This window comes from Mauremys reevesii, linkage group 3 (genome assembly GCF_016161935.1).
Source record: "Mauremys reevesii isolate NIE-2019 linkage group 3, ASM1616193v1, whole genome shotgun sequence".
Taxonomy (NCBI): Eukaryota; Metazoa; Chordata; order Testudines; family Geoemydidae; genus Mauremys; species Mauremys reevesii.
In genome coordinates this window covers 207,354,445-207,424,231 of record NC_052625.1, presented here as the reverse complement: position 1 = coordinate 207,424,231, position 69,787 = coordinate 207,354,445, and the positions used below count along the sequence as shown (strand labels likewise).

The window sequence follows — 69,787 nt, the reverse complement described above, 5'->3', positions numbered from 1 at the left end:
CGCAACCTGCAGCCTAAAAAGCTCCAACCTTGCAATCACTTCACTGCTTTCACTCCTTTTCCGTTCCTACTTCCCTTTCCCGAAATAACAAACAGCAAATAACAAACCGGTGACCTCCTCTTGACCGTTCTTAGCCACTGCACTTAAAATCACAACTATCAGTGCTTAAAGTGTGCACTCCACTTGGAATAGCAAGCCACACCTACACCCTGCTCGCTGCGGCGTTCCCCTCTGGTGTCATCTGGACCTGGGATCTGCTGGGTCACCCCAATCCTTGACTCTGGGAACCAGCCTGACCCTGCTCTGCTGTGAGAACCCCCACTCCTGGGCTGTTCACGCACAGCCTCTGCCATGTAAGCTGCTCCCAGCTACTTGCAAGCAAATGACACCAGCCAATATCTCCAGTCCCAGACACAACCCTAGGAACCTCTGTCTTGCAGTGTCCAGTTATGCCCCCTGGATGCTGCAAGCTTTTTTATATTTTTATAATTGGAGATATACCAATCGCCTAGAACTGGAAGGGACCTTGGAAGGTCATTGAGTCCAGCCCCCTGCCTTCACTAGCAGGTCCAGGTACTGATTTTTGCCCCACATCCCTATGTGGCCCCCTCAGGGATTGAACTTACAACCCTGGGTTTAGCAGGCCAATGCTCAAACCACTGAGCTACCCCTCCCCCCTTATAGGAGTTTGTCAATTTAACAATGAAATTGAGATGTACCAGGCTTGTTACCCCAAGGGGAGCCTCTGACACATCTCAAACCAAACGCACTGCTTCAGGTAGAATAAACAAACAAATGTATTAACGACAAAGATAGATTTTAAGTGATTATACATCAAAGCACAACAAGTCAGATTGGGTCAAAATACATTCTAAGCTGATCTGAACACTTTCAGTGCCCTTACAAACTTAGATGCTTCTCACCACAGGTTGGCTGGTTGCTCTTCAGCCAGGCTCTCCCCTTTGATCAGCACTTCAGTTGCTTGGTGGTGGTGTATGTAGATGTAGGTGGAAGAGAGCGAGAGCCTGGCAAATGTCTTTTCCTTTTACCATGTCCTTTCTTCCCTCTTGGCTTTGCCGCCTCCCCGCCTACCCCCGACTTCAGAGTCAGGTGAGCATTACCTCCTCGCAGTTCCAAACTGACTCTCTCAAGAGTCTAACAGATTCTTTGGTTGCTGCCTAGGCCATTACCCTTTGTTCCTGCGTGGTCGGGCTGGGTTTGTCCCATCCACGTCCTGATGAGGTGCGAACTGCCTCTCTGCTCTTGGAGAGTTTTTGCCTGGGCTTATTTTAAGCCATGGGGATACATTTTCAGCCTCATAACTACATACATGAAATTATAACCTATAACATTACTATAACAACAATGATCAGTGCATCACGAGCCTTCCAAAGACACCTGACATGACAAACTTTGCATTGGATACCACACAATCATTTTACAAGGATGAACATGGGGTGCTGGGTGTTCCCCCAAGGTACAGAGCATCACAAGCATGAACTGGCCTTGTGTGACGGAGCAGGGGGTAGGGAGTATTAACCTGGGAATGTTGCATGGGCGCTTTACTAGTTTACCGTCTGCTTTAATACTAGATGGTGACGGGAAATAAGGGGGTGACTTCACTGAGGGATGATACTTGGCGGCCAGCATGTAAAGGATGGCGGCTGCCCTGCGTAACCTGAGCCCAGCAGGGGGTTGGAGCCAGGTGACACCTTCTGCCAGGGAAATGGACAAAGGCTGGAGGAGGAGCCGGGGTGTGTGGCTGGGTGAGACGGTTGGAGGGAGTTTCAGTTTGGAGCTGGCTGGGGAGATGGGGAGAGGCCCAGAACCTGGGTCTGGGCTCCCCACCCCCAAGATGGACCTGACTGAGGGGTTCTGTTCTCTGTACCTACAAGCTCCATTTTAGACTGTGATCCTGTCGTCTAATAAACCTTCTGTGTTACTGGCTGGCTGAGAGTCAGGGTGAATCGCAGGAAGTGGGGGTGCAGGGCCCCGACTCCCCCACACTCTGTGACACCTTGATAGAGAAGCAGAACCAGAACCCCACACCAGGGCCCCCCACCTCCAAAAATCCACAAGTGTCCTGCATACAGTGAGTCTGGGGACATTGCTGAATAGTTCATTACCTTTGAGAGGCTGTGTGTGCTCCATGAGATTATTAGAGACTCATAGACCTGGCAGGGACCTCGAGAGACCTAGTCCTGTCCGCTGCACTCATGGCAGGACTGAGTATTGTCCAGCCCGTCCCTGACAGGGGTTTGTCCAACCTGCTCTGAAAAATCCCCAATGATGGAGATTCCACAACCTCCCTGGGCAATTTATTCCAGGGCTTAACCACCCTGACAGTTAGGACGTTTTCCCTAATGTCCAACCTAGACCTTCCTTACTGCAATTTAAGCCCATTGCTTCTTGTCCTGTCCTCAGAGGCTAAGAACAATTCTTCTCCCACCTCCTTGTAACAACCTTTTATGTATTTGAAAACTGTTCTCATGTCCCCTCTCAGTCTTCTCTTCTCCAGGATAAACAAACCCAGTTTTTTCAATCTTCCCTCATAGGTCATGATTTCTAGACCTTTAACCATTTTTGTTGCTCTTCTCCGGACTTTCTCCAGTTTGTCCACATCTTTCCTGAAATGTGGCACCCACAACTGGACACAATACTCCAGCTGAGGCCTGACCAGCGCGGAGCAGAGCAGAGCAGAATCACTGCTTGTGTCTTGCTTACAGCACTCCTGCTAATACAGCCCAGACTGATGTTCGCTTTTTATGCAACAGTGTTACACTCTTCATTCATACTTAGCTTGTGATCCACTATAAGAGATCCCTGTCCGCAGTATCCTTCCTAGGCAGCCATTTCCCATTTTGTACGTGTGCAACTGATTGTTCCTTCCTAAATACAGTACTTTGCATTTGTCCTTATTGAATTTCATCCTATTCAGACCATTTCTCCAGTTTGTCCAGACCATTTTGAATTTTAATCCTGTCCTCCAAAGCACTTGCAACCCCCCCCAGCTTGGTATCATCTGCAAACTTTATAAGTGTACCTTCTATGCCATTACCTAAATCATTCATGAAGACATTGAATAGAACTGGACCCAGAACTGATCCCTGTGGGACCCCACTCGTTATGTCCTTCCAGCCTGACTGTGACCCACTGATAACTACTCTCTAGGAACAATTTTCCAACCAGTTTTGCACCCACCTTATAGTAGCTCCATCTAGGTTGTATTTCCCCAGTTTGTTTATCAGCAGGTTATGCAAGACAGTATCAAAAGCTTTACTAAAGTCAAGATATTCCAGTCTACTGCTTCCCGCCATCCACAAGGCTTGTTATCAAGCTATCAGGTCAGTTTGACATGATTTGTTCTTGACAAATCCATGCTGACTGTTATTTATCACCTCATTATCTTCTAGGTATCTGCAAATTGATTTCTTAATTATTTGCTCCACTATCTTACCAGGTACAGAAGTTAAGCTGACTGGTCCACAATTCTCCGGTGTAGATGCTGCCTCTGGCGGGACACACTGAGAGTATTAATTCAGGACAAATTGCTTAACACAGGGCAGTCACAGCCCTAGGCTGGGGTTTTTCCACCTCTAAGGCAAGCCAAACCAGCCAGACAGAGAGGACTTTGGTCTCACCCCACTGGCTAACCACAAGTCACACAAGCAATTCCCTTAGACCAGAGGTAGGCAACCTATGGTGGCACGCGAGCTGATTTTCAGTGGCACTCATACTGCCCGGGTCCTGGCCACCGGTCCAGGGGGCTCTGCATTTTAATTTAATTTTAAAGGAAGCTTCTTAAACATTTTAAAATCCTTATTTATTTTACATACAACAATAGTTTAGTTATATATTATAGACTTATAGAAAGAGATCTTCTAAAAATGTTAAAATGTATTACTGGCGCGCGAACCCTTAAATTAGAGCGAATAAATGAAGACTCGGCACAGCACTTCTGAAAGGTTGCCAACTCCTGTCTTAGACACTCCAGTCTCCCAGTATCACCACCGTGCCACTTGTCATGGGGATGAATGGTTATGAAAACCAACACCCCAATAAAACAAAAAGGTTCTCTCGATCCCAAAGAATCAAGCCCCAGACCCAGGTCAATATACAAATCAGATCTTGTGCACAAATCACGCTGTTGCCAATCCTTATAGAATCTAAAATCTAAAGGTTTATTCATAAAAGGAAAAAGGTAGAGATGAGAGCTAGAATTGGTTAAATGGAATCAATTACATACAGTAATGGCAAAGTTCTTAGTTCAGGCTTGCAGCAGTGATGGAGTAAACTGCAGGTTCAAATCAAGTCTCTGGAACATCCCCCGCTGGGATGGGTCATCAGTCCTTTGTTCAGAGCTTCAGTTCTAGCAAAGTTCCTCCAGAGGTAAGAAGCAGGATTGAAGGGGTTAAATGGAGGGGTTTCCAGGGCCTTTATATTCACTGCCCTGTGGAAGGACCCCTTTGTTCTTACTGTGGAAATCACAGCAGCAAGATGGAGTTTGGAGTCACATGGGCAAGTCACATGTCCCTGCATGACTCAGTTCTTTACAGGGAGAGCAGCCATTGCTCACATGCTGCCTTGCACGTCCCCAGGCAGACTCCTCAGATGTGGATTGGAGCCTCCCAAGGTCCATTGTCAGTTATGTGTTTCTTGATTGGGCACTTAATCTGAAGAGTCCCTGCTCAATGAGCTGACCAAATGCTTCACTGGTGTTCCTTATAATCAAACACATTGAGATACAAGTACAGAGCCAATATTCATAACTTCAGATACAAAAATGGTACAGACAGCATGATCATAACCAGCAAATCAGAACCTTGTCACAGACACCTCAGCCAACAACCTTGGTACAATATTTGCTGCAAATATATCACAGTGGTTGCAACAATGATCTATATGGTCACAGTTCATGTCAAAAACGTCACACCCGGGTTGTCCTTATTTCCCTTTTCATAGATGGGCACTAGATTTGCCCTTTTCCAGTCTTCTGGAATCTGTCCCAGCTTCCAGGACTTTTTGAAGATAATCGCTAATGGCTCAGATATCTCCTCAGTCAGCTCCTTGAGTATTCTAGGATGTATTTCATCAGGGCCTGGTGATTTGAAGACACCTAACTTGTCTAAGTCACTTTTGATGTGTTCTTTCCCTATTTTAGACTCCGATCCTACCTCATTTTCAGTGACATTCACTACATTAGACGTCCAATCGCCACCAACCTTCTTGGTGAAAACTGAAACAAAGACGTCATTAAGCACCTCTGACATTTACATATTTTCTGTTATTGTTCCCCCCTCGCCCCCCATTAATGGGCCTTCTCTGTTCTTGGTCTTCCTCTTGCTTCTAATGTATTTGTAGAATGTTTTCTTGGTACCCTTTATGTCTCTGTCTAGTTTGATCTTGTTTTGTGAACACCTTCCTGATCCCCTGCATCTCCTTTGTTCTCAGGGGATCGGCCGTGGCCAAGGTGCCCCTGAATAAGGCCGACGGCACCATCAGGCAGCTGGTGAGGAAATGGCTCCACCTTCCCCAGAGGGCCAGCACCGACATTATCTACATCTCCCACAGGCAGGGCGTCACCAACGCACCTCAGATGGGTGACCTGTGTGATGTGGCCATAATGATCCACGCCTTCCGCCTCCTGACATGCCCGGACCTGATGGTGAGGTGCATCATGCAGGAAGCCGTATGGGATGTGGTCAGGAAACGCATCGCCAGGGCCCCCTCTGAGCAGGATGTCACCACTTACCTCAGCGGCTCCCTGGAAGCTGAGTTCAGGAGAGAGGGAGGTCCTCTCTCTGTTCCCGCAACACCTCGAGATGCCAGGGAAAGAGGATTGGCTGCTGCTGGAAGTGGTGCGAGGAGTGCCAGGAGCTGGGAGTACTAGTGCCGTGCATAAAGACCCTGGACCACACCATCATCACCCTGACCACCAGAACAATTCTGGAAAGGACCCTGAAAGATGCCATCCACTGCCACTATGCCAAGAACCTCAAGCGGAAGCCAGACCAGGGCAAGGTGTTCGAGGTGTCCAGCAAGTGGGACGTGAGCAACCACTTCCTTCCTGGGGGCAGCTTCACCAGGTTCACCAACTGACGGTTTGTCCACCCGACTCAACTGTGGTTCCCCTCAACGGAGACATCCACCACGACAACCGGGACAAGCGCTGCAGGAAGTGCGGTTATGCCAACGAGACCCTGCCCCATGCCCTGTGCAGATGCAAACAGCACTCTGGAGCCTGGCGGCACTGCCACAGCGCCATCCAGAACCGGCTGGTGAAAGCCATCCCACCGTCCCTGGGGAAGATCACCGTCGACTCTGCCATCCCCGGGACAGACAACTGACTGCGACCCGAGATCATGACAGATGCAGAAAAGAAGACGGTTCTCATGGTAGACGTCACGGTGCCATTTGAAAACAGGTCACCGGCCTTCCACGAGGCCCAAGCACAGAAGGCGTTGAAGTACACCCTGAGAGCCCTGGGCTACAAGGTCCAGATACACACCCTGATCGTGGGAGCCCTGGGCTCGGGGGACCCCCACAATGAACCAGTACTGAGAGCGTGCAGAGTTGGTCGACGCTATCCCTGGCTCATGAGGCAGCTCATGGTGTCCAACTCCATCAGGTGGTCCAGGGACATCTACACGGAACACATCACGGGACACCATCAGTACCAGGTTGAGTAATCGAGACCGCTGACCAGGGAAATAGCCTACTTCCGTCCCTGACGAACAAGGAACACACCCCACCCATGTACTTATTCGCCACACTGATACTGACTTGGGCTCTCAATACATTCCATGGGTGGCGTACCCGAGCCCACTTATCCACTGACCCTCTAAAACCCCTCACGCCCCAATCTGGGTCTATGCTGGTTATGTGATATGTATGTATCTCTTCAGCCTTGTAACCGCTACCTGTGATCCCCCATAACTCAAGCCTGACCCCAGATGTACAGGACCTTCCCTCTTAACTTGTGTCTATTTCATTTTAAACATTAACTTCAATAAAATGTTTAAATCTGTTTTCTTGTTACCCTTTATGTCCCTAGCTAGTTTGATCTCGTTTTGTGCCGTGGCCTTTCTACGTTTGTTCCTACATACCTGTGTTATTTGTTTATATTCATCCTTTGTAATTGGACCTAGTTTCCACTTTTTGTAGGACTCTTTTTTGAGTTTTAGATCATTGAAGATCCGCTGGTTAAGCCAGGGTGGGCTCTTGCCAGACTTCCCGTCTTTCCTACGCAGGGGGATAGTTTGCTCTTGTGCCCTTCTTAATGTCTCTTTGAAACACTGCCAACTGTCTTCTATTGCTTTTCCCCTTAGACTTGCTTCCCCTGGGATCTTACCTACCAACTCCCTGAGTTTGCTAAAGTGGCCTCCTTGAAATCCATTGTCTTTATTGTGTTGTTCTCCCTCCTACCGTCCCTTAGAATCATGAACTCCACCATTTCATGATCACTCCCACCCAACCAGTTCCTATTTGTCAAAATCAAATCTAGACCAGCCTCTCCCCCAGTAGCTGTCTCCACCTTCTGAAATAAAAAATTGTCTCCAATACATTCCAAGAACTTGTTGGATAATCTGTGCCCTGCTGAGTTGTTTTCCCAACAGATGTCTGGGGAGCTGAAGTCCCCCATCACCACCCAGTCCTGTGCTTTGGATGATTTTGTTAGTTTTTTTTTAAAACCTCTTCTTCCTGGTTAGGTGGTGTGTAGTAGACCCCTACCATGACATCACCCTTTTTACCCCTTTCATCTTTACCCAAAGACTTCCAACAAGTCTGCCTCCTAGTCCCATCTCCACCTCAGGCCAAGCATACACATTTTTAATATATAAGGCAACACCTCCTCCTTTTCCCCCTGCCTGGCCTTCCTGAGCGAGCTGTATCCTTCTATACCAATATTCCAGCCATGTATTATCCCACCAGGTCTCTGTGATGCCAACTATGTCATAGTTGTGTTTATTTACTAGCATTTTGAGTTCTTCCTGCTTATTCCCCATTCTTCCCACATTAGTATACAGACATCTAAGATACTGATTTGATTTCCCCCTGAGTTAACAGCCCACGCTCCCCCCAGATCCTGACCCTTCTCCCAGGTCTCCATGTTTTTACTTATCTGTGGGCTTTGGTCACCTGTCCTCATTGAACCTAGTTTAAAGGCCTCCTCACTAGGTTAGCCAGGCTGTAGCCAGATATGCGCTTCCCCTTCCTCGACAGGTGGACCCAGCTCTGCTTATCAGTCCTTCTTCCTGGAACAGCATCCCGTGGTCAAGGAAGCTGAAGCCCTCCTGGTGACACCATCCTCGCAGCCAGGCATTCACCTCCAGGATGCAGCTGTCTCTGCCTGGGGCTCTACCCTTGACTGGAAGGACTGAAGACAGAGAACACCACCTGTGCTCCCAACTCCTTCACCCTCCTCCCAGAGCCCTGTAGTCACTTCTGATCTGTGGAGGGTCAGACCTCGCAGTATCATTAGTGCCCACGTGGATGAGTAGCAGGGGGTAGCAGTCAGAGGGCCAGATGATCCTCGACAATCCCTCTGCCACGTCTCGGATACGGGCCCCTGGCAGGCAGCATATCTCATAAGAACATAAGAAAGGCCGTACCGGGTCAGACCAAAGGTCCATCTAGCCCAGTATCTGTCTACCGACAGTGGCCAATGCCAGGTGCCCCTGAGGGAGTGAACCTAACAGGCAATGATCAAATGATCTCTCTCCTGCCATCCATCTCCATCCTCTGACGAACAGAGGCTAGGGACACCATTCTTACCCATCCTGGCTAATAGCCATTTATGGACTTAGCCACCATGAATTTATCCAGTCCCCTTTTAAACATTGTTATAGTCCTAGCCTTCACAACCTCCTCAGGTAAGGAGTTCCACAAGTTGACTGTGCGCTGCGTGAAGAAGAACTTCCTTTTATTTGTTTTAAACCTGCTGCCTATTAATTTCATTTGGTGACCCCTAGTTCTTGTATTATGTGAATAAGTAAATAACTTTTCCTTATCCACTTTCTCAACATCACTCATGATTGTATATACCTCTATCATGTCCCCCCTTAGTCTTCTCTTTTCCAAACTGAAGAGTCCTAGCCTCTTTAATCTTTCCTCATATGGGACCTTCTCTAAACCCCTAATCATTTTAGTTGCTCTTTTCTGAACCTTTTCTAGTGCTAGAATATCTTTTTGGAGGTGAGGAGACCACATCTGTACACAGTATTCGAGATGCGGGCGTACCATGGATTTATATAAGGGCAATAATATATTCTCAGTCTTATTCTCTATCCCCTTTTTAATGATTCCTAACATCCTGTTTGCTTTTTTGACCGCCTCTGCACACTGCGTGGACATCTTCAGAGAACTATCCACGATAACTCCAAGATCTTTTTCCTGACTCGTTGTAGCTAAATTAGCCCCCATCATGTTGTATGTATAGTTGGGGTTATTTTTTCCAATGTGCATTACTTTACATTTATCCACATTAAATTTCATTTGCCATTTTGTTGCCCAATCACTTAGTTTTGTGAGATCTTTTTGAAGTTCTTCACAATCTGCTTTGGTCTTAACTATCTTGAGTAGTTTAGTATCATCTGCAAACTTTGCCACCTCACTGTTTACCCCTTTCTCCAGATCATTTATGAATAAATTGAATAGGATTGAATAGGATCTCCCGGGAAGCCATGTCAGGGTGACAGATGGGTGCCTCTGCCCCTCTCAGAAGAGAGTCTCCAACCACCATTACCCTACATTTCTTCCTGGGAGTGGACTCTGTGATCCTCCCAGCCTTGGGGGTACATGGCTTCTCCCCTCCAACTTTTGGGGGTGATTCCTCATCATTCATTGCCAGGGCAGCGTAACGGGTCTCCCTCACCATGGTGGGGGGTTGGGAGTACGGGTGGAGCTGCCAGGAGTCACCAGCAGCCAGTGTCCTCCCTGTGCCAGAGCCTTATCCTCCTCCCTGGGGGCGTGAGAGCAGTCCTCTCAAGCTGGATTCCTGATGGACAAAAGACGACCACTTTGGTTGACCTCTGGAGGACCTGGGAAACCTCTGGAGATATTCAATAAGATGCAAATGGGTGATGCTTCCAATTATGGTGAATTCAAGGAAATAGTTTTAAAACAGTTTCAGATTACACCTGAAATTTATAGAGTAAAATTTAGAAGCCTTAAGAGACGGGCTGGATTGAGTAATGTGGCTTACGTAAACCAAATGAGAGATTTACTGGATAAGTGGGTGAGAGGAAAAGTATTTCAAGCTTTGAAGAAATGTGTGGTCTGGTTGCTCAGGAGCATTTCCTGAATATGTCTAGTGATGATGTAAGACAGTGTTTATGGGTGTGACGAAGTGGGACTGTTTTTAATGTTCCCTCTGAATACTGTGTGGGGGCCTCAGGTCTGGCCGACCCTCTGTTGCCTGGCAACTAATGGCCAGGCCCTTCCCCCTTGCCAGGGGATGCTAAAGGTGTTGGAGACTGTGAAGAAGCAGGGACTGTCTGTGTGTGTGGTAGGCAGAGACAGGTATGCAGCTGTAACATGAGCCTAGCCTGGGGGAGGGGAGGTCTCACCTCTGGCTGGAGGTAGACAAAAGGGAACGGGGGAGTGGAAGCATTCCTCGGTTTTGGGAGCTGGGAGGTGGGTTTCAGGGGATCCTAGGCTGGGATCCAAGTACCCTGAACCCCCAGAAAGGCCAGATTGAGGGGTCCTGGCTCTGCACACAAGCTGGGCTGTATCCTGCGTTCCTGTTGTTCAATAAACCTTCTGTTTTACTGGCTGGCTGAGAGTCACTGTGGGTACCAGGAAGAGGGGTGCAGGGCCGGACTCCCCCACACTCCGTGACAACTGGTGGCAGCGGTGGGATTGGCAGCACCCCGTGGACGGCGCTTCCTGCAGTAAGTGACTGGGGAGCAGTAAAACGAAGGGGCGATTCACCCCTGGGAGAGTGTGGCCAGAGAGCAGGACTTTGCAGTAACAGGGTCCCCCCGGGGGATCACAGCAAGCGATCCCAGGGGCGGAGGAGTCTGCAGCTCGACCCTGGCAGAGAGGGGGTGACCTCACGGACTGGCACACGAGGGGTCCCCCTGGAACCCGTGGGGAGTGGCGAACACCCCGGCCTGCGAGTGGCCAGCAGGAAGATGTATTCCCAGAAGCGTAAGTGTGAGCTGGTGGAGCTGTGCAAGCAGGGGGGGCTGCGCCATGGGAAGCTCACCAAGGCCCAGCTGATTGCCCGGCTGGAGGAGAGAGATCGCAGGGATGAACCGGTCCCTGTCTCTGAGGGAAGCAGCCGGGCAGATGCAGCACAGGCTCCAGTGTCTGTACCCGCTGGGAGTGGCCAGTCGGCGGATGAGAGCTCCTCGAGACCCCCCACCCCTAGGCCTAGGGGGAGGAGGAGCCCAGCTACGGAGGGCACCGTGACCCCCCCGGCCAGCAGGGGATCGTCCCGGCGACGCTCGGCCTCCGTGGAACTCAGGCGGCTGGAGTTGGAGAGAGAGATCAAACGGATGGAGATGGAGATGGAGGAGCGTAAGGAGCTGAGGGCATATGAGGAAAGACAAAGCCAGCGTGAATACGAGGCGAGAGAGAAGGAGAAGCAACAGCAGCGTGAATTCGAGGCGAGAGAGAAGGAGGAGCAGCGCAGACATGAGCTGGCCATGGCCCAACTGAACAACAGGGAGACCCCGGCGGGGGTGAGTGAGGGGGGGCCCAAGCCTACAAAGAGCTTCGATACGAACTTCCTGGCCCCGCGTAAGGAGGGGGAGGACATAGACACCTTCCTGACGGCCTTTGAGAATGCCTGCGCGCTGCACCAGGTTGACCCCGCAGACAGGATCCGGCGCCTCACCCCCTTACTGGACTCCACCGCCGTGGAGGTGTACAGCCGAATGAAAGGGGAGGAGGCGCGGGACTACAACCTGTTCAAAGAGGCCCTGCTCCGCGAGTTTGGGCTGACCCCGGAGATGTACCGGAAGAGGTTCCGGGGTCAACGTAAGACCCGGGAGGTCACATACCTGCAACTGGTCAACCGGGCGCAGGGGTACGCCCGCAAGTGGACGGCGGGGGCCCAAACCAGAGAGGACCTGCTTGACCTAGTCGTACTGGAGCACCTGTATGATCAGTGTCCAGCTGACCTGAAGCAGTGGCTGATGGACCGGAAGCCGGAGAACCCGCAGCATGCAGGCCGGCTGGCCGACCAATACATGGACAGTCGGGCGGGGGATGGCAGGGAGGAGTCTCGAGGGAGCAGGCCTGCCTCAACGCAGAGAGAGAGTCACCATGGGACCTCCCAGCGGGGCCCTATGGAGAACCCCCACAAAAGGGGAACGTCCAGCGTCAGGTCCACCCGACCCCCGCGAGGGGACCCACGAGACATGGGCTGCTTCCACTGTGGCCAGCAAGGCCACATACGGGCCCAGTGCCCCAAGCTCAGAGACAGACCGAGCAGACCCAACCCGCCGAGGGTTGACTGGGTACAGACCCAATTGGATGAGGGGCAACCTGCCCAAGAGAGGGGGGCTGGCAGCGCCCCACCTGGGGAGGAGGGAGGAGGGCCCCCGGTCAGCGCCTCTGGGGCTGGATGCCCGGTCCCAAGGGGCTGCTACAGGGTGGCCACGGGCTGCCCCTCCGAGCAAGTGCCTTGTTCCCTGGAGGTGGATGGGAAGAAGGTCACTGGGTACTGGGACACCGGCGCAGAGGTGACGCTGGCCCGGCCCGAGGTGGTGGGCCGCAATCGGATGGTGCCTGATACCTACCTGTCCCTGATGGGCGTGAGCGGGACCCCATTCAAGGTGCCTGTGGCGAGGGTGCACCTGAAGTGGGGGGTCAAGGAGGGCCCCAAGGATGTGGGAGTGCACCCCCATTTGCCCACAGAGGTGCTGATGGGGGGGGACCTCGAGACCTGGCCCGGCAATACCCGGGGTACCCTGATTGTGACCCGTAGTCAGAGTCGGCGCAGGGCTCTGCACCCTGACAACGGGGAAAGTACTCTGCCCGAGTGCCCAGCGGGGAGGGAACGCCCAGAGACACGACCCAGAGAGGCTGCGGCCTCAGACCCAGCCGGTGAGAGAGAGCAGATCCCCATCCCTGCCCCAGCTGCTGAGTTCCAGGCCGAGGTGCAGAAGGATCCCTCCTTGCAGAAGCCCAGGGACCGGGCCGACCTCAATGCAGCGCAGACCATGAGGAGAGGTTGCAAGGAGAGGTTCCTGTGGGAGAAGGGGTTCCTGTACCGAGAATGGGCTCCCCCCGGGGAAGTGGAGTCATGGGGGATTAGGAGGCAGCTGGTGGTTCCCCAGAAGTTTCGCCACAAGCTGCTGTACCTGGCCCATGACATCCCCCTCGCAGGGCACCAGGGAATCCGGCGCACCAGGCAGAGGCTGCTACAGAACTTTTACTGGCCTGGGGTCTTTACCCATGTCCGGCAGTACTGCCAATCCTGTGACCCCTGCCAGCGGGTGGGGAAGGCCCGGGACAAGGGGAAAGCAGCTCTGAGGCCTTTGCCCATCATAGAAGAGCCTTTCCAGAAGGTGGCCATAGACATGGTGGGGCCTCTCAGCAAGGCGACCCGGTCAGGGAAAAAATACATCCTGGTGGTGGTAGATTTTGCCACTCGCTACCCCGAGGCGGTGGCCTTGTCCTCTACCGAAGCAGACACCGTGGCGGATGCGCTGCTGACCATTTTCAGCCGGGTGGGATTCCCCCAGGAAGTCTTAACGGACCAGGGGTCCAACTTCATGTCGACACTGCTCCAGTCCCTGTGGAAGAAATGTGGGGTCCGACCCAGCTGGGCCTCAGCATACCACCCCCAGACCAACGGGCTGGTGGAGAGGTTCAACGGGACGCTAAAGATGATGCTAAAAACATTCATGCACCAGCACCCACAGGACTGGGACAAGTACTTACCTCACCTGCTGTTTGCGTACAGGGAGGTACCCCAGGAGACTACTGGGTTTTCGCCTTTCGAACTGTTATATGGAAGGCGGGTAAGGGGGCCCCTGGACCTGATGAGAGACGAATGGGAGGGGAAGGCCGCTCCCGATGGCGAGTCAGTGGTGGAGTATGTCCTGACCTTCCGGGAAAGACTTACCGAGCTCATGGGCCTGGCCAGGGAGAATCTGGCCCGAGCCCAGAGGAAGCAGAAGGTCTGGTACGACCGCACGGCGCGGGCCCGCGCCTTCGCCACCGGGGATCAAGTGATGGTTCTCATCCCCGTGAGGAAAAACAAACTCCAGGCTGCCTGGGAAGGGCCCTTCAAGGTTGTCAAGCAACTAAATGAGGTAAACTATGTGGTGGAGCTGTCGAACCGGGCTCACCACCGCCGGGTGTACCATGTGAATATGATGAAGCCATATTATGACCGAGGGAATATGGTGTTGGCCGTGTGTGGCCACTGGGAGGAGCCGGGGGATGACCCCTTAGTGGACCTATTCCCAGGGACAAAGGCTGGGTCCCCCCTTGAGGCGATTCCCCTCTCAGATCAGCTGACCCCGGCTCAGCAGGCTGAGATCAGAGGGGTGCTGCATCTGCACCGACAGTTGTTTTCCAACCAGCCTGGGCGCACTAACTTGACCGTCCACCGGGTGGAGACTGGGGCACACCCCCCGATACGCTGCTCCCCTTTTCGGGTTACCGGGAAGACTGCCCAGGACCTGGAAAGGGAGGTCAGGGACATGCTGGCTTTAGGGGTGATCCAGCCGTCCGCCAGCCCCTGGGCCTCCCCAGTGGTGCTGGTCCCCAAGAAGGACGGGTCGATCCGGTTCTGTGTGGACTATCGAAAGCTCAATGCCATCACTGTATCTGATGCCTACCCCATGCCAAGGCCTGACGAGCTCCTAGACAAGCTGGGAGGGGCTCGGTACCTCACCACCATGGATCTTACAAAGGGCTACTGGCAAGTGCCGCTGGACGCAGATGCCAGGCTGAAATCGGCCTTCATCACTCCCCTGGGGCTCTATGAGTTTCTGACCCTGCCCTTCGGCCTCAAGGGAGCGCCGGCCACCTTCCAGCGCCTGGTGGATCAGCTACTGAGGGGGATGGAGAGTTTCGCTGTGGCGTATATTGATGACATCTGCGTCTTCAGCCAGACCTGGAAGGACCACGTGTCCCAGGTTAGACAAGTGCTGGACCGACTCCGGGAGGCGGGGTTAACCGTCAAGGCTGAGAAGTGCAAGGTGGGGATGGCTGAGGTATCTTACCTGGGCCATCGGGTGGGGAGCGGCTGCCTAAAGCCGGAACCGGCCAAGGTGGAGGTGATCAGAGACTGGCCCGCTCCCCAGACCAAAAAGCAGGTCCAGGCCTTTATCGGGATGGCGGGGTACTATCGAAGGTTCGTGCCCCACTTTAGCACCATAGCCGCCCCCATCACTGAGCTGTGCAAGAAGGGGAAGCCAGACAAGGTGGTCTGGACCGAGCAGTGCCAGCAGGCTCTCCAGGCGCTGAAGGAGGCTCTGCTCAAAGGCCCAGTTCTGGCAAACCCAAACTTTGACAAGCCCTTTATGGTGTTTACCGACGCCTCAGACACGGGGCTGGGGGCGGTGTTGATGCAGGAGGATGAAAAGGGGGAGAGACACCCCATCGTGTACCTGAGCAAGAAGTTGCTACCCCGGGAGCAGAACTACGCGGCCATCGAGAAGGAATGCCTGGCCATGGTGTGGGCCCTTAAGAAACTAGAGCCATATCTCTTTGGGCGCCACTTCACCGTGTACACCGACCACTCTCCCCTGACCTGGCTGCACCAGATGAAAGGAGCCAACGCCAAGCTCCTGAGGTGGAGCCTGCTCCTGCAGGACTATGACATGGACGTGGTCCACGTGAAGGGAAGTGCCAACCTGATAGCGGACGCGCTGTCCCGGAGAGGGGGCCCCGAACTTCCCCGGGTCACTGGGCAGTGACCCCGCTCAGTTCAGTCTCGGAGGGGGGAGAGGTGTGAAGAAGCAGGGACTGTCTGTGTGTGTGGTAGGCAGAGACAGGTATGCAGCTGTAACATGAGCCTGGCCTGGGGGAGGGGAGGTCTCACCTCTGGCTGGAGGTAGACAAAAGGGAACGGGGGAGTGGAGGCATTCCTCGGTTTTGGGAGCTGGGAGGTGGGTTTCAGGGGATCCTAGGCTGGGATCCAAGTACCCTGAACCCCCAGAAAGGCCAGATTGAGGGGTCCTGGCTCTGCACACAAGCTGGGCTGTATCCTGCGTTCCTGTTGTTCAATAAACCTTCTGTTTTACTGGCTGGCTGAGAGTCACTGTGGGTACCAGGAAGAGGGGTGCAGGGCCGGACTCCCCCACACTCCGTGACAGAGACAGAGAGATCAGGTGACCTCCTGGCCCGGGAAAGAGAGACAGCCCAGAGAGGAGGGGCTGGAGGGGGTTGGGTAGTTTTTGGAAGCTGGCTGGAAAAGGGAGGGGAGCCCCGAGGAGGCTCAGGCCTCCCAGCAGGGCTGTGGCCTCCCTGGGGCCCCAGATGGACCTAACTAAGGGAGGTCTTGTTGTCTGTACCGGCAAGACCTGTTTTGGACTGTGTTCCTGTCATCGAATAAACCTCTGTCTCACTGGCTGGCTGAGAGTCACGTCTGACTGCAGAGTGGGGGTGCAGGAACCTCTGGCTTCCCCAGGATCCCAACTGGGTGGACTCATTGTGGGAAGCACATGGAGGGGCACGTGCTGAATGCTACATGTGAGCTTCCTGCCCTAAAGATAGTCTGCTCCAAGGGAGAGGAGGCTCCCCAAAGTCCTGACTGGCTTTGTGGGGAGCAGTTCCAGAGCATCGCCCAGGGACTCCGTGACAATGGGATCATAGAATCATAGAATCTCAGGGTTGGAAGGGACCTCAGGTGGTATCTAGTCCAACCCCCTGCTCAAAGCAGGACCAAACCCATCTAAATCATCCCAGCCAGGGCTTTGTCAGGCCTGACCTTAAAACCCTCTAAGGAAGGAGATTCCACCACCTCCTATTTTGGGCTGTATAAGTAGGGGCATTGCCAGCAGATCGAGGGATGTGATCATTCCCCTCTATTGGACATTGGTGAGGCCTCATCTGGAGCAGTGTCCAGTTTTGGGCCCCCCACTACAGAAAGGATGTGGACAAACTGGAGAGAGTCCAGCGGAGGGCAACAAAAATGATTAGGCGGCTGGAGCACATGACTTATGAGGAGAGGCTGAGGGAACTGAGATTGTTTAGCCTGCAGAAGAGAAGAATGAGGGGGGATTTGATAGCTGCTTTCAACTACCTGAAAGGGGGTTCCAAAGAGGATGGATCTAGACTGTTCTCAGTGGTAGCAGATGACAGAACAAGGAGTAATGGTCTCAAGTTGCAGAGGGGGAGGTTTAGGTTGGATATTAGGAAACACTATTTCACTAGGAGGGTGGTGAAGCACTGGAATGGGTTCCCATGGGAGGTCCCTAGTCTGTAGCAGTGCATGGGATTCTTCCTTCCTAAGTGCAGGACTCTGCACTTGTCCTTGTTGAACCTCATCAGGTTTCTTTTGGTTTTGTGTATCTGTGAGAAGGCTGTCCAGGTTGCAGTTAAGCAAGGGCAGATCTCACTCTAGAATGCATAGGGAGACGTGTCCTGGAGAGAAGCCCAAAGGAGGGTGGTGGAATTTAGAAACTGTTGCAGTGGGTAGGGTTCCCTCGGCTCTGTAGCGGGTACAGTGCCTACCAGTGAAAGGGCTGACCTGGCTGTTAGCTGTGAGCCCATGGCTGAATAGGGGCTAGATCCCACTCTAGAGAGCACAGGGGTGTGTGCCTTAGAAGGAGGCCCAGAGAAGGAAGTTAGGGAGGGATGCAGGGAAGTACCGGAATGTCTCCTCACTGATTACATGGAAGGGTTTACCCAGGAGAAATTTGCTGGATCAGCATCCGTGCTCCCAGGCACCCTCCCGGTGGCTCAGGTTTAAGAGGGAACTGTGTACCTGACCTTCCTGAGGGGAGTCGTCACACAGCAGACCTCTCAGGGACAGAGAAAAGGGTGACAGAGGGTACCCCAATCCCAGTCCCACTTTTGCAAAATGTTGTTCCTGATTGTATTTCTGAAAACTAACTCTGTCTCTTTAAGGCAGGATGAGGGTCTTTCTGGGAACTTGTGTGTCAGTGAAAATGCTAATGACCCACCTGACAAAGGGGAGGAGGCAGCCGCTTCCAAGGCAGGTAAACTCCTCCCAACTGCTAAGCACAGGTCGCTGCGTAATGGGAGTGAAAAACACAAAGACACCTGGGGGGTGGGAGGGGTGGATTCGTCGCATGGGCGTAGCCCTGGAGATGAAATGCAACTCCACGGGGGAGGGCCAGTAACATGCAAGGGCTCCTTACACCCCAAAGACATGCCTGAATTAAGAACCTGTACTAAAGGGAAGAGAAAACCTGTATCTGAACACACACGATGGTACCGGAAGGGTTGGGAAATGCAACGAATGCTGAACTGGACTGTCTGAACAGAAGGCGTGGGATGAGCAGCACACTTGCAAGCGCCACCCTGTCATGAATTTGCTGTAATTTTATGCCTCTTCATTCACAATCTATGGGCTGAGACAAAGAATTTGGTGCTGATGGTAAATCCTTTATAAATGTGTAACGCATGATTTTTGGAAGAAACGTTTGTACGGGCTAGGAATGGTAACAAGGAAGTCCTATCGGAATGCTGTTTCTCAGCTAGGACCTGTGAACAGGCTTGGAGCTTGGCACAGCAGAGAAAGCAGAACCAATCTAGATTGCTGTGTGGAAGGGGAAATGGAGGCCCACCGGCTCATGGCATTGGCGGCTAAATGCTAAGACACCGATGCTCTAGAAGATATTCATATCTACGTTGTGGTAACAACGCTGTAATTCAAAGGCTTTCAGGCAACTTGGAAAAAGAAACCAAGAACTTTGTAAAAACATCTGTGGGTAACACTACAATTTTTGGTAACACTAAAGGCTTGTCTACACTACCCGCCAGATTGGCAGGTAGTGATCAATCCAGCGGGGGGTGATTTATCACATCTAGCACAGACGCGATAACTCGACCGCTGACGCTCTCCTGTAGACTCCAGCACTCCACCAGAACGAGAAGCACAAGTGGAGTTGACGGGAGAGCGTCTGCTGTCAACATACTGCAGTGAAGACACCGTGGGAAGCAGATCTAAGTCCATCGACTTCAGCTATGCTAGTCACGTTGTCACTTGGTCACACACGCATCTCAGATCAACCCGTGCAGTAATGTAGACAAGCCCTATGAAGTTAGTTAACTGTGGCCTAAAAAGGATATTAGGCACACTGCCTTCGCATTAGTCAGTGACCAACCCTCTGGCAGGAATCTAAGGGGGGAGGTGTGACATTACGCCCCATATTCTTCATAGAAATATGCTTATGAGATGAACATGGCACAACTAAGCTGTATTTTATGCAAGATGGCTCATGTGAGGTCTCACTGGGAAGGTTCTGCTTTACAGAATTTGTATGCACGGGTCAGTTCTGCAGCTGAACGTAACAATTCCAGCTGGGTTTCCCCCTGGGGAACGCCCACCAGGCAGAATGCAGTCAGCCTGGGTGGGCCATTAGAGGGTCTTTGAAGATGCGAATCTCCCTCCTTCCTGAGAAGTTTCCTGGGCTGCTGCTTTGAGACTGCAGGGTCAGGTGATCATGTCACCTGGTACTGGGTACCATCTCGGGGGTCAAAGTGGGAAACATACGCAAATCCCATGTAAGGCTGGGGAGGGCGTTCATCTTGGTTCCTTCTTCACTGACTCCCCCCAAGATGACTGCTTGAGACATGGAAGAAACCAAGACAAAGTGGGGGGGAGGGACTGAACCCCAGCTGGGAATGGTGTCTGGCCCGGGAAGGATATTCTTGGAGTTACCTGCTGGCTGGGGGTCACTGCAGGGTAAGAATGTGGGGGTGCATTGCTCCTTCTGGGCGGACAAGTCTCCCTCGTGTCCAGCTCGGGGGGACTCAGCTCGAGGCGTGACCCAGGGGTGCTGAAGGCTCTGAGGTTTGGTCACGGGAGGTGGGGAAGCCAAGGGGCTGACCCCAGTGAGTTTCTGACCCTGCTGGGGCTGACTGGGCCAGAGCCGTGCGAGAGCACCAGGCCCGGGGATCCGGGACAGCTGTCCGTTGCCCCTGGGAGCTGGCAGGGCAGGGAGGTAACGTTCCTGCTGCAGTGTTGGCAGTGGCTGGGCCCCACACTCACCACCCCACCCGTCGTGCCCACCTCCTGCCGGGATGCAGCCAATGCCACCAGCTGCCCCAGAAGTGACTCTGCAGCCTGACCCACACACTGACATCCCGGTGAGTTAACGCGCTCACTCTGCCCAGAGTGGAGGGGCCTGAGTGCAGCCCCAGCCCATGCAGGCACTGCCCAGGGCTGCTCCAGCTTAGCATCAGCAGCCATACTTCGGGGGAAACTGAGGCACCAAGCAGGGATGTGCTTTGCACATCCCCTGCCCCTGTCCGAGACTTTGGGGGGGGCGTAGCTCTCACATGGTGAGGCTGGCCCCAGTGCAGACAGGCTGAGTGCAGCAGGGACTGGTACCAATGGCACCAGCACGGCTAGCAATGGCAGTGCGGACGTGGGGCTGGGGCCTGGGCTGGCAAGGCTGGCACAGCGACCCAGGCTGCAATGTGAGATCCCCAAGCCCAAAGAGACCCAGGCTATGTCCACACTGAATTCACAGCCCGGGCTCAGGCTGCTTCTCTGCGGGACAGATGCTTGGGTGCGAGCTGGAGCCCGGGAGGGTCCCAGAGCTCAGAGCCGAGGGGGCTGGCTGGAAACCCCTTGGGTCAGTGCTGCCCACGCACAGGTGGCATTGCCAGGCGGGTGCTCTGTGCGCTGGCCCTGGCTGCCCCACAGTCCCGTGAGGAGCAGGCGCTGCAGGAAGCTGCGTCCCGTCGGCCCTGCCAGTGCAGCAGGTTATGACCATGGGCCCTGCCGGTGCCGAGCCTGGATCCCGGGGAGCAGCTCCTGCCGGCTGCCCTCGGCTCCTGCAGACCCTGTCCCAGCCCCTGGAGCAAGGCGCCCCCAGCCCCAGCCCCACCCCAACAGCAGGGCCACGGCAAGGCCAGTCACTGAGTTTATTTCTCCAGTTCCTTGCCTGGGCTCCAGGGCGATGGCTCAGGGGGCCCGTTGGGGCAGGGGTTCTCCAGCCAGGGGAGTGGCTCCATCGCCCCCAGCACCACGGGCATCCCTGGGGCACGGCTCGGTCTACCCCGGCACCAGGGACCACCATGGGGCGCAGCTCAGCCACTCTGGGGACAGCCGTGAGGCAGGAATCAATCTCCCCCTGTGCTGGGCACAGCCGTGGGGTGCAGCTCGGACCTCCCAGCACCACGTGCCAGCGCTTCCTTTGCTGAGGCTGCCCAGGGGGTCAGTTTGAGAGTTGCTGTGTGATGTGGCCCCCTGGAGCGCCCCCAAGAGCCACTGCTGGGCCGGCCCCACAGGGTGTGGCATGGGGGGTCCTGCGGCTGGGTGGGGGGCACAGGAAAGGGGGGCTGGCCCCACAGCCATTTGCTATGGCAGTCACCGAGGGGGTGGCATGGGGGGGTCCTGTGGCTGGGTGGGGGCACAGGAAAGGGGGCTGGCCCCACAGCCAGTCGCTATGGCAGTCACAGAGGGGGTGGATGGGGTCCTGCGGCTGGGTGGGGGCACAGGAAAGGGGGCCGGCCCCACAGCCATTCGCTATGGCAGTCACAGAGGGGTGGCATGGGGCCCTGTGGCTGGGTGGGGGCACAGGAAGGGGCCAGCCCCATAGCCATTCTCTATGGCAGTCACAGAGGGGGTGGCATGGGGGGCCCTGTGGCTGGGTGGGGGGCACAGGAAGGGGGGGCCAGCCCCACAGCCATTCTCTATGGCAGTCACAGGGGAATGTGTGGCCTGGGGGGGACGAGACTGGGGGCGGTCTCCATGGCCATTCACTATGGCAGTCGCAGAGGGGGTGGCATGGGGGGCCCTGTAGCTGGGTGGGGGGCACAGGAAGGGGGGGCCGGCCCCACGGCCATTCTCTATGGCAGTCACAGAGGGGGTGGATGGGGGGGCCCTGTAGCTGGGTGGGGGCACAGGAAGGGGGGCCAGCCCCACAGCCATTCTCTATGGCAGTCACAGGGGAATGTGTGGCATTGGGGGGAAGAGAATGGGGGCTGTCTCCATGGCCATTCACTATGGCAGTCACAGAGGAGGGTGCGGCATGGGGGGAAGGCTGGGTGGGGGGATGGGAGGGGTGCCGGCCCCATGGCCTCACAGCTGGTTCGCCTTCCAGGACAGGTAGGAATTCCAGACGACAGCCACCACCTGCACGACAGCCAGCCTGGGACAGAGATTCACAGATTGTAGGGCTGGAAGGGACCTCGAGAGGTCATCGAGTCCAGTCCCCTGCCCTCATGGCAGGACCAAATACTGTCTAGAGTACATGGTGCCTGTGGGCGCCATGGCGCCTGCGTACTGGCTGGCAGACGAGCATCCGCCCAAATGCCGCCGAATTTCAGCGGCGACACCTCTGGATGACGCTGCTTGTCGGCGGCATTTCGGCGGATGCTCATCAGCCGCCACGGTCCTCCATGGCTCAAAAAGGTTGGGGACCACTGGTCTCGACCATCCCGGATAGACATTTATCTAACCTACCCGTAAATATCTCCAGAGATGGAGATTCCACAACCTCCCTCGGCAATTTATTCCAGGGCTTAACCATCCTGACAGCTAGGAACTTTTTCCTAATGTCCAACCTAAACCTCCCTTGCTGCAGTTTAAGCCCATTGCTTCTTGTCCTGTCCTCAGAGGCGAAGGTGAACACGGTTTCTCCCTCCTCCTTATAACACCCTTTTAGATACCTGAAAACTGCTCTCATGTCCCCTCTCAGGCTTCTCTTTTCCAAACTAAACAAACCCAATTCTTTCAGCCTCCTTCCTAGGTCATGTTCTCTAGACCTTTAATCATCCTTGTTGCTCTTCTCTGGACCCTCTCCAATTTCTCCACCTTTCTTGAAATGTGGTGCCCAGAACTGGACACAAGACTCCAGCCGAGGCCTGACCAGCGCAGAGTAGAGCAGAAGAATGACTGCTCGTGTCTTGCTCACAACACACCTCTTAGTGCAGCCCAGAATCACGTTTGCTTTTTTCACAACAGCATCACACTGTTGGCTCATATTTAGCTTGTGGTCCACTATGACCCCCAGATCCTAGAGGCGGGAGCCGGGTCGGCGATGGGCTGGGCCTGACGCACACATGGGGCAGCTGCCAGGCGAGGCTCTGCCCCTTGCTGGGCAGCCCCCAGGCCTCAGGCCAGGCTGCCTTGTGGCTCCCATTAGCCTGGGGCGGAGCTGGGCCCTGCGCTCCGGGGGAGACAGCGAGGGGCTGGGCTACCTGGAGGCTCCTGGCCAGGCCTCTTCCTCCCTGGGCAGCAGCTGTCGCCCCAGCAGGGGAAACCCCAAGCTGCACACCCCACTCGGTGTCCCGGCCCCCGCTGTCCCCTAGCGCACAGCCTCCCTGGGCTGGGGCAAGTGGAGGCAGGGTGGGGGGGCAGGCAGGGATGTTGGGGCAGATGGGAGCCATGGCACAGGCAGGGGGCAGGGTGGGGCGCTGGGGCACCCCAGGGGCAGGTGGGGTGGGGAACCAGGGCAGGAGGGGCAGGGATGTTGGGGCAGATGGGAGCCATGGCACAGGGAGGGGGCAGGGTGGGGCGCCGGGCACCCCAGGGTAAGGAGCAGGTGGGGTGGGGGAACCAGGGCAGGCAGGGGCAGGGATGTTGGGGCAGATGGGAGCCATGGCACAGGGAGGGGCAGGGTGGGGCGCTGGGGCACCCCAGGGGGTAAGGAGCAGGTGGGGGTGGGGGAACCAGGGCAGGCCGGGGCAGGGCTGGAGGGGCAGATGGGAGCCATGGCACAGGCAGGGGGCAGGGTGGGGGCGCTGGGGCACCCCAGGGGCAGGTGGGGTGGGGAACCAGGGCAGGGAGGGGCAGGGATGTTGGGGCAGATGGGAGCCATGGCACAGGCAGGGGCAGGGTGGGGCGCTGGGGCACCCCAGGGGCAGGTGGGGGTGGGGAACCAGGGCAGGAGGAGCAGGGCAGGCAGGGGCAGGGATGTTGGGGCAGATGGGAGCCATGGCACAGGGAGGGGGCAGGGTGGGGCGCTGGGGCACCCCAGGGGTAAGGAGCAGGTGGGGTGGGGAACCAGGGCAGGCAGGGGCAGGGATGTTGGGGCAGATGGGAGCCATGGCACAGGCAGGGGGCAGGGTGGGGGGGGGCTGGGGCACTCCAGGGGGCAGGTGGGGGTGGGGGAACCAGGGCCGGCAGGGGCAGGGATGTTGGGGCAGATGGGAGCCATGGCACAGGCAGGGGGCAGGGGGGGGGGGCGCTGGGGCACCCCAGGGGGTGGGGGGTAGGCGGGGGCAGGGCAGGGGCCTGACCTGTGGTTCAGGGGGATGAAGTAGAAGTTGGCAATCTGCACAGCTGGCCAGAGCTGAAAGAGAGAAGACAGGGCGGGGGGGGGCACTTAGGCACATGCCAATGGGGACCCTGCAGCAGGGCTGCCAGCCGGATGCCCGGCCTCAGCCCCTCCCCCCAGCACACCCCCCAGCCCGCGCCCCCGGCACTGCGGGCACCCACAGGGGTTGGGATACTTGGCTAAGAAAAATTCACCCAAATTCCTGGTGGGTAAATACATAATGGGGGGAGGGCGAGCCCTGGGCAGCCCCGGCCCCACAGGAGACAGGGGCTCCTGGGCAGTCCCGTGGGGCAGGAGCGCTGGCTGGCCGGTTGGCAAGGCCCTGGTGTGGGGCACGGCCATGCAGACAGTGGGATGGGCTCCAGGAGGAGATGCTCGGCCAGCTCATTAGACAAGCGTGGGTGTGGGGCAGAGGGAAGGCCCCAGCCTGCAGGACCGGCCCTGGAGCACCTGGGGAACCAGCTCGCGGCGCTGGTGCAGCACCTGCACTTACGTAATAGTTGGTGAGCAGCGCGTCCGGGTAATCCTGTGGGGAGTGAACAAGGGCAGTTATTCGCAAGGCCGGCCCAGGCAGCCATCAGGGGGCATGGGCCGGGCATGGCCACTCCCCTGGCCTGGGCACGCGGGCCGGGCACGTCCACTCCCCTGGCCTGGGCACAGCCACTCCCCTGTCCTGGGCACGCGGGCCGGGCACGTCCACTCCCCTGGCCTGGGCACGTCCACTCCCCTGGCCTGGGCACGCGGGCCGGGCACGTCCACTCCCCTGGCCTGGGCACGTCCACTCCCCTGGCCTGGGCACGCGGGCCGGGCATGGCCACTCCCCTGGCCTGGGCACGTCCACTCCCCTGGCCTGGGCACGTCCACTCCCCTGGCCTGGGCACGCGGGCTGGGCACATCCACTCCCCTGGCCTGGGCACGCGGGCCGGGCACGTCCACTCCCCTGGCCTGGGCACGTCCATTCCCCTGGCCTGGGCACGTCCACTCCCCTGGCCTGGGCACGCGGGCTGGGCACGTCCACTCCCCTGGCCTGGGCACGTGGGCTGGGCACGTCCACTCCCCTGGCCTGGGCACGTGGGCTGGGCACGTCCACTCCCCTGGCCTGGGCACGTCCACTCCCCTGGCCTGGGCACGCGGGCTGGGCACGTCCACTCCCCTGGCCTGGGCACGCGGGCCGGGCACGTCCACTCCCCTGGCCTGGGCACGTCCACTCCCCTGGCCTGGGCCCGTGGGCTGGGCACGTCCACTCCCCTGGCCTGGGCACGCGGGCTGGGCACGTCCACTCCCCTGGCCTGGGCACGTCCACTCCCCTGGCCTGGGCACGCCCACTCCCCTGGCCTGGGCACGTGGGCTGGGCACACCCTACTCCCCCCGGCCTGGGCACGTGGGCTGGGCACGTCCACTCCCCTGGCCTGGGCACATCCACTCCCCTGGCCTGGGCACGTGGGCTGGGCACATCCACTCCCCTGGCCTGGGCACGCCCACTCCCCTGGCCTGGGCACGTGGGCTGGGCACACCCTACTCCCCCCGGCCTGGGCACGCCCACTCCCCTGGCCTGGTGCCCATGCGCTCTGGGGCGACCTTTGGCGCGGGCTCAAGGAGACGCGATGGCTGTGGAGCTCGAAGCTGCTGATGTCATCCGGGGGCGGGGGGGAGGTTCCACTGTCGCTTTTCTGGCTGGGCTTGGAGTGTATTTTTGTCAGGTTATTTATAGCCCGGTGTGCGGGCGCGGATCAGCCTCCCACCCCCCACCCCCCGCCCCTCGCCGGGCCACGCCAGGCTCACGTGGCCCCACGCCGGCTCTGGAGCGTCCACACCAGGGACCCGCCCAGCGCTAGCCAGCATCAGGCTGTGCCCCGGCTGGGCACATCGGCTCAGCCCTGCCAGGCCAGCAGCCCAGGCGGATGCCCACGGGGGCCCATCCAGGGAGCAGCTGTGGCCGTGGCAGCCAGGGGCCCGCCAGCTCCGACACACACCGGGAAGCTTGCCCTGGCCCATGGCTACCAAAGGCCGGGGTGCTGCGGGGTGTGCCGAAGCGGGGATGTGCTTAATGCTGGCGTGGACTCGCAGCCCTGGGTGCTCTCAGCTCCCCACGGTTTCCAGGAAGAAGCCCTAGTGTGAAATGGAGGGGGGCCCAGATGGGGCTCTGGCCTCCCTGGCCCCAAAATGGACCTGACTTAGGGGTCCGGTTTCTGTACCCACAAGGTCTCTTTTGGACTGTGTTCCTGTTCTCTAATAAACCTTCTGTGTTACTGGCTGGCTGAGAGTCACGTCTGGCTGTGGAGTTGGGGTGCAGGGCCCTCTGGCTTCCCCAGGAGCCCTGCCTGGCGGAATCGCTGTGGGAAGCGAATGGTATGAGAAGGGGATGCTGAATGCTCCGAAGTCAGACCCAGGAAGGTGAAGCCGTGGGAGCTTCTCGCCCTGCAGACAGGCTGCTCACAGAGAGGAGGCTCCCCAGAGTCCTGCCTGGCTTCGTAGGGAGCAGTTCCAGAGCGTCGCCCGGGGACTCCGTGAGAACTGGTGCCAGAAGTGGGATGACTGCACCCCGTGGCTGGCGCTTCCTGCAGTAAGTGACTGGGGAGCAGTAAAACGAAGGGGGATTGACGAGGACCAGGTGAGCTGAAGGCTCAAAGAGGAGCGGTTTCGGGGGGCGGAGGAGCTACGCTTAACCCCTGGGAGTGTGTGACCAGCGAGAAGGACGGTTATGGTAACTGCAGGGAGCAGTCTCAGGGGCAGAGGAGTCTGCGGCTCGACCCTGGCAGAGAGGTGGTGCCCCAGAGAAGGGCTGGCACACTAGGGGTTCTTCCTGGAGATCGTGGGGAGCTGAGGGCACCCAGGCCTGCGAGTCCACAAGAACATTAAGAACATCCCCACTTCATCACATGGGGCACAGCACGGCGTCAGGGAGGGGCAGGACAGGGTGATCCCTGGGGCAAGGGAGGCAGTTTAGGGATGGACCCCCCTGGCCAAGCCCCCTCTGCACCCAGGCACGCTCACAGCACTGGGCACGGGGCAGGCAGCTGAGGGAATGCGCCAGGCAGCAGGAGCAGGGGCTGCAGGCTCAGAGCCCAGCCTGGGAGTGCTGGGGGGGGGGAGAGGGGTCCCCCCGAACCCCTCCAGCCTCACTCAGCAGCCCCCCCATCGCCTGCAGAGGAGGGATGGGGCTCTGTGCCTGGGACCCAGGGCAAGCAGCAGGCACGTGGCCTGGTGCCCCTGGAGCAGCAAGAAGCATTTGCTCCTGAAGGAGGAAGCAGCCCGGGCAGAGTCTCACTGCAGAGGGCCTGGCAGCCCTGGGCAGAGCCAGCGCACGCTGCCAAGCTGGGGGAGCAGCCCCTCCCCGGCCGGGCTGGCCCCGCTCCCAGCTGTGGTGACTCATGGCAGGGACTGGGCTGTGCCGGTGCCAGAGCGGGGAGCGCACTGACTCACAGCCGGGGAGCGGCGCAGGGCGCTGGGGGAGGGCCAGGGCACCGGCTCGCCGGGTGATTCACACTCGGCACTTGCTGACTCAGCCGCTTGCGTTGGTCTCAGACCACGGTGGAGACGAGCCACCTGCTAACGGCTTTAGGGAACTGCCAACGCAGACAGGTCCCCTCCTCCCCCCAGCAGACGGGGCCCTGGCACCCTGGTGCCACATGGGCCCTCCTGGCGCCAGAGCCCAGAGCAGGCGCCTGCGTCGCGCCCCAGCACCAGGGAGACAGAGACACGTCCCGTGTGGGCTGCTCCTCCCCAACCCAGCCCAGCCCAGCCCACCCTCCCCCACTGGAGACCCCGACTCCGGCTGGGCCTTGGGGAGCAGGGTCGGAGCGGGAGGGCGGCACACCTGGGCTCCAGGGCACTGCCCATCTACGGGCCCCGGGCCCCAGCCCACCCCCTCCTGGGGACCTGGCAGACACCCGGGGGCCGGTGATAGCCAGGGCAGAGGCTCATGGGGATCCTGCTGGGCCCCTCCAGTAACGCCCCCTCCCCCCTTCCCCCTGTCCCCCAGTGACTTTCCCAGGGCTCCCGCCAGGGGCTCCAGTAACGTCCCCTCCCCCCTGCTACCCCGCCCCCCAGTGATTCCCCCAGGGCTCCCTCCGGGCAGCCCCAGTAACGCCCCCTCCCCCCTGCTCCCCCCGTCCCCCAGCGACTCCCCCAGGGGTCCCGCCACGGGGCTCCAGTAACACCCCCTCCCCCCTGTCCCCCAGTGACTCCCCCAGGGCTCCCGCCAGGCAGCACCCCGCAGCTTGGGACAGGAAGTGGTGAGCACAAGCTGCAGTTCCCAGGGGCTGTATTGCCCCCGGCACAGCTCTGGACTCACCCGTCGGATCTTGGCCCAGTTCTCCTCGGCGGACAGGCCGTTGAGTGCCCCGGCGATGGCCAAGAAACAGCCCAGGAAGCAAGGTGCAAACCCCCCCTGAAAGGGAGCCCGCAGTGAGTGCCCTGCAGCCCGCCGGCCAGCTCTCTGCACCCAGGCTGGACCCACTCCACTGCGAACCCGTGGCTCAGCCTGGCCTGAGCTCGGGGGGGAGGTGAGGGGCTGCCCCCCTTTGCCCAAATGCAGCTCCTTGCAGGGCTCCAGCCCAGCCTGCCCCCATCTCTGCTGCAGAACTGCCCCAGGAGACCCCAGCCCCAGCGTGCAATGCAGGGGGCTGCTCTGAGCATGGAACAATGCATGCTGGGACCCACTGTCCATGGGGCAGCCAACGGCCAGGGCTCGCGGGGGGTGTACAGCCTGGGAGACACCTTCCTTTGGCTGGCACTGGCCGTGGGCAGGGGAGCCTGGCGGGGGGGAGCCCGAGGCAGTGCTGGAGCCTGGGCGTGTGCTACGTGGCCTGGAGCGCAGGCAGGCCCCAGCCCAGGAAATGCAGATGCAAATGCACATGGCTGCGAGGGCACAGATGTACCCCCTCCCCACGGGCACCCATCTCCTGCAGCCCCATCCCTCACCCACCTCCTGGGCACCCACCTCTCACAGCCCCACCCCCCATTCCCTCTTGGGCACTCACCTCCCCCCATCCCCCAACCCCGCGCACCCACTCCCCTCAGTCCTCCCCCAGAAACGCTTCCTTTACAGACCTGATCCAGCGCCATCTTCTTCAACGCCACCATCTTGGTGGTTCCCGGGAGAAGTCGATCCAGGAGCTGGTACCAGCCTCCCACCACAGGGCCCTGCAGGAGAAAGCGGGTCTGGCGCTCTGTACCTCAAAGCAGCACCCTGGAACCCCCATATTCATCCTCGGCATAGAATTGTATTTCATACAAAGCAGGCCATGATCTGCTGAACCCGCTGGTCTATCGCTCGCGTGTGTGACGTTATGAGATTCGCTGCAGGGCTGTTACTGAACTGCGCTGTGACGACACAAGAGGTGATCCCCCTCCGGAAGGGGTCTGTCACCCATCAATCAGCAAGGGATTTACAATGCTGTAAGAGAGCTGCCCAGGCATCGCCCAATGGGGGATGCTCAACGCCATGACTCCGCAAAGCCCAGCAGGACATGGCTGGGCTAGTGTTTTCCAGGCACACGGACTGAGGGTATGAAATAAGGGACAGTGGGATCGTGTCCTGGCCTCTCTCCTCCCCTGCCTATGGGGGAAGCAACACGAACACTGAGCAAAGACTTCAGCTGAGGAGCCTGGTCCCAGGCTTACAGGGAAGCCTGCGTATCGAGAGCTGCAGCAGCCAGGGAAGTGAGAGAAAAGACGGTTACTCACCTGTAGTAACTGGTGTTCTTCGAGATGTGTTGCTCCTATCCATTCCATGTAGGTGTGCGCGCCGCGCGTGCACGGCTCTCCGGAACATTTTTACCCTAGCAACTCCGGCGGGCCGGCTGGCGCCCCCTGGAGTGGCGCCGCCATGGCGGCGTATATATACCCCAGCCGGCCCGTCCGCTCCTCAGTTCCTTCTTGCCGGCTATTCCGACAGTGGGGAAGGAGGGCGGGTTTGGAATGGATAGGAGCAACACATCTCGAAGAACACCAGTTACTACAGGTGAGTAACCGTCTTTTCTTCTTCGAGTGATTGCTCCTATCCATTCCATGTAGGTGATTCCCAAGCCTTACCTAGGCGGTGGGGTCGGAATGAGACGTGGCGGAGTGTAATACCGCAGAGCCGAAGGCTGCGTCGTCTCTAGACTGCTGCACCAACGCGTAGTGGGAAGCGAAGGTATGGACTGAAGACCAGGTGGCCGCTCGACAGATGTCCTGGATGGGAACGTGGGCCAGGAAGGCGGCTGACGAGGCGTGCGCTCTTGTCGAGTGTGCGGTAAGTCGGCATGGGGGGACGCGAGCAAGCTCGTAGCACGCCCGTATGCAGGATGTCACCCAGGAAGAAATCCGTTGAGATGAAACAGGCTCGCCTTTCATGCGCTCCGCAATTGCGACAAAGAGCTGGGAGGAACGCCGGAAGGACTTAGTTCGGTCAATGTAAAAGGCGAGGGCCCTACGGACGTCGAGGGTGTGGAGCTGCTGCTCACGAGGTGAGGCGTGCGGCTTTGGAAAGAAGACCGGGAGGAAGATCTCCTGATTAAGATGAAAGGCCGACACCACCTTTGGGAGGAAGGCCGGATGTGGCCAAGCTGCACTTTGTCGCGTGGAAGACGGTATATGGGGACCCGCCGTCAGCGCGGAGTTCGGATACTCGTCTGGCGGATGTGATTGCCACGAGGAAGGCCGTCTTCCAGGTGAGATGGACGAGGGAGCAGGAGGCCATGGGCTCGAAGGGCGGGCGCATCAGCTGGGTGAGAGCCAGGTTCAGATCCCACGTAGGAGCCGGCGGACGCACTTGCGGGTAGAGGCGGTCCAACCCCTTGAGGAAGCGGGCGACCATGGGGTTGGAAAACACGGAGCGACCATCTACAGCAGGCCGGAAGGCGGCGCCGCCAGGTGTACCCTCAGGGACGAGATCGCGAGACCTTGGCCTTTCAGGTACCAGAGGTAGTCGAGGACCGTCTGGATCGGGACGAAGGGGTTAAGACCTTGCTGATCGCACCAAAGGGCAAAGCGTTTCCACTTTGCCAGGTAGGTAGAGCGTGTGGACGGTTTCCTGCTTTCAAGGAGAACTTGCTGTACCGCCCGGAACAGGTCCTCTCGCGTCGGTCAACCACTCAGGAACCAGGCTGTAAGATGCAGCGACTGCAGGTTCGGGTGACAAAGCCTGCCGAGGTCCTGGGAGATGAGATCCGCCATAACGGTAGGGGAATGGGATCCCGGATCGATAGCTCGAGGAGCAGGGTATACCAGTGCTGCCTCGCCAGGCCGGAGCGACGAGAATGACGCTGGCCTTGTCCCTCCGTAGCTTGAGCAGTACTCGTGGACTAGCGGAAGGCGTATAGAAGGGGACCCGTCCAGGACATGAGGAACGCATCGGAGATGGAGTCCGGAGCCCGACCCTGGTACGAACAGAACCTGTGGCACTTCCTGTTGGTCCTGGAGGCAAACAGGTCTATTTGGGGAAATCCCCACCTTTGGAAGATGGTGTGGGCCACGTCGGGGCGAAGGGACCACTCGTGGGAAGCGAAGGACCGGCTGAGACGGTCGGCCAGCGTGTTCTGCACCCTGGCAGAAAGAACGCCGAGGCGAATCGAGTGGGTTACACACAGGTCCCATAGGAGCATCGCCTCCTTGCACAGCGGGGAGGATCGGGCCCCGCCCTGTTTGTTCAGATAGAACATGGCTGCCGTGTTGTCCGTGTACACCGCTACGCAGCGGTCCCGGAGGTGTGCAAGAAAGGCGAGACAAGCCAGGCGGATCGCTCTCAATTCCCTGACGTTGATGTGCAGGGAGAGCTCCTGGGCCGACCAGAGGCCCTGAGTGTGCAGGTCTCCCATGTGAGCCCCCCATCCAAGCGCCGAGGCGTCTGTGGTCAGAGTGACCGACGGGCGAGGGGGGCGAAACGGAACCCCGGCGCAGACCACCTCCTGATGCAGCCACCAGGTGAGCGTCTGGAGAGTGGGGTCTGAGACCGTGACCACCAGATCTAGGGGGTCGCGGTGGGGCCAAGTCAGCCACATCTGGAACGGACGGAGCCTCAGCCTCGCGTTCGCGGTCACAAAGGTGCACGCAGCCATGTGGCCCAGCAGGCGAAGGCAGGACCGGGCCGTCGTGGAAGGGAAGGCTTGCAAGGTGCGAATGAGCGAGGCCATCGTCTCGTGTCGAGCGAGGAGGCAGGCCCTGGCGAGGTGGAGTCGAGGACCGCTCCTATGAACTCCAATCGCTGTGTCGGCAGTAACTGGGACTTCTCGGCATTGACGAGGAGGCCGAGAGACCGGAACAGGTGCAGTATCTCTGACACCTGAGCTGTCACCTAGCTCGTGAGAGCGCCCACGGATCAGCCAGTCGTCGAGATAGGGGTATACGTGGATTCTGCGACGACGGAGAGCTGCGGCCACGACCGCCATGCACTTGGTGAACACCCTCGGGCAGTGGAGAGGCCGAAGGGTAACACCGCAAACTGGTAGTGGGTCTCGTTGACCGTGAAGCGCAGGAAGCGTCTGTGGGGGTAAATCGCCACATGAAAGTAAGCATCCTTCATGTCGAGGCGGCAAACCAATCTCCCGGATCCAAGGAAGGGATAATGGACCCCAAGGTTACCATCCGAAACTTGAGCTTGCAGAGATATCTGTTCAGCTCCCGGAGGTCCAAGATGGGGAAGACCTCCTTTCGCCGTGGGGATGAGGAAATATCTGGAGTAGAATCCCCTGCCCCGCCTGCAGGGAGGCACCTCCTCGATAGCACCCACGCTCAACAGAGCCTGCACCTCCTGTATGAGGACTTGCTCGTGAGAGGGGTCCCTGATGAGGGACGGGGAGGGTGGGTGGGAGGGGGGGGGCGAAAGAAACTGTAGGCGGTAGCCGTGCTGGATGGTGCTGAGGACCCAGCTGTCCGATGTTATAGCAGACCACGCCGGAAGGAAGCGGGCAAGGCGATTGGAAAACAAAAGGGATGGATCCTGGGGGGAGAGTGATGGGCCGTCCTCGGGCGTCCCGTCAAAAGGCCGGCTTTTGGCCTTGCGGAGCCTTGGACGAAGTTCTGCGCCTGGTTGCGCCCGCCTCCTGACGGTCCACGGCGGAAGGGGGCCGTTCGGCGGTTGTTAAACGGCCGAGACCTGGCCTGGTTGAAGGGGCGGTAGGGCTGCTGGCGGAACGAACGCCTCTGCGTGGCCGGCGTGTGCATACCCAGAGTTCGTATCGCGACCCTCCCATCCTTTAGGGACTGGATTCTGGCATCCGTTTTCTCAGAAAACAGCCCCTGCGTGTCAAACGGGAGGTCCTGGAGGGTGTACTGGACCTCAGGTGGGAGGGTGGAAGATTGTAGCCACGCAATGCGGCGCATCGTCACCCCGGATGCTACCGTTCGAGCCCCTGAGTCTGCTGCGTCCACGGCCGCCTTGATCAGAGTTCTGGAGGCTAACTTGCCCTCCTCCAGCAGCGCTGAGAATTCAGGCGGGATTCCTGAGGTTAGCTCTGTGAACTTCGCAAGGCACCCCAAGATATTAAAAGTGTATCTGGATAAGAGGGCCATCTGGTTGGCGATACGGAGTTGGAGGCCTCCCGCCGAATAGATTTTTCGCCCTAATAAGTCCATGCGCCGGGCGTCCTTCGCCTTCGGCGCAGCGGCAGGTTGACCGTGTCGTTCGCGGTCATTGACCGATTGGACCACCAGCGAGTCCGGGGTGGGGTGGACGTACAAGTATTCGTAGCCCTGGGGCGGGACGGAATACTTCCTTTCGACGCCTCGCGCCGTGGGGGCAACGGAGGAGGGCGACTGCCAGATAGTGGCACTGTTCTTCTGAATGGTGCGAATGAACGGGAGCGCCACTCTGACAGGGGCGTCATCTCCCACAACGTCCGTAATCGGGTCCTCGACTTCTTGCACCTCCTCTATGGGCAAGTTAATGGCCTTTGCCACCCTTCGGAGAAGGTCCTGATGTGCCCTGAGGTCAATGGGCGGGGGCCCTGATGGCGAGGCCCCCGCTACCGCCTCATCTGGAGAGGACGATGAGGAGTGGCCAGGCAGCACCTCCTCCTGTTGGTGCTCACCCCCCTGGCGATTTGGCGGGAGCGAGTCCTGGCCCAAAGAAGGGCCGTGGGCGGCGGCCTGCGGCGGTGGGGACGGGGGGGCTCGACTGACGGTGGCCACCGGTACCGATGGTGCCGAGCCCGGTTGCCTGGGTGGCAGGGGAGGCCCCTGTTCATATTGCGCCCAGGGCACCCAATGTCCCCAATACTGGGGTCCATGATCCGGGAACCGGCTCTGAAATCCACCGCACTGCCTTGGGGTGAGGCTACAGAGGGTTCCTGGAGGGCCAGGGTGGAGCCGTGGCGGCGCCTGGGCGGGCGTCCAGCGCCGGCGTGAGACGATGCTCGGTGCGAGGTTCGGTGCGGGCATCTCGGGTCCAGTGGCGAGCGGGACCTGTGCTGCACATGGTGCGGGGCGGATCTCGGTGCGGGAGCCCGATCTGGCGTGGAGCTGGATCTCGGTGCCGAGAAGGAGCGGCGGCGGGAGCTCGACGGCGGCGGCGGAGCTCGACGGCGGTGCGGGAACGGACCTCGGCGGGATCTGCGGCGCCTCGAACGGCTGCGCGAGTCCCGATGTCCACGGTGCCTGGACGGACCTGCTGCGGTGCGGTGACCGTGACGGGACCTAGAGCGCCGCGGGACCGCACCGCGATGGAGAGCGGTGCGGGACTGCGACCGTGCGGGACGCTGAGCGGCGTCGCGATGGCGATTTTCGGCGGGATGGGGAGCGGTGCCTCGGTGACCGTCGCCGAGAGATAGACCGGGATCGAGACCGGAATCTGGAGCCGCGGTCGCCACGGTCGCCCGGAGATAAGGGGCGCACCATCGCTGGCTTGCCGAGGGACTTGAATGTCCGCACGGTGGTGCCGCGGCTGATATGACGGGCCCGTCGCCGATCAGCTCTCTTGCCGTCGCGACGCCTCCGGCGGCCGATCCTCAGCTCCTCCTCGGTGGGCACCGGGAGCTGGGCAGAACCGACTCGACGGCCAGGCGGCGCCGAGTCAACGGTGCGGTGCACTTAGCGTGCATTGCCTCAGCCTGCACCGTTTTCCGGAGGCGGCTGGGCGGCTTCGCTGCTGTTTTGCGGCGGCCGTCTTGGCGCCTTGTGCTTCCTCCCGGGAGAGGGAGCGGTGCCGGGTCTTTGGTGCCGCTCGGTGCCGGAGCGCTCGGTGCAGCCGGGCGCTGCTCGTCGAGGCGGTTTTCGGTGCCGCTGGAGCTGGCGCCGGAGGTTGGAGCGCAGACTCCATCAGTAAGTGCTTCAGCCTAGAGTCTCTCTCTTTCCTCGTACGAGGCTTAAAGGCTATACAAATAGAGCACTTATCTGGCCGGTGCGACTCTCCGAGGCAGCGGAGGCAAGAGTCGTGCGGGTCGCTAACCGGCATAGGCCGCTGGCAAGCCGCACAGGGCTTGAAACCCGGTGCTCCGGGCATAAGCGAAGAAGAGGGGCAACCCCTCTAATTCCGTAACTATTAACACTATTAACACTAAATATATATACAACTACAACAAGAACTGAACTAACTACTAAAACTATCTACACTAGAACTATGGAGAAACACTAGGGTTGTGGAGGTAAGGGAGCACTCCACTGTTCCAACTGGCCGTCACGGGCGGGAAGAAGGAACTGAGGAGCGGACGGGCCGGCTGGGGTATATATACGCCGCCATGGCGGCGCCACTCCAGGGGGCGCCAGCCGGCCCGCCGGAGTTGCTAGGGTAAAAATGTTCCGGAGAGCGCACACCTACATGGAATGGATAGGAGCAATCACTCGAAGAAGAACGGACTGAGACTGTGTGCTCCCCTTTTCGTTTCTCTGGTTGTGCCGAGCACTTATCATCACAGACCATCTGTCTGTAGTTAATAAACCGCTTTTCACTTTTACCTTAAACTGTGCGTTTTGCTTGAAGTGTTTCGGTTACAAAGGCTAGTGTGTGTCCTCTCCACAGCGAGATGTGGGCGGACCAGGTCGCGCACTCACATTCATCAGGCTTCTGAGCAGGGCAGGACCTGAGGTACAAGGCTCGGAGCTGGTGCCTTTCTCTGTGTGATTCGGGAGTGGCTCTGGGAGCAGTCATGCATCTAGCTGGGTGCGGGGCTCCACACGCGGCCGTGCTGAGTGATCACAGCACCTGGAGGGGTTTGCTGCCTGTCACTAGCAAAGCCTGGAGAGACAGCCCAGCGGGCAAAGCGCTACCCCAGTCCCAGGCTCCTGTCAGGGGGTCAGCCCAGGAGGGGCCTGCTGTGGTCCCTGGAACTCCGCCTCCTGGGCTCAGACGGGTTCAAGGCAGCGGCCGTGCACTGAGCTACGTGCCCCCCAGACAGACAGACGGACGGACGGGCCTTCCCTACACACACTCCCTACAGCAGGGGAGGGGGCGTGTCCCGTGCCAGCGCCCCCGACGGGCATCACAGAGGCCCCACAGACAGAAAATGCCTCCCCGGCACCTGCAGGAGGGTCAGGCCATTCTGCCCTGGTGCAGAGGGGAAACCGAGGCACAGGGACTGGGGGAGGCTGTGGCAACACTGCCAGCAAGTGGCTGGGAATGGAGCCGGCAGGTGCTGAGAGCTCAGGCAGAGATCCGGAGGTGAGAGTGACAGGCTGGTAGCGAGGGTCTGGATCCAGCCCCTGGGGCCCAGCGCAGTTCCGCAGCCTGGCAGGAGATCCCAGGACAGCCAGCAAAGTCCTGTTCAGCTGCGGGCACCGAGGAGACAATGGCCCCCGCGACGGCCTAGGGAGGCACCCTGAGAACTCACGCTGCAGCCAGGGCTCGGCACAGACCTCTACCACACAGGCTGGGGGACGCCCAGTGCAACCGGGAGCATCTTCCCTCGGAGCCAGCAGGGCGAGGAGGAACCCTGCAGAGGGCACCAGGCCCTGGTGGCTGCAGCCAGTACAGATCCCCGGGGCTCTCGAAACAAACACGAATGGGAGAGACAGGGCTGGATGCCAGGGTGCCGAGGCTCCGTCACTGCCTGCCACGATGGGCCTTGGGAGAGTCCCCAGCTTTCTCCGGGCCTCAGTTTCCCCACCTGATCCTGACTGAGCCCCTGGCTGGGGAGCAGGGGAGCCTCTGCAGTGTGTTGGGCTCTCAGACGGAAGGCAAGGCCAGCACTGACCGGGAGAGGACAGTGCCCCCTGCTGAGTCCCTGCCCCTCTCCCTGTAGCACAGGCTGCAAGGGAGAGCCTCAGTTTCCCCTGTGTGCAGCACTGTTCCCCCGCGGGTGGGAGGTCTGGGGGCTCTGGGGCAGGTGAAGACACAGGTGTGGATGGCGCCTGGCAGCCTAGGTCCCATCTCCATGCAGCTCTCGAGAAGACAAGGGCAGATCCCATGGCCGGGACGCGGACACCTGGCGACCAGCGACCCAGAGAGACGTGGTCCTGCCTCTCCGCAGGGGGCTGAGCCCCATCCCCCGGCTCGGGGACAAAGGCCGGGGGGGGGGTTAAGTGTGGGCTGTGGGGAGCAGTCGGGGGCACCCCGGGAGTCTGACAAAGGAGATCGGACAGACGGGGGGACAGAGCTTGAACCACGGGGGTCACTGCAGCTGGGCTGGGCTGTAACCGTCACTTCTCTGGGCTCCCCAAGGGCTGCCTGGGCCGTGTGCCAGGCCGCGGATACACCCGCCTGTCTGCCCGCGCTGGCTGGGCAGAGGCCGAGCTCCGGAGTGAGAACTGCAGCCTGAGTGGGAGCAGCTGGTGGGGGCAGGTGGGGAGCTGAGTGCTGGTGCCCCACACCCGCCAGCTTTGCTGGGCCCGTCCCAGGGAGCTGCTCCCTCCCCCAGGCTCCTCAGTGCTAGGACTCAAGCCAGGAGTTGTTCAACACAAGGGCATGGGAGCGGCTGAGCGGCCAAGTGCCACATAATCAAATTGGCTCCTGGCCGGTTCCAGCACCACTCAGCACTTCACCCACCGCGGCGCAGACTGCAGGGCTGGGGAGCAGCTCCTAGGGCCAGAGCGCGGGGGGTGATGGAGTGCCCTCCTGCCCCAGAGGGGGGCTACGCTGATGCCCCCCACACTGGGCTCTCCCCCAGCATAGCAGAGTCCCATGGCTGCCTGCCGGGAGGCCCTGCCAGCCCCAGGGAGAGAATTCTGCAGCTGCTGCCTGCTCCCGGCCCTGCTCCTCGCACGCCCGGCCCCAGGCCGGCTCTGCATGCTGGTGTGCACGGCCTGCTGCACCGGGCCCTGCTCCTCGCACGCCCGGCCCCAGGCCAGCTCTGCACGCTGGTGTGCGCGGCCTGCTGCACCGGGCCCTGCTCCTCGCACGCCTGGCCCCAGGCCGGCTCTGCCTGCTGGTGTGCGCAGCCTGCTGCACCGGGCCCTGCTCCTCGCACGCCCAGCACCAGGCCGGCTCTGCACGCTGGTGTGCGCGGCCTGCTGCACCGGGCCCTGCTCCTCGCACACCCGGCACCAGGCCGGCTCTGCACGCTGGTGTGCGCGGCCTGCTGCACCGTGTCCTGCTCCTCGCACGCCCGGCACCAGGCCGGCTCTGCACGCTGGTGTGCGCACAGCCTGCTGCACCAGGCCCTGCTCCTCGCACGCCCGGCCCCAGGCCGGCTCTGCACGCTGGTGTGCGCACAGCCTGCTGCACCAGGCCCTGCTCCTCGCACGCCCGGCACCAGGCCGGCTCTGCATGCTGGTGTGCGCGGCCTGCTGCACCGGGCCCTGCTCCTCGCACGCCCGGCACCAGGCCGGCTCTGCCTGCTGGTGTGCACGGCCTGCTGCACCGGGCCCTGCTCCTCGCACGCCCGGCCCCAGGCCGGCTCTGCCTGCTGGTGTGCGCAGCCTGCTGCACCGGGCCCTGCTCCTCGCACGCCCGGCACCAGGCCGGCTCTGCCTGCTGGTGTGCGCCCAGGCTGGGGCACCGGGCCCTGATCCTCGCACGCCCAGCCCCAGGCCAGCTCTGCCTGCTGGTGTGCGCGCCTGCTGCACCGGCCCTGCTCGCACGCCCGGCAGCAGGCCGGCTCTGCATGCTGGTGTGCGTGGCCTGCTGCACCGGGCCCTGCTCCTCGCACGCCCGGCACCAGGCCGGCTCTGCATGCTGGTGTGCGTGGCCTGCTGCACCGGGCCCTGCTCCTCGCACGCCCAGCCCCAGGCCAGCTCTGCCTGCTGGTGTGCGCAGCCTGCTGCACGCCGCACCAGGCCGGCTCTGCCTGCTGGTGTGCGCACAGCCTGCTGCACGCCCAGCCCCAGGCCAGCTCTGCCTGCTGGTGTGCGCGGCCTTCTGCACCGGGCCCTGCTCCTCGCACACCCGGCACCAAGCCGGCTCTGCATGCTGGTGTGCGCAGCCTGCTGCACCGGGCCCTGCTCCTCGCACACCCGGCACCAAGCCGGCTCTGCCTGCTGGTGTGCGCAGCCTGCTGCACCGGGCCCTGCTCCTCGCACGCCCGGCCCCAGGCCGGCTCTGCCTGCTGGTGTGCGCACAGCCTGCTGCACCGTGTCCTGCTCTGCTCTCAGCAGGCCCTGGGGGGGCAGCACTCACCACAAAGCAGAAGCCAATGGCCATCATCTTCAGCGTCCTGCCACTGCGGTGCCCACTCAGGCCCCTTCTTTCCACCAGCTGCTGAGAGATCACGTCTCCGACTCCCACCAGGGACCCTGCACAAAGCAGCCCCCACTGGGTTAGAAGCGCGGACGCCTGCTCCCTGCACCCCCCCAGTGCCCCCAGCTGGGTCAGGAGTGCGGACGCCTGCTGCCCTCCACCCCCCCCCAGGCCCACAGCTGGGTCAGGAGCGCGGACGCCTGCTCCCTGCACCCCCCCAGTGCCCCCAGCTGGGTCAGGAGTGCGGACGCCTGCTCCCCTCCACCCCCCCCAGGCCCCCAGCTGGGTCAGGAGTGAGGACGCCTGCTCCCCGCACCCCCCCAGTGCTCCCAGCTGGGTCAGGAGTGCGGACGCCTGCTGCCCTCCACCCCCCCCCCGGCCCACAGCTGGGTCAGGAGTGCGGACGCCTGCTCCCCTCCACACCCCCAGGCCCACAGCTGGGTCAGGAGCGCGGACGCCTGCTCCTCCACCCCAGGCCCACAGCTGGGTCAGGAGCGCGGACGCCTGCTCCCTCCACCCCCAGGCCCCCAGCTGGGTCAGGAGCGGACGCCTGCTCCCGCACTCCCCAGTGCCCCCAGCTGGGTCAGGAGTGCGGACGCCTGCTCCCCTCCACCCCCCCCCCCAGGCCCACAGCTGGGTCAGGAGTGCGGACGCCTGCTCCCCTCCACCCCCAGTGCCCCCAGCTGGGTCAGGGCGCGGACGCCTGCTCCTCCACCCCAGGCCCACAGCTGGGTCAGGAGTGCGGACGCCTGCTCCTCCACCCCAGGCCCACAGCTGGGTCAGGAGTGCGGACGCCTCCTCCTCCACCCCACGCCCCCAGCTGGGTCAGGAGCGCGGACGCCGGCTCCCCTCCACCCCCACGCCCCAGCTGGGTCAGGAGCGCGGACGCCTGCTCCCCGCACCCCCCCAGTGCCCCCAGCTGGGTCAGGAGTGCGGCCGCCTGCTCCCCTCCACCCCCCCACGCCCCCAGCAGGGTCAGGAGCGCGGACGCCTGCTCCCCGCACCCCCCCACGCCCCCAGCTGGGTCAGGAGCGCGACGCCTGCTCCCGCACCCCCAGTGCCCCAGCTGGGTCAGGAGCGCGGACGCCTGCTCCCCTCCACCTCCCCAGGCCCACAGCTGGGTCAGGAGTGCGGACGCCTGCTCCCCTCCACCCCCCCCCAGGCCCACAGCTGGGTCAGGAGCGCGGACGCCTGCTCCCCTCCACCCCCCCACGCCCCCAGCTGGGTCAGGAGCGCGGACGCCTGCTCCCCTCCCCCCCCCCACGCCCCCAGCTGGGTCAGGAGTGTGGACGCCCGCTGCCCCCCGCCCTCCCCTCGCACCCACAGCTGGGTGAGGGGCGCAGATGCCCGCTCCCCCTCCCCCCCCACCCACAGCTGGGTCCGTAGCATGGACGCCTGCTACTCCCGCCCCGCCCACAGCTGAGTCAGGAGCACGGATGCCCGCTCTCCTCCCCACCCCACCCCCACAGCTGGGTCAGGCCCCTGGCCCATCCAGCCCCATGTCCCATCTCTGACAGTGGCTGCCCCAGGAGAGAAGCAGGTCTGAGAATCCCTCAGTCCCAGATGTGGGACAATCTGAGCCCCCGCCCCCGTGCTGCTGGTCTCTCAGGGCAGGGCTGCAGCGCAGTAAAAGACCAGCAGCACAACCGCACCTGGCCCAGGGCAGCTGGCTCGGGCTGGAGACAAACATCTTTTATAGCCCCGCAGGCTGAGCCCTGGGGGCCCTGGGCCAGGCGTGGGGCTCCTCCTGCAGTGTAGACACACTCGTGTGGGGTAAGCCTGAAGCAGGAGGTTTAGTGTGACACTGTATCATTAACCATCACTCTGGATGGCCCTGTGACCTACAGAAAGGTGCAGCCCCTTTCTGAATCCTGCTCACCTTCCTGACTCAGTGACTGTCTGGGGCAGTGAGCTCCACAGACCCCTCCCTCATTCAGCTCCTTTCCAAGGTGACGATCCCAAGCTCATCACTCCCTCTGCACAAGGCAGCTTTCCAGGCCCACAAACTCCCTCTAGCTCCCAGGTGAGCTGGGCCCCAGCCTGCGCCGCGTCCGCCATCTCTCCCCATGCGTGTGCATCCAGCCCCTGCAGTCGCGGTTCTGCCCAGAGCCGAGGCTTGTGCAGACCCTGGCAGATGACCGGCCAGTTGAAATGTTTCCCTCCATTACTCTACATTTACTGACATTGAATTTCATTCACCGCTGTGTGGCCCAGTCCCCTGGCTTGGTTCAATGCCGCTCAGTGCCTGGCAGGCCTCTCTCTTCCTGACTAACCGCACGCTGCCCCTTCCCTGCTCCCCGCTTTCCAGATCATTAACCACTACAGAACCCGCGATGGGCTCTGGTCCACACCCTGCTGCTAGCCGGCAGCCACAATGAACCCTGCCCATTCCCCGTCGCGGAGCCAGGCTCTGCTCTGTCACTGCCCTTGGCCTCTCAGCCCCCGGACACCTCAGCAGCCTCCTCGGCGGGCCCTTGTCCAGGTCTGACAGTCTGACGAGCTCCTGTCAGCCAGTTCTCCTTTCTCCCAGTGCCAGGGAGCACGGAGCAGCGTCAGTCCCTGGCCTGGGCCGGGAGCGAATGATCCAGCCAGCGGCCCCAATTCGGGGATGAATCCTGCTCACATGCAACCTGAGGCTAGGACTGCGTGTCCAAGCAACGGAGCTGGCGGAGCTCTCAGACCCTGATCTTTTGAGGGGGTTGCTGCTCTGATTTTACTGATCATTTCAACAGCTCCCCAGGCTCATCCCAGAGCCGTTTTCAGCACAGGTACAACACTGGCTCCTCTCCAGGGCTCTGCAACAGAGCTGCACTCAACATACTTGGATCTGCCAGCCACTCGTCCACCCCATGCCTCAGCCCCGGGGAATGGAGCAGCCAGGCCTGGCGTCTTCTCCTGACCTCTCACTCTCTGACAGCGGGGCAGCAGTAGGGACTGTCTGCATGGGGGATGGGGGACAGGTGAGGGACAGGACCTGAGCCAGGAGGGGGGTGGGGCGAGTTAACACCTTTGCGGGGGAAGCTGGACAAAGGGAGGGAGCCTGCTGGAGAGGTTTTTAGTTTCACTTTTGGGCTGGCTGGGAGGAGGCAGGAACCCCCAGTCTGGGGTCTAAGCTCCTGCCCCCAGAGGGACCTGGCTGAGGGGTCCTGGTTGTACCTACAAGCCCTGCTTGGGACCGCGTTCCTGTCGTCTAATAACCCTTCTGTGTTACTGGCCGGCTGAGAGTCCCGGGGAATCGCAGGAAGTGGGGGGTGCAGGGCCCGGACTCCGTGACAGACAGCGCCTCGTCTTTCCTAGCAGAACGGAGCAGCTCTGGGACAGGAATGTCCCCCCAGCCTCCTCTCTGCAGACTAATGCAAAGAAATCATCTAGCCTGTCAGCAACTGCCTTCCCTGCTAGCCTGCTCCCTGCAGCCCCAGCCTGCCAGCACCCCAGCCTGGCTCTGGGCAGGCGTCCTGCGGCTGGGCTGAGGACCTTTCCGCGAAGAGGCCTCCGTACCAGATGACTGAAGGGTACAGAGGCAACCCTGACAGTTACAGGCCGGTGAGCCTAACTTCAGTGCTGCGCAAAATGGTTGGAACATAGTAAAGAACAGATTGTCAGACACAGAGATGAACATGATTTGTTGGGGAAGAGTCAACCCAGCTTTGTAAAGGGAAATCCTGCCTCACCGATCTACTAGAATTCTGTGAGGGGGTCAACAAGCATGTGGACCAGAGGGATCCAGTGGACATAGTGAACTTAGATTTTCAGAAAACCTCTGACAAGGTCCCTCACCAAAGGCTCTTAAGCAGAGTGAGCTGTCATGGGATAAGAGGGAAGGTCCCCTCCCGGATCAGTAACTGGTTAAAAGACAGGAAACAAAAGGTAGGAATTAATGGTCAGTTTTCATAGTGGAGAAAAGTAAAAAGCAGGGTCCCCCAGGGCTCTGTTCTGGGACCAGGAGTCATTGTGGATAGTTCTCTGAAAACATCTGAACAAAATATTAGGAACCATTACCGATAATAAGACAGAAAATATATTGCCACTGTATAAATCTATGGTACACTCACACCTTGAATACTGCGTGCAGATGTGGTCGCCCCATCTCAAAAAAAAGATCTGTTGGAATTGGAAAAGGTTCAGAGAAGGGCAACAAAAATTATTCAGGGATAGAACAGCTGCCATATGAGGAGGGATTAATAAGACTGGGACTTTTCAACTTGGCAAAGAGAAGACTAAGGGGGGATATGATTGAGGTCTATAAAATCATGTCTGGTGTGGAGACAGTAAATAAGGACGTGTTATTTACTCCTTCTCCTAACACGAGAACTAGGGGCCACCCAGTGAAATTAATGGGCAGCAGGTTGAAAACAAACACAAGGCAGTATTTCTTCACACAACGCACAGTCAACCTGTGGAACTCCTTGCCGAAGGATGTTGTGAAGGCCAAGACTATAACATGGTTCAAAACCGAACTAGATACATTCATGGAGGACAGGTCCCTCAATGGCTATTAGCCAGGCTGGGCGGGGATGGGGTCCCCAGCCTCTGTTTGCCAGGAGCTGGGAATGGGCAACAGAGGATGCATCACTTGATGATTCCCTGCTCTGTTCATTCCCTCTGGGGCACCTGGCACTGGCCACTGTTAGAGGACAGGACACTGGGCTGGATGGACCCTTGGTCTGACCCAGTCTGGCTGTTCTTATGTTCACAGGTCCCCTAGCACCACACTGGGGCAGTGGGGCCAGCACTGACTGCTGGGGAGAGTGCCCCCTGCTGAGCCCCCACTGCTCCCTGCAGACCAGCGACCCACAGCATGAGAAACCAAGTGCAATCAACATCCACAAACCTGTGGGGCCCGCTCTGCAGCGATCACTGCCCATGCACCGCGGGGCCAGCAGAGCAAAGCAGCCCCTGGGGCGGCTAGTCCCAGGGCTGCCGGGCAGTTCGCAGATGTCGGCCGCGTCCCTTTAACACCAGCTGCAGGCTCAGGGCTCCCGAGGCTGCGCATACAGCACCCTCCGAGCTCTGCCTGGCGGTCACCCCCCACACGCCATGGGCGGATCAAAGGCAAACCGTAGTAAGCGCTGCCGCCCCTGGAGGGGACGAGGGACGGACGTGTGTCCGCAAGGCTGGAGGCTCCCGGAGCTCAGGCTAACGGCCCAGGCCGCGGGGCTTTCGTCCCTGTGCCACCGTACCCCGAGAGCGGCCGGGGGTCTGGCTCCAGCCCAGCGGGGGGAAGGTTCGTTCATGGCTAGAACGCAGAGGTGGGACCACGCCTCTGCTGGGGACATGCCAGGCCCCAGGCCGCGCAGCTCCCCGGCTGGCTCTGAGGGGGAGCCCTGGTGTTTTCAGGGCCCTCTCTCAGCCCCCCGCTGTGTGCTCCCCCCCTGCCTGCTGACCCTACACCAGCCATGGGCCCGAGTGGCAGCCCGCGGGTCTCAAGTACCCCAAGGGCATGAGCTGGTGGGCAGAGCCTTAGCCGAGCGCCCCTGGGGCCATGCTGCCCGGGCTCTGCCGCAGCCTCTGATGACGTCAGACCATGCGTCTCCGCTCGCTGGGCTGGGCCAAGAGGAGTCTGCGGCCTCATTTGGATTCGAAACCCTGAGCCTCTAAAATAGGTCACTGCCGTTGGCAGCTCGGGACAGGTCCTTTCCCAGAACTGCTGCTTCGTTCACACCGTCTGCGACTGAGGCCTGTGCCACGCAAGGAGCAGGCTCCCGCTGGCCTGCGGCTTGGTGCTAGGGGCGCAAACCCCGGTCCCACGCCTGCTCCGTGCGGGCTCCCCAGGGGCTCAGATGGCCAGCAAAGGCCTGAGGCAGCCTGGCTCAGGAAGCAGCTCCAGGGAGGCTCCTGGCTCCAGCCCCACCAACCCAGGGGTTTGGCCAAAGCAGGACAGTGCCTGGAGAACAGCCCGGAGAGGCACCAGCCACCACGGTGCCAATCACCCCCCCGCACCAGCAGCAATCGGCACCTGGGGAACAGCTGGGGCAGAAGCCCCCCTGCGCCCCCCGAAGGACCAGAAGGCCCTCAGCCGGCCGGCTCTTGCTTTCCCACCTGAGCCAGGCCTGGCGCACGAGTGAGAGAGACGAGGGATGAGCCAGGCCTGCCGTGGGCGACGGGAAAGCTGGTTACCCGCGGGTGATGCTAAGGGGAGCGGCCGGACTCCAGTGTGTGTCCCTGAGGGTGGCCGGGACGGGGAGCCCAAGTCACAGGAGGGCTTGGGTTAGCGGGCCCAGAACCTGCCTGGCTGCGTCTCCCTGGGCAGCGCTTCCGACAGCTCCTCTCCATCCCTCCCTTGATAAATGTGCAGCCGTTCCGTGCCGCCCCGGCAGGCTTCATTGACTCATTCCCTAGAGCGGCTGGGCCCCGGCCGGGGGGAAGGGACTGGAGTGAGTGACAAAGCACCTCACCCCTCCAGCACCTGCCAAGTGGAATAGGAGGCGCAGGTCCCTGCGCCAGGAAGCAGCCTGCGTCCCCGGGGAGATTAGATTAATCTCTCCCCCGCGATGACTTCACTTGGGTAGCTGCCATCCCCGGTTAGTGCTCGGGTCCCACTCCCCTCCCACGGGGCTGGGCGATTGCCGGCCCCCAGGAACTCAGGCCCAGGACACGGCCTGGAGGCTCTGCGGGCGGCCTCCCTCATGGGCTGCGCACACCCCTGCGCAGGGCATCAGGCCATGTAGGTGCACTAGGGGCACCAATGCAGGCTGGGCACAGCCTTACCCGAGCACTGCATGCCTGGCACCAAACCCGCTGGGAGCACGTGCCAGCCTGCGGCACCCCCGGGGATCTGCCGAGAGCCACCAGTGCTGCCTCCTGCCATGCGGGGGGGCCAGGGCCCACAAGCACTGCCGCCTGCCCAGCACCTCCCCAGCTTCGGGCTGTCAGGCCGGGGCTCAGGGACCCTGGGGCAGCCAGACCGACCCAGGCGCTAGGACCCCCAGGGGCTTCTCGTGTGGCAGGCTGGGCTAGTGAGATGGTTCAGCCTCTGGTGCCCTCCCTCCTGCCCCAGCAGAGGATGAGCCAGATGTCCAGGGCCCAGCTGGCTGAGCTTGCAGGCTGCTTTTCATCCTGGCCTCGGGACTCTGAAGCAGGCCAGCTCGAAGTAGGCCACAGTCCCTGCGTGCCTCTCCAATGGCTATTAATCCATAATTACACCATCCATTTACAAATTACACTCCTGCCTCCGACGGCTCCTGTCCAAGGGCAGGGAGCAGCACGGCTGCAGCCACAGGCCCCCGCTCTGCCTCTGGGGCCGGCCAGGAGCTGCTGCAGGTGCTGCGGGACACGCTGCTCTGCACGGAAGTGACCCTTCGCTGGGCTTGTCACCCCCCCCCCCAGGGCTGGGCCAGGGGCCACTGCCAGGGCTTCCTCTTAACATCGCCAACAGAACCGGCCTGGGCCCACCCAGAAACCCCGGCCGGAGAGCTCCCCTCGCCAGCACTGGGTCCGGTGAGGTGGACAGTGGGACCGCAGCCACCACAGCACCCTGGGCCACAGCCTCTGCCTCAGTTTCCCACCTTAGCACCCCACTGGCAGGGTCCTGTCCGCATGTGGCAAACTCCCACAGCCCCCAGTGCACGGCTTCCACACTCAGCAGGCAGGTGACAGCAGCACACACACGGCACGGGCAGGAACCGCACATCACCCTGCAGCCCGGACGAGCGGATTTAACCCATCGCCCTGGCCCAACGAGCGTCTCTGCTAACGAGCTCTGCTCATGAAGCCTTTCCCCCGGTTCATCGATAGATGGCAGCAGAGGGCGAACTCCATCAACAGGCCCCTTCCCCCACCTCCTTCCCTTTGCCCATCTCTGCCAATGCTCACCCAGTGCCCGCAGCTGGCGCGTCCCACTGTGCCTCACACGGCAGCGACGATCTTCCAGCCCCACGGCTCAGCCCACCGCCCTGGGAGAGCCTGGCTGCTGTCCTGAGCCCTCAGAGGCCCAACCCAGCTCTGCTCGGTAACATTACGGCGCGGCACCGGACGATGCCATTGGCGATCGCAGGTCCTTGTAAAGTGCTTACTGCTGGCTGTGGTACAATGCTCTCCATGCTGTGCACACTGCTCGTCCGTGCCTGGGTCTCTCTGGCTACACATCATCTGCCTGTTTGCTCTGACCACATCACCACAGTGTCTGAGCAGCTCACACACGAACACACCCCTGGAGGTGAGGAAGGCCAGGCCCGGGTTACGAGTAAGGGGCAGCGAGCTGACATCCCTTGTCCAAGGCCACATGGGGACTTTGGAACCGGAACCTGTTTCTTCCGGGTCCCAGACAAGTCGGTGCTGTACGCGCGGCCCCCTCGCTCTGCAGGACACATGCACAGGGCCGTGATCCTGCAGCGTGTCAGCACAGCGGGAAGTGCAGACGCAGCCTAGGAAAGGAACGAGCCAGGATCAGAGAATCTGCCCGAGTCCGGCTGGGATGAGCTAGGAAGCCCTGAGTCTACTGAAGAGACAAAATCTCGTCCCGGCCGTGCCCCCCAACCCACCCTCCTTGGCTGGCCACGCCTCTGAGACTCTCACCAGTTGGCCGTGCCCTCCCAACCCGCCCTCCCCAGCCAGCCGCGTCCCCCGCCCCGCCCTCTCCAGCACCCCACGCCACCATGTCTCCTCCCATATGGCTGGCACACCGCTCCTCCCCTCCCTCAGCCTGCCACTGCCCCTCGTGTCTCCTCCCACATGACAGGATGGCCTGCCCTGGTCCCGCTGGCACGACCCGCCGCTCCCCACCACACACACAGGAGAAAACTAAACCGGGGGAAAACAGCTGACTACAGTGGCTGAGAAGCAGCCGCATGGCAGGGAGATGGAGTGGGGGAAGCAGGGCCACCAGCAGAGACCAGCCAGAGTGGCCAGTGCACTCGTGAGCAGCTGAGGTCTCTTAGCCAGCTCACACTCGCTCACACCCTCTGGGTGTGCACGTGTGTGTGTGCGCACAGAGCCCTCTGGGGCACCTCACACTCGGGGGGGGTACATGCACAGAGCCCTCTGGGGCACCTCACACTCAGGGTGTGTGTGTGTGTGTGTGTGTGTGTGTGTGCGCGCGCACAGAGCCCTCTGGGGCGCCTCACACTCAGGATGAGTGTGTGTGCACAGAGCCCTCTGGGGCGCCTCACACTTGGGATGTGTGTGCGCAGAGCCCTCTGAGATGCCTCACACTCAGGGGGTGTGTGTGTGTGTGTGTGTGTGCACGGAGCCCTCTGGGGTTCCTCACACTCAGTGTGTGTGTGTGTGCGTGCACAGAGCCCTCTGGGGTTCCTCACACTCAGTGTGTGTGTGTGCGCGTGCACAGAGCCCTCTGGGGCACCTCACACTCAGGATATGTGTGCGCACAGAGCCCTGTGGGGTTCCTCACACTCAGGATGTGTGTGTGTGCACAGAGCCCTCTGGGGCGCCTCACACTCAGGGTGTGCGTGTGTGCGCAGACCCCTCTGGGATGCCTCACACTCGGGGGGGTGTGCACAAGCCCTCTGGGCTCCTCACACTTGGGATGTGTGTGCGCAGAGCCCTCTGAGGTGCCTCACACTCAGGGTGTGTGTGTGTGTGTGTGTGCACGGAGCCCTCTGGGGCACCTCACACTCAGGATGTGTGTGTGTGCACAGACCCCTCTGGGATGCCTCACACTTGTGTGCATGGAGCCCTCTGGGGCGCCTCACACTCAGGGTGTGTGTGTGTGTGTGTGTGTGCGCACAGAGCCCTCTGGGGCGCCTCACACTCAGGGAGTGGGTGTGTGCACAGAGCCCTCTGGGGCCAGGGGGGGGTGCACAGAGCCCTCTGGGGATCCTCACACTCAGGGTGTGTGTGTGTGTGTGTGTGTGTGTACGCACAGAGCCCTCTGGGGCGCCTCACACTAAGAGTGTGTGGGTGCATAGAGCCCTCTGGGGTGCCTCACACTCAGGGTGCATGTGTGTGTGTGTGCGCGCACACACAGAGCCCTCTGGGGTGCCTCACACTCAGGAGGTGTGTGTGTGCACAGAGCCCTCTGGGGTGCCTCACACTCAAGGTGTGTGTGTGTGTGTGCGGGCGCACAGAGCCCTCTGGGGCGCCTCACACTCAGGGTGTGTGTGTGTGCACAGAGCCCTCTGGGGCGCCTCACACTCAGGATGTGTGTGTGCACAGAGCCCTCTGGGGTTCCTCACACTCAGTGTGTGTGTGTGTGTATGTGTGCGCACAGAGCCCTCTGGGGCTCCTCACACTCAGGGGGTGTGTTTGTGCACAGAGCCCTCTGGGGCGCCTCACACTCAGGGTGTGTGTGTGTGCACAGAGCCCTCTGGGCGCCTCACACTCAGGATGTGTGTGTGCACAGAGCCCTCTGGGGTTCCTCACACTCAGTGTGTGTGTGTGTGTATGTGTGCGCACAGAGCCCTCTGGGGCTCCTCACACTCAGGGGGTGTGTTTGTGCACAGAGCCCTCTGGGGCGCCTCACACTTAGGGTGTGTGTGTGTGTGTGTGTGTGTGCGCACACAGAGTCCTCTGGAGCCGGGGGGGTGCACGGAGCCCTCTGGGGCGCCTCACACTCAGGATGTGTATGTGCACAGAGCCCTCTGAGGCTCCTCACACTCAGGGTGTGTGTGTGTGCACGGAGCCCTCTGGGGCACCTCACACTCAGGGTGTGTGTGTGAGTGTGTGCGCACAGAGCCCTCTGGGGCTCCTCACACTCAGGGGGGTGTGTGCACAGAGCCCTCTAGGGCACCTTACACTCAGGGTGTGTGTGTGTGCACGGAGCCCTCTGGGGCACCTCACACTCAGGGTGTGTGTGTGTGTGCGCACAGAGCCCTCTGGGGCTCCTCACACTCAGGGTGCATGTGTGTGTGTGTGTGTGTGCGCACACAGAGCCCTCTGGGGCACCTCACACTCAGGGTGTGTGTGTGTGCATGGAGCCCTCTGGAGCTCCTCACACTCAGGGTGCGTGTGTGTGTGTGTGTGTGTGCGCACAGAGCCCTCTGGGGCTCCTCACACTCAGGGTGTGTGTGTGTGTGCGCACAGAGCCCTCTAGGGCACCTTACACTCAGGGTGTGTGTGTGCGCACAGAGCCCTCTAGGGCACCTCACACTCAGGGTGTGTGTGTGTGCATGGAGCCCTCTGGAGCTCCTCACACTCAGGGTGCGTGTGTGTGTGTGTGTGTGCGCACACGCGCGCACAGAGCCCTCTGGGGCACCTCACACTCAGGGTGCGTGTGTGTGCATGTGTGTGTGTGTGCACACAGAGCCCTCTGGGGCGCCTCACACTCAGGGAGTGTGTGTGTGTGTGTGTGTGTGCACAGAGCCCTCTGGGGCGCCTCACACTGCCCTCTGGGGTGCCTCACCTCTGGGGTGCCTCACACTCAGGGTGCATGTGTGTGCATGTGTGTGTGTGCTCACACAGAGCCCTCTGGGGTGCCTCACACTCGGAGGTGAGAAGGAGTGGGGGTGCCCACGCGCCCCGTGCCTGCAGCTCCTATCGCATCGCCTGCCCGGCACGCTGCAGCCCCGGGCCCTGCACTCCACAGCCAGGCTGCCGTGCCCTCCCAAGGAGCCGTGCTAACAGGCCCCACTGACAGCAGCGGCTCTCCAGGACACACAAAACAGCTGATGGCAGCACAACTGGCGGGTGCGTCCTTGAGGCCGAGAAGCCATTTGCGGGATTGCGCTGGGTAAACATGGCCCAGCGCCAGGCTCGCGCCAGGATTTATGCCACCTCCCCCCCTCAGCAAACAACACGTCACCAACCCTTTTAGGGAGATTAAATCGCTGCATCCCAGCGAAGAATGAAGCAAAACCACCGCAGGGCAGCACTGCCGGGGAGCCCAGCCTGCCCCACAGCGACAGCCCCAAGGCCCCAGCCCCCCCAGAACACGGCATGGGGGTCTTGCTGAGCGCTGGCTGACTGCTGCCCCCAGCCTGGGCACTTTGGCCAAACAAGCCCACAGGGAGACCCTCTCAACCTGGCCCAGGCGCCGTCGGGGGGACCCGGCTGGACCTGGGCAGAGCTCTCAGCACCCCCCGTACGTAGCAGCATCCACGGCACAAGAGCCGCAGCCGACGGGGGCAGGGAGCTACGGGGATGTGGGGGGCGGTGTCCCGGAGTCCCCGGGCGATGCTCTGGAACTGCTCCCCACAAGCCAGTCAGGACTTTGGGGAGCCTCCTCTCCCTTGGAGCATTCAGCATCCTCTGCCCTCCGTGCGCTTCCCACAGCGAGTCCGCCCAGGCGGGGTCCTGGGGGGGCCACAGGGTCCTGCCCCCCCACTTTGCAGTCAGACGTGACTCTCAGCCAGCCAGTAACACAGAGGTTTATTTAGACGACAGGAACACGGTCCCAAAACAGGTCTTGCCGGTACAGACAGCAGGACCCCCTTTAGTCAGGTCCATCTGGGGCCCCAGGGAGGCCACAGCCCCGTTGGGAAGCCCAAGCCCCGTCGGGGCCCCTCTCCATTTCCCAGCCAGCTCCAAACTGAAACTCCCTCCAGCCTCTCACTCAGCCTCCCCCCGGCTCCTCCCCCAGCCTTTGTGTCCTTTGTCCAGTGTCCCGGGCAGAGGTGTCACCTGGCCCCCAACCCCCCTCCTGGGTTCTCAGGTTACCTGCTCAGGGATCCTCCCTTCCCCAGTGCGGACAGTCCCGGCACAACCCCCTGCCACCTTCCCAGGTCAGTGCTCCCCCCTCAGCATTCACAGAACAGCCAGCACAGCCCCACGTCCTCACGGGCGGGTCACGTGCCCCTCCCCAATCACCGGCAGGGGGCAAGGGCCCAGCAGCCCCTGCAGTCAGAGCTTGAGTGTGGGATGTAGAGTTCTGTGCTGCCTGGGCAGAGGTTTGTCTACAAACAGGCAGGGGGATGAAGATAACAAAGGGCTTGTCCTTAAATCAAATGAAGGCTCCTGAGATGACCCTGAAAGCATCCCCAGTCTCTCCAGTTAGAAGGCAGGAAACCAAGGCTAGGAATAACTGCTCAGTTTTCACACTGGAGAGCGGTAAATAGCAGTGTCCCCAGGGGTCTGTACTGGGCCCAGCGCTGTTCAGCATATTCACAAATGGTCTGGAAAAAGAGGTAAACAGTGAAGTGGTGAACTACTCCAGATGGTGAAGTCCCAGGCAGACTGTGACGAGCTACAAAGGGATCTCACAAAACTGAGTGACTGGGCAACAAAACAGCAGATGAAATTCAATGTTAAATGCAAAGTAATAGACTCATAGACTTTAAGGTCAGAAGGGACCACCATGATCATCTAGTCCGACCTCCTGCACAATGCAGGCCACAGAACCTCGCCCACCCACTCCTGTAACAAACCCCCAACCCATGTCCGAGTCACTGAAGTCCTCAAATCATGGTTTGAAGACCTCAAGCTGCAGAGAATCCCCCAAATTATACAATTATACATGAGTAATATACCTACATCAACGAATTTATATTGTAAATAGCAATCATGCTGCCATAAAACAATCACATAATAAGCTAAACATTGTCACGGAGTGTAGGGGAGTCAGGCCCTGCACCCCCGGGCTCCCTGCCGATTCACCAGGTCTCTCAGCCAGCCAGTAAAGCAGAAGGTTTATTTAGACGACAGGAACACAGTCCAACACAGGTCTTGCAGGCACAGATAACAGGATCCACCCCGTTAGGTCCATCTTGGGGCCTCACAGCCCCCCTCGGGGATCAGAGCCCTCTCTCCCTGCTTCCCCTCTATCCCCAGCCAACTCCAGTCTGCCCAGCCCCCCCCCAGCCCCTCCCCTCTGCTCAGCTTCTTTCCCGGGCCAGGAGGTCACCTGACCCCTTTGTCTCCAACACCTTTAGCCAGCACCTTTGCAGGGAGGGGCCCGGCCATCTGTTGCTAGGAGACAGAACTTCAGGCATTTGCTGCATGGCCTTTTTCTGCTAGATACTTAGGATCTGTACCCAGCCCCCAGTGCGAACAGTCCCACTTCGTCACAAACATACATAAAGAAATACAGTTCAGGCAGTCCTCGGACTTACGACACAATCAGTTCCCGGGCATTGCTGATCTTGTCATTTGATTTGTAGGTTAAGAAACCTATGGAAAGAATGAAGAAGGAGATGGGACACCTTCTTCTGAGCTCATGGGCGGGTCTAACTGGGTGGGGTTTCAGGGGATTTTGAGGTGATTTGGAAGGACTTAAAAGTGTCCAAGGAAGTTTGGACAGACGTTCTCCTCTTTCCCTGTACATGTTGGATATGCTCCGATTCACAGATGCACTGCACTCAATCTTGGGGTCGTGTTCCTCAAACAGGGACATGGCAGCTTCCAAATGTTGAAATGCCTCAGCCAACACTTTTGTTGTCAAGACTTTACAAGGAGGCGTTTCTTCAACAGTGGGTGCGTCTTCTTCCTCTGCCACTTTGTGCTGTTCCAGATCAGTGAAGTCCTCATTAGTTAATTCTTCAGAATGTGATGCCAGCAACTCAACAACATCCTCTGGTGCAACGTCTAAGTTGAGTTCTTTGCCCATTTCAACAACAGCGTTGGTCACCTCCTCAACAGTGTTTGTGAATCCTTGGAAGTCAGACACAAAATCAGGACACAATTTTCTCCAAACACCATTCAAATTGGATTGTTTGACTTCATTCCATGCCTCACCAGTGTTCTTAACTGCATGGTAAATGTTGAAGCGCTTCCAGAATTCCTTCAGAGTTGGGCCACCTTCCTCTTATTTGCCCTGATGGCCTGGGCAAATGTGCGCCTGAGATAGTGGGCCTTGCAGGATGCAACTACCCCCTGCTCCATGCGTTGCAACAATGAATTGGTGTTTGGGGGCAGAAACATCACTTGGATGTCAGGATGCAGGTCGTCAAGGCTCGGTGCATGACCAGGAGCACTGTCGAGGGTTAACAGTGCTTTAAATGTAAGATTGTTTTTGCTGCAATAATCCCTGATGCTTGGCACAAAATGATGATTAAACCAATCCCCAAAAATGTTTTTATTGACCCACGCCTTCGGATGGGGTTTCCATATCACTGGGAGAAATGCCGGGGACTATCCCTGGAAAGCCCTGGGGGGTTCCGAACAGACACAAGCAAAGGGTTACGTTTAAAGTCACCTGCAGCATCTGCACCGAGCAAAAGAGCGATCCTATCTTTAGCAGCTTTGTACCCTGGCATGGATTTCTCCTCTTTGGCCATGTCGGTTCTCAATGGCATTTTTTTTCCAAAAGAGCCCAGTTCCATCAACATTAAAAACGTGCTGAGCACAACCCTTGGCTCCTCAATGCTCTCAGCCAATGTCTCAGGAAAAACATGAGCTGACTCCTCATCAGCACTGGCTGCTTCACGGGAGATCTTGATGTTATGCAAATTGGTCCTGGCTTTAAAATGCATAAACCACCCCCTACTTGAAAAGGCTCAGCACTGGAACTCTCCCCCGTTGTTTCTTTAGATCATCATAAAGACTCCCGGTCTTCTCCTGAATTCTGCCTGAACTCACCAGAGCCCGGCGTTGAGATTGATCCTCCAGCCAAACAATTAACAGTTTCTCAACCTGGGCGATAAGTCCAACATGCTGCTTAGTTATCACAGTGGCTTGCATAGGAGCCAAGCCCGTAACATGTTCCTGAATTCATACCTTGTCTTTCAAGATGGTTAAGATAGTCATTCAGGGGAAATCCAAAGCTTTACCAATTTCAGTTGGCATCTCACCTTTCTTGGACCTCTTAATTATTTCCATTTTTGTTTCCATAGTAATTGTTCTACATTTCTTAGAAGAAACATCACTTGCACGAGATTTTAGCTTTTCTGCCATTATTATGGGCAAAGAAACACTAACTTTTAAGAAAAAGTTTGGAAGCACAAAGAATCAACATGTGAAAATGGAGTTGGAAGAGCTACTGAGCGTCTTGAGTCAGGGAGATCAGCGGCGCAGAATGCCGATGCGCACCTATGAGCTTGTTCGCTGGCGTGGCGTTGCGTCAGCTCAAGCATCATAAAGTCGAAATTGCTGTCGGAAAGTCGAAACAGGATGTCCCTTTATAAACAGCGTAAGTGCCGTTGGTCGTAACTCAAATGTCATAAAGTGGAGGACTGCCTGTATTAGGAAAAACTATTTCACTGGGAGGGTGGTGAAGCACTGGAATGGGTTACCTAGGGAGGTGGTGGAATCTCCTTCCTTAGAGGTTTTTAAGGTCAGGCTTGACAAAGCCCTGGCTGGGATGATTTAGTTGGGGTTGGTCCTGCTTTGAGCAGGGGGTTGGTCTAGATACCTCCTGAGGTCCCTTCCAACCCTGAGATTCTATGATTCTATACATACAAAACAATGGTGCCTAAATTAGCTGTTACACACCAAGAAAGAGATCTTGGACTCATGTTCAGTACTTTGGAAGCACTATGTTTCCAGAGTACTGCAAATGTATAAGAATCCTTCTCACTGTGCCTGTATCATCCTGAACTCATTCTCCAGCTTCAGAAGATTTAAAAACTATCTCTAGGCATCAATGGGACAGAAGCAACTGAATAATGTAGCTGTCCTTAATGTGCAGGCCATGTGGGGGGGCATGTGCCCCCCGTTAGCTGGTGCTCCCTGTTGTGTCCCTCCAACGTGTCGCTCCTGCCAGGCACAGTATATCTGGGTGAGCGCCAGCCCTGCCCCACAACCATGCCAGCCAAAGGGGGCAGGGAGGGAAGCAGGTCGCACAGCAGGTCAGCCGGGGTAGAACACAGGGCTCCCTACCCCTGCACCTCACTGCCTCTGCCACGTGATGGGCTAGTGCCAGGAGCAGGGTGGAGCTGCTTTGCTGACTCACCCTGACAGCCAGAGCAGGAAGGCTCACAGGACCCCACTCAGGACACAGGCTGGCGCTCTGCGCTGCCAGAGCTAGGAGAGGAGACTGAGCAGGGGGAAAGTCCCAGGGATGCTCAGAGAACGGCAAGCGCAGGCCTGGCTCACAGCTGCATTTTGTCGTCATGCTACAGGCTGGAGATCCAGCCATGCCCGGCCAGCAGGCAGCCCTGAGCAGCAGGCTCTAGCTTTGAGACGCCGTGAGAGCTTGTTTGCAGGATGCTGCTAGCAGCCGGCTCCTCTCCAGCCCATTATTCATAGATTCATAGACTCTAGGACTGGAAGGGACCTCAAGAGGTCATCGAGTCCAGTCCCCTGCCCTCTTGGCAGGACCAAATACTGTCTAGACCATCCCGGATAGACATTTATCTAACCTACTCTTAAATATCTCCAGAGATGGAGAGTCCACAGCCTCCCTCGGCAATTTATTCCAGTGTTTAACCACCCTGACAGTTAGGAACTGTTTCCTAATGTCCAATCTAAACTTAGAACAGGACTCTCGTCCCAGCGCTGCAGGTGAGCGGGAGTGGACTTGACGGTCTAGGAATTCCTCCCAACTCTGCACCTGCATGGGCAGCCAAGGCACCCGCATCCTTTGGGGTTCATGCGCAGGAGTTACACAGTGAGCCTGCAGGCAGCGTGTCAAACAGGCTCAGTCACTGGGGCGTCAAACACAGCACACTGGAAATGTCTGCAAGGACCAAGCGTTGGCTCCCTCTAGCCAGAGAGCAGCTGGGCTGCAGCCCCACCTTCACCGCTGGCACTGTGATGCCTTGCAGCGCCCGCCCCCAGGCACGCCCCTGGTCCTGCTCCCCACCAGACTCACCCCTGCTGCGCACCTTGTGTGCTGCCCCAAAGCCTGGCACCTGGCCATCAGCCTTGCCCAAGACAGGGGAAAGCCTGGACGGGCGCTGGAGACCCCAGAGTTGGAGCGGGAGCAGACGCTGTGCTAACACGGCTCCCGTCAGCAGAGCAGCCCAGCTACCCCAGCGAATGTGCCCTGCCAATAACTGGTGTCGGGGGGATGCTGCTGCTGTCCAGCCAGGCTCTGGCCCAAACCCTCCTGGAGCCGGGAGGCCACAAGCCCAGCCAAAGACTCCCTGCCAGCCCAGGCACCAAGCCAACCCCCCCGCCCCCAACTCTCCTCCTGGGAATGGAACGCAGGGCCCCAACCTCGCACCAGGAACCCCCCACGAGCCCTGGCCGGGGCGGCTGAGCTGAGCTGAGCTGAGCAGAGCAGTCAGGGTGCTGCTGGAAGATCGCGGTCCCAGCCCTAGTTAACACCTCAGACATCACTGCCATGGCCCGGCACAGCCCGGCCCCACCCAGCCTACCATCGAGGGGCCGCGTGCTGGGGCCGGCTCCAGCTCCACTGCCCACCTGCTACATGGCTAACAGGCTTTCGGTGCTCCCCTGGCTGCCCCCCACATGGGGGGGTCCTGGCCCCTCCCTGCCCCCCTTCACCACGAGGCCCCCAAAGAACCATGGGCCGGGCTGGCGGTGTGCAGAGACACTGCCCAGCTGTCTGTCTGTCGGGCCTTGGGCCAGTGCCCACTGCGGGTCCCGGGCGCTCCAGGAACACTAATGAGGAGCCCGCCCCAGGGGGCAGCTCCCAGGTCTGGTGGTCGGCCCCTGCCCCCTGGCGCTCTGAGCCCCAGGCTCCCCCTGGCTCCGTGCCCTAGGCGGGAGGAGCCTTTTGCCCTCCAGGGTTGCTGCCAATTCAGCCTCAGCAGGGGGCAGTCGGCCAGCTGAAGGCCGTGAGGGGTAGTTGTGAACGGCTCACCTGCTCTCCTGTATGGTCCAGGCCCAGGCGCCTCCCCCAGGGGCCCTGGGTCCAGGCCAGCCCTGCTGGGGCCCCAGAGCTGAGCACGAGGCAGAGCCAGCCAGGCCGGAGGTAAAGACCCCTCACGGTGAGACCTCTGTGCTCTCTAGCTCTGTGCTGTGCACCTCGGGGGGACGGGCACCCAGGGGGTACCCAGCGGGACCACGCACTCCTGCAGAGAGTCCCCTAGTCTTACAACAGGCCACACGAAAAGCACTAGCGACGTCAGCACAAAGTAACATTTCCGTCAGCCAGGGACTCGTTCCTGCTGCCCTAGGCACACCACAGACTGACCGGTAAGTGCACGAGCTGCGTTCCACGCGGTTTATGATTCGCCGGTGACACGGAGAACGTCGGTAGTTTGTCAGTAACGGTGTGGCTGGGACACTCCTGGGTTTTTATGTCTGATTTCGTAAGTGGGGTGAAACGTGGGGTACGCGAGACAACCCAGCCTGGGGAGAGGGGCACAGTCGTCTGGAACGATTGCGAGCCACTGCGCCAGCTCTTGTTCTGCCTCTGCCTGCTAGGCTGCAAGGCCCTTCCCCACGCAGGTACAGAACCTCCCCCAGACGTCTCCTGGGTGAGCTCCCCAGCCTGTGCTTGTCCAGTTCATCCCGCTGGGCCAGAGCCAGCGCCCGGCCACTGCCTCCACACACAGACCAGGCTGCTGTGGGGCACATCACCTTAGTCTCGAGTCCGAGAGGCGGAAAACCCACTCCAGCCTGGGCATCCAGCACCCCAACCCCGCACCACACACCCACCCGCTCCAGCAAAAAGGCAACAGGCCACGGAGTGTCCTGCTCACCACACCGGCGGGGCCGTCCCTGCTCAGGGAGCTGCGAAGATCTGCACTGATCTCCTTACGCATGAACAGCCGCGCCCCCCGTGGCTCCCGTGCGCCGGGGGGGGGTCGCCGGAGAGGTTACGATCCTGCCTGGTCCGTGCGAGGTCAGCCCACTGAGCTGCCCAGCGGGGCCCCAGGCTGGGACCCTCGGCAGCAGGGGGGTGGCCGGGGGCAGGAATCTGAGCGCTGTGCTGACTGGGTAAGAAGGGGCAGTCTGGTTCCAAGTCTGCTCTCCGGCAGAGTGGCAGAAAGACGCCCCCCTGATGCCCCAGGCGGCTTCAGCCAATGGCCTCGTGTCAGGATCTTGCCCCGAGCCCTGCTCCTGCTCTGCGGCACAAAGGGGTTAATCCAGGGACGCCAGGGAACCCTGTGCTAGTGCCAGTAATGCCCCAGCTTGTCCCAGCCACGTAGCCTCACTCTGCTCCCTGCCAGAGCCCCCTGGTGCTCACCCTGCTCCGAGCCAGCTGCCAGGGTGGGTCCCTGCCCCCCAGCACCAGACTGCCCCTCCGCTAGCCCACTCGGGGCTCCTGGAGCCTGGCCCGTATCGTCCTCCAGCTCCTCACACTCACTCAGGGTCCCTGCCCCCAGACTTGGCAGGGACTGGGGACCCAGGGCCATCCCCTTGCATGGCTGCAGCTCTGGGCAGGAGCCTGTTTCTCTGCAGGGGCTGCCCGTTTGGACCCTGCTCGGCGCAGACCAAGGAGCAGCAAGAGGGCTGGTGAAAGGGGCCAGGGCTTCTCTCCCCAGCGGACACAGATCCAGAACCCAGTTGAGGGCACAATGCTGCATAAAGGGGAGCAGAGAGCTCCAGGGCCCAGCCTGGCAGATCTCCAGGCGGGACAGGGCCCAGCCTAGCCAGGCTGTCTCTGGCCTAGCTCAGAACTGTCCTGTACTCATAGCCTGGGCCAGCCAGCCTGCCCCCGGGGCCAGGGCCGAGCCGAGCCAGCCCCACACTCCCGCCTGGGGAGCTGCAGGACAGGAGTGACCCCTGGAGACAGCTGCAGCCCCAGCCCAGCGGAGGGGCGGGGGAGAGCCAGGAGTGACGGGCCTGGCCCAGACCCCCTTAGACGCCAGAGACCCCTTAGATGCAAGCTCAGCCCCGACGGCGCCTAAACCTGAGTGTGTGCTGCCCTCTCCTGGCTGCAGCTGACAGCTCAGGCCTGGCCTGCGGCGCCTGCGGCAGGAACAGTGGGGTGCGGGGCTGGCAGGGAGGGAACAGCTTCGACTGGCCAAAGCTGCTGCCCACCTCAGCGCCCCGCCCCCGCCACTCAAGCAGGAGAGGGGGAATGCGACTCCGACAGGGCATCGGGGCTCGTACCAGAGCCAAGCACCCACTGGAAGGTGACTCCCTGCCCGGCTGGGCCGGCAGCCCCGGCACATGCAGCTGGGGGCTCCTCTCACGTTCAACCTCCCTGCCCCAGAGCACAGCCAGGACCCACTGCCACTGGGCATGGCACACCCAGCGCTCCAACAAGGGCGGGGCTCCAACCCACACCCCAGCGCGGCCTCCGGCCCGGCACTGCCAGCGCCCCAGCCCCACGTCCGCACCCAGACTGGAAGGGTCCCTGGGCCCCCCACCCTCCCCAACACAGCCCAGCAGAGTCACTGCGGAAGCTGCAGCCAGGGCTGGGCTGGGTGAGTGGCAGACGTGCATAGGACAGACACATCTCAGACTTGGAATTAGCACCTTCCCCAGCAGCTCCAAACAGAGGGGAGACGGGGGAGGCACTGGCTCGCTTGCTGGCGAGGGGATGTCCCAAAGGGCTGCTCCTGGCCATCCACCAGCTTTGCTCTAGGCCCCGAAGCAGCAACTCTGCGTGTTCAGCCAGGTACGGGGCGTGCGTGTGTGTAACACCAGGGCATCAAGGGGAGGCGCTGGGCCAGCCCTGCCTAGGTAGCCCCTGGCTATGGCTAGCTGGCCAGCTCCCCAGCCCCGAGGCGCAGCACTCTCTGTCCACAGACCCGAGCGCGGGCAGTGGCTAGAAGGGTCCCAGCTCCAGAGCGGGAGACCCAGCTCACTGCACGGACCTTTGCCTCACTCCACCCTGCAGTTCCCAGGCCTGGGGCCTGCCCCGTGCTCAGCCTCCGAGAACCCCCCCATGCAGAGACCCTCCAAGGAACGGCCAGAGGCTCTTACCAGCTGTGAGGATCTGCACTTTCCAGGGGTGCTGGGCCATGAGCCGCTGGTACGACCTCCACAGCGCTGCCATCCCGCCTGCGGCCAGCTGGACAAGAGAAGGCAGAGGTAAGTCCCCCTCCTCACCCTCTGCAGGCTCCCAATTGCCAGCATGGCGAGAGACAGCGTCTGTTTAGCGGTGGCACAGACTCCCGGGGCAGGAAGTGGAGGAGAATCAGCCCCCCGTGAGTGTGACAGAGCCTGGGCAGGGTCCCTCCATCCACCTTTGGCTCACTCCTCCTGTCGGCCGTGCTCACAGCACCACACTGGGCATGGGCGGGTAACTGCCCCAGCACCACCTGCTCCCCCAGCCCAATGCCAAGCAGGCCCAGTCCGAGGGTGGAGAGCGGAGATACCCATGCCAAGGTGCCAGGTCACACACTTGGGGAATCCCTGCTCTAAGCTGGGGACGTCTCCGTTGGAAGCAATGGAGCAGGAGAGACCTGGGAGTCTGGGTCCATCACGGGGTGACTATGAGCCGCCCGCCAGTGTGATGCGGCCGTGATAAAAGCTAACGCAGTCCTAGGGTGCATCAGGCGAGGGATTTCCCGGAGAGACGGGACGTGTTAGTGCCGTTACACCAGGCACTGGTGAGCCCTCGGCTGGACAAGGCGAGCAGAGCTGCTCTGCCGTGGGTAGGAAAGAGGAATTCAGACTGGAAGAGGCGCAGAGAAGGGCGACGAGGCTGATGGCAGGAACAGAAAACCTGCCTTACGCGAGGAGACGCAACCAGCTCGGCTTGTTTCGCCTGACCAGACGCAGGCCGAGGGGAGAGCGAATTGCTCCCTCTAAATCCACCCCAGGGACAAACCCCAGGCTGGGAGAGGAGTTATTGAAGCTAAGCGCCCATGTGGACACAAGAACACGTGGCTAGAAACTGGCCATCAACAGGTTTAGACTTGAAATTAGATGAAGGTTTCTCACCACCAGAGGAGTGAAGCTCTGGAGCAGCCGCCCAAGGGGAGCAGTGGGGACAGAACCCTGAACTGGCTTCCAGCCGGAGCGTGATCAGTTTATGGAGGGGATGGTGTGCTGGGGCTGCCTACGATGGCATGGAGCTGATCTGCGACCGCTAGCAGCAAATCTCCCCAGCGGCCGGGGATGGGACACTGCAGAGAATTCTTTCCCAGCTGTCTGGCTGGTGGGTCTCACCCACATGCCCAGGGTCCATCCCCTGTTGTTCAGTCCCAGATTCTGGCAATCAGAGACAAGGGACATCCAGAGCATTTGGTTGTCCCTGCCCATCCTGGCTAATAGCCATTGATGGGCCTGTCCTCCATGAACTCTTCTGATTCTTTTTGGAACCCGATTATAGTTTTGCCCTTCACAACATCCCTGGCAATGAGTTCCTCAGGTTGACTGTCCATTGTATGAAGAAGTACTTCCTTTTGTTTTAAAACTGCTATTAATTTCATTGGGTGACCCGTTTTTTTTTTTATTATGTAAAGGAGTAAATAACGCTTCCTTATTCACTTCCACATCATTCACAATTTTCTAGACCTCTATCATATCCCCTCTTAGTTGTCTCTTTTCCAAGCTGAAAAGTCCCAGTCTTATTAATCTCTCTGCACAACCTAAGGCTGTTCCATACCTTAATCATTTTTGTTGCCCGTCTCTGAACCTTTTAAAATTCTAATAAACCTTTTCTGAGATGTGGTGACCAGCACTGCAGGCAGTATTCAGGGTGTGGGCGTACTATGGAAATATATAGTGGCACAATGACATTGTGTGTTTCATTAGCTATCCCTTTCCTAATGGTTCCCAACATTCTGTTCACTTTTTTAGCTGCCGCTGCACATTGAGTGGATGTTTTCAGAGAACTATCCACAGTGACTCCAAGATCTCTTTCCTCAGTGCTAACAGGCAATCCCCGCAGGGATTTATTTTATTTAATTTAATTCATTTAATTTCAACTTGGTTACTGTGTAAAAACAACTGTATTATTGCTGTACTACTGTATTATCATTGTATTGCTATATTATTGCTGTACTACTGTATTATTATTGTGCTGCTGTAGTATTGCTGTATTGTATGATTGATGTACAATGTGTATAACCTTGCTAAATTGTTTTAACCAACACACAGGTAAAAATCAAGAAACGAATAGCAGCAAACAACATGAAGACAAGGAAAAAACAAATTGGTAAAGAAACTAAGTTACATAGTAACTACAAATTGGGTAAACAAATTGCCTGTTAGTACCAGTCATAATTTAGGTCAGTAACACTGCATCCTAACTGAGGCACTTGTTATTCAAAACAATCTTGTTCAGTGTCTGGGTACCAATATTAAATCCTGACACAGCAATATTTCATAAATTGGTTACTGTCCATTCAGTAGGTTATCTGGAAGACGGCATCCATAAGAAACAACTGGATCTACATCAAGCAATGGAACAGAGAAGCTACCCACTTCTGTTTCCTGCCCAGTAAAGCTGACCAGAGGGTGACAACCAGCCTTAAGGATAACCTATAACATGAATGGACAGTACTGTGTAGTAACTAATTACAATATATTTATCTATAAAGGCCTCAGTGGTAGTGTCACTACTCCAAATTTTTGTTTTACTTCTCATATACATAGCAGTGTGGGACACACTATCACAATCCCCATCCCAGTATTTCAAAACACTCAGCCTACTACTAATGAGGAGACAGGTGATAACTGGAATTGCCCTAATAGGGGTAGGTTTCTATCTGTGTCACCAAAGTAAAAGGGCCAGAAGACACCAGCAGACTGGAAAAACATGGTTCTGCTTGGATATAAGGTGGTGTCATATGTACACATACATACTATACATATATGCCCATACACGCTACAAATATATATGCCATAGCCATATAATTCATGTATATTAATTATGTGGGAGTGCCTCTAAGGCTCAATCATCATACTACATTCCTCAGTCATGGTCCCGGGCCTAACATTCCCAGGCCCAACATAAGGGACTAAAAAATAATTGGATAATAAAATCTGCCTAACAGTCGTACGAGGGAATGTGCAGACTAAACAGACAGGTGGGGCATGAGTGTATGGATGGTAAAATAAGGTAACCACATAACAGTGTTTAGCCCACTGGGTTGTCCTCAGTCCCTGCATTATGCTTTTCCGGGACGATGGGTAAACATCCTCCCCATAAAAAGACAAAAAGTGGGGGAATGTAGTAAGAGGAGGCCCTAAGATATAAACCTTGGTATCAGAGGCCTGGTATGAGGCCTGAGGCCTAAACTAAAGTGATGGTCAAGACTTTGCTAACATAAAGCAAAGTTAAGCTGTGAGCCAGAGGCAGGCCCTGCTCTCAGAAGCAAGGAAAGGGCTGATGCTGCAAGAAGATACGTACCTAAAAGGTACTGGACACTAGATATCAGAACATTCACATACTTGCACATCCCACACAGATAACAAAGAACAGGCTGGCCCATCCCAATGACAGGGCCAAAAGGGTAATATGATGGATAGAGTTGTTTTGTTCGAACCAACATGTACAAGGTAGAAGGCGGCACCTTAATACGTAGAAGGGTTGTAACTTGCTACGTAGAGAGGTTGTACCTCAACACGTCAGGTGTGATGTGTAACTTGTTTGTATCTGTGTATAAGATGCATCCCTGGGGCGGTGTCTTTGTCCGGCCGAAGGGGGAGTGGAAAGTCCCGCCACTAAGCCGGGTCCTTGCCAAGAGGCACTCTCTCGCAGTACGCCCGGTAGACTAAGTAATCTACGGGGACCCTGCACGGGTGTCTGAGGTCGCAATAAACCTAGCCGACATGGCTTTGCATCTTACTGGACTCTGTGGTTATTGGGGATTCTCGTCGGGTCTGCTGTGTCAGCTATCTGCGCAGAGCTGGGGCAGCACACAGAGGGAACTCACGCACGCAGCTGAGTGATATCAACAAGAAGAAAGCAGAGCACCATACCGGTACCACTCTGACAACAGTAATTAGTACAATGGGTCAATGATAGGATATTGTTAGCCTTTTTCCAGAGGGTATAGCTGGAGAGTCTTGCCCGCATGCTCGGGGTTCAGCTGACCGCCATATTTGGGGTCGGGAAGGAATTTTCCTCCAGGGTAGATTGGCAGTGGCCCTGGAGGTTTTTCGCCTTCCTCCGAAGCATGGGGCAGGGGTCACTTGCTTAAGGAGTGGGTGGATTGGCTTATGTGGCCTGCATCTTGCAGGTCAGACTAGATGATCATAATGGTCCCTTCTGATCTTGAATTCTATGATTCTATGAACCTGCAGTTTACTCCATCACTGCTACAAGCCTGAACTAAGAACTTTGCCATCACTGTATGTAATTGATTCCATTTAACCAATTCTACCTCTCATCTCTACCTTTTTCCCTTTGTAAATAAACCTTTAGATTTTAGATTCTATAGGATTGGCAACAGCGTGATTTGTGGGTAAGATCTGATTTGTATACTGGCCTGGGTCTGGGGCTTGGTCCTTTGGGATCAAGAGAACCTTTTTTCTTTTACTGGGGTGTTGGTTTTCATAACCATTTGTCCCCATAAGGAGTGGCACTGGTGGTGTTACTGGGAAACCAGAGTGTCTGAGGGAATTGTTTGTGTGACTTGTGGTTAGCCAGTGGGGTAAAACCAAAGTCCTCTTTGGCTGCCTGGTTTGGTTTGCCTTAGAGGTGGAAAAACCCCAGCTTTAAGCAATTTATCCTGAATTGGCACTCTTAGTTGGGTCCCACCAGAACCAGCATCGTTACACCCAGTCTTGTGAGATCCCTTTGTTACTCTTCGCAGTATGCTTTGGATTTAACCGTCTTGAGTAGTTTTGTATCTTCTGCAAATTTTGCCACCTCATTGTTTACCTCTTTTCCCAGACCATTTATGAATATGTTGAACAGCCTTGGATCCAGTATAGATCCCTCCATCCTGAAAACTGAACATTTATTCCTATTCCTTTGTTTTCTTTTAACTGGTTACTGATCCATGAGAGAACCTTCCCTCTTATTCCATGACAGCTGACTCTGCCTAAGAGCCTTTGGTGAGAGACCGTGTCAAAGGCTTGCTGAAAGTCCAAGTTACATTATATCTCCTGGATCACCCTTGTGCAAAGAATTCTAATAGATCGGTGAGACGTGCTTTCCCTTTACAAAAGCCATGTTGACACTTCCCCAACAGATTGTGTTTATGTATGTGTCTGGTAATTCTGTTCTTTACTATAGTTTCAACCAAGATGGGTCTAGTTGTCTCAAGTTAGGCAAAATAATTTGAAAATCTGGGCCCGGGTTTGCAATCCTGAGGAGGTCTTTGATGCGAGCAAAAGGCACTACACAGTATCAAATCAGTAACAAATGAAAAAAGATTCTGAATGCTACCAAAAAAAAAGTAATGAAAATGCTACTTACTAACTGATCTCTGGATTTAGGGCGGGGAAGGAATTTCCCCCAGCTCAGATTAGCAGAGACCCTGGGTGGTGGGGGGTTCGCCTGGGGCCCAGGTCACTTGCTGGTTTGAACTTGTGTGAATGGTGGAGTCTCTGTCATGTGAAGTCTTTAAACCATGATTTGAGGATGTCAGTGACTCAGCCAGAGGCTCTGGGCCTATCACAGGAGTAGGGGGGTGAGGTTCTGTGGCCTGCCATGTGTAGGAGATCAGCCAAGATGATCACGGCCCTAAAGTCTCTTGAGTCCAAGGGCTGTGGCTGCAGGCAACAAATCCACCCAGCAAGGCACCTGCCCAGGTTGGCAGAGATCGAATGAGAGCCGAAATACCCTTAGCTGCTCTCTCCCCCTGCCCGCGTGCCCCAGTGCTGGGGCTGGGAGGGGGCGGACGAGAAGCCAGGGAAGAGGATTTTCTTTTCAAGCTCTTAATGGAAAAGTGTCCAGGCGACTGGCCTCAAACTGCACCCCCTGCCCCGAAGCACCTCACCTGGGCCCAGTACAGATGCCTTCCCCCCCCAGCTGAAGGGCTGGCCCCAGGCAGTGCGGGGCTGCCAGACCTCGCCTGCTCTCTCCTCTCTGAGAGCGCCAGCGCCTCACAGGAAGGGGTGAGACCCCTCGTGCCTTGCGCAAGCTGAGCCCAGTGCTGTGCCCCAGGCGCTGCCCCGTCTCCTGCACAGAGTCACCCAGCCGCCCCCGCACGCTGCCACTGGCGAAGGACACACGCGAGAGAAGCAGGGCCGCTCAGAGGAGGCACTTTCTGAGCTGTCCCGGTCTCTGGACACTCTCAGGGGGTGGGGGAACTTGGGGGAGCTGGAACAGCGCAGGGAGGGCTGCAGACCCTGGGGTGTTGGGGCCAGTCCTGCTCCCCAGCGCTGGGGAGAGCCCTGGGGCGCTGGGCTCAGCTCCAGCACCGCATTTCCAGCAGGCCCCCCCAGCTCGCGGGGAGCTCGGAGACCAGCCCCACAGGCCCTGGCACTGAACGTGCTGCCCTGGCTGAGAGCCCCCCCAGGACCTAACCCCCCCACCGCCCCACGTGACCTGCCCCCCCAGGACCTGCCTCCCCTGCCCCCGCCCCACGTGACCAGAGCCCCCAGGACCTAACCCCCTCCCGCCCCCACGTGACCTGAGCCCCCCCCCCAGGACCTGCCTCCCCTGCCCCCGACCCACCCCCACCGCCCCACGCGACCTGCTCCCCACCCACGTGACCTGAGCCCCCCCGGAACCTGACCCACGTGACCCCGCCACGCTAACCGACCCCCCGCCGCCGCCGCCGGGTCCCCTGGTGAGAAAAACACGCGGGCCCCAGGACAGGACGCGCGGTGACGTCATTAACACCGCCCATCCCCCCCGTACCTGTGCTTCCGCCTCCGGCCCGCCCCTGCGCAGCCTATTGGTGCAGTGGGAAGTGACGCCACACGCACTTCCGGTTAATCGGGCACTAGAGTCCGATAACTTCCGGTCACATGCACAGTGGGGCGGGATTTATTCACCACGTGACAGACCCACCCGCGGGCTGAGCCGGGCACCCAACAGCCCCCGCCCCCCCCTCACAGACCTGCCCGGGGGGGGGGGTCCCGGGGGCTCCTGGCCCGGCCCCGACTCCCCGCGCCGCCCCCGGGCAGAGTAACCCCCCCGGGGCGTGACCGGGCAGCGGGGCTGGGCTTCCCCAGGCGTGACCGGGCAGCGGGGCTGGGCCCCGGGGCGTGACCGGGCAGCGGGGCTTTTCCCCGGGGCGTGACCGGGCAGTGGGGCTGGGCCCCCGGGGCGTGACCGGGCAGCGGGGCTTTTCCCCCGGGGCGTGACCGGACAGTGGGGCTGGGCCCCGGGGCGTGACCGGGCAGCGGGGCTGGGCTTCCCCCCCCCCAGGCGTGACCGGGCGGTGGGGCTGGGCTTCCCCCCCGGGGCGTGACCGGGCAGTGGGGCTGGGCCCCCCCCCCCGGGGCGTGACCGGGCAGTGGGGCTGGGCTTTCCCCCCCCGGGGCGTGACCGGGCAGTGGGGCTGGGCTCCCCCCCCCCGGGGCGTGACCGGGCAGTGGGGCTTTTCCCCAGGGCGTGACCGGGCAGTGGGGCTGGGCTTTCCCCCCCCCGGGGCGTGACCGGGCAGTGGGGCTGGGCTTCCCCCCCCCGGGGGCGGGACCGGGCAGTGGGGCTGGGCTTCCCCCCCCCCCGGGGCGTGACCGGGCGGTGGGACTGGGCTTCCCCCCCCCCCGGGGCGTGACCGGGCGGTGGGACTGGGCCCCCGGGCGTGACCGGGCAGCGGGGCTGGGCTTCCCCCCCCCCAGGCGTGACCGGGCGGTGGGGCTGGGCTTCCCCCCCCCCAGGCGTGACCGGGCGGTGGGGCTGGGCTTCCCCCCCGGGGGGTGACCGGGCAGTGGGGCTGGGCCCCGGGCGTGACCGGGCAGTGGGGCTGGGCTTCCCAGGCGTGACCGGGCAGCGGGCTGGGCTTCCCCGGGCGTGACCGGGCAGTGGGGCTGGGCCCCCGGGCGTGACCGGGCAGCGGGGCTGGGCTTCCCCGGGCATGACCGGGCAGCGGGCTGGGCTTCCCGGGCGTGACCGGGCAGCGGGCTTTTCCCCGGGCGTGACCGGGCAGTGGGGCTGGGCCCCCGGGCGTGACCGGGCAGTGGGGCGGGGCTGTCCCCCCCCCGGGGCGTGACCGGGCGGTGGGGCTGGGCTGCCCCGGGCGTGACCGGGCAATGGGGCTGGGCTTCCACCCGGGCGTGACCGGGCAGCGGGGCTGGGCTTCCCCCCCCAGCAGAGTAACCCCCCCACCCCAGGGTGCAACCGGGCGGTGGGGCTGCCCCCCCCGTCGGGTAACGTGGTGCCCCCTAGGGCGTGACCGGGCAGTGGGGCTGGGCTTTCCCCCCCCCGGGGCGGGACCGGGCA

The 69,787-nt window shown here is 59.4% G+C and overlaps 1 protein-coding gene across 2 annotated transcripts; it reads right to left on the bottom strand.

The window, feature by feature from the left end:
* Nucleotides 1-21,684: 21,684 nt before the first annotated feature.
* Nucleotides 21,685-68,326, bottom strand: MPV17 (mitochondrial inner membrane protein MPV17). Of its 2 annotated transcripts, none has more exons than XM_039532758.1 (8): nucleotides 68,258-68,326; nucleotides 61,474-61,561; nucleotides 39,859-39,974; nucleotides 29,442-29,534; nucleotides 28,684-28,779; nucleotides 24,883-24,915; nucleotides 24,352-24,404; nucleotides 21,685-22,259 (listed from the first exon to the last, which is right to left on the bottom strand). In XM_039532758.1, the coding sequence occupies exons 2-8, from the start codon at nucleotides 61,544-61,546 to the stop codon at nucleotides 22,190-22,192; spliced, it is 534 nt and encodes a 177-aa protein (XP_039388692.1). In that variant the 5' UTR covers nucleotides 61,547-61,561; nucleotides 68,258-68,326; the 3' UTR covers nucleotides 21,685-22,189. The 2 variants fall into 2 exon arrangements, with proteins under 2 accessions (XP_039388692.1, XP_039388693.1); XM_039532759.1 differs by lacking the exon at nucleotides 68,258-68,326 and adding an exon at nucleotides 66,869-67,843.
* Nucleotides 68,327-69,787: the final 1,461 nt, after the last annotated feature.

What these genes read in the sequence shown, in the direction of transcription:
- MPV17 (XM_039532758.1), bottom strand. Translation starts at nt 61,546, where the DNA reads ATGGCAGCGCTGTGGAGGTCGTACCAGCGGCTCATGGCCCAGCACCCC. An exon ending in CCATTGGCTTCTGCTTTGTG is followed by an intron (nt 29,535 to 39,858) that starts GTGAGTGCTGCC and finishes TTTCTCCTGCAG; the next exon opens with GGCCCTGTGGTGGGAGGCTG. An exon ending in AGAAGATGGCGCTGGATCAG is followed by an intron (nt 28,780 to 29,441) that starts GTCTGTAAAGGA and finishes GCTCCCTTTCAG; the next exon opens with GGGGGGTTTGCACCTTGCTT.